The sequence below is a fragment of the Hermetia illucens genome, chromosome 1 (assembly GCF_905115235.1).
Source record: "Hermetia illucens chromosome 1, iHerIll2.2.curated.20191125, whole genome shotgun sequence".
In the NCBI taxonomy this organism is placed as follows: Eukaryota; Metazoa; Arthropoda; class Insecta; order Diptera; family Stratiomyidae; genus Hermetia; species Hermetia illucens.
The window spans coordinates 151785306-151857394 of record NC_051849.1 but is presented as its reverse complement, the minus strand read 5'-3'; the positions used below and the strand labels follow the sequence as shown (position 1 = coordinate 151857394).

Genomic DNA, 72089 nt, shown 5'->3' with positions numbered 1-72089 from the left:
TTTTATCGAATATAGTCATGTGGAGTATTGAATGAAAGGTCTCCTCTACTTTCCGAATCTGATATTAGTTTGAACGTGAATTGCAAAGTGCGCGAGTAACGAGTCAAAATGTACACACTTAAAGTGAGACAAGACTCACTTTCGGAAACTACCCAACCCGAAAATCCGAGTGGTGCGCTTAGATGAAATCTGGGCTTCATAATATATCCCATTCCGATATCTGCTCAAATAAACTTACTAATAGTAAACTACCAACTTTTAGAAATTGACTAAAAAAACCCTTAAATTCATCCTAGGACTTCCAAATTTGCATCAGCATGAGGACAATATTTCGTATACACGTGCCAAGTTTCATGGAAACCTGGTCATTAACGCTAAAGTTATAGCAGTTCAAACTTAGCAATTTCGCGCGAATTTACTGCTTCCAAAGCCATGCAAACAAGATGCTGACGTCATAATTAGCGAGAATAGAGAATAATTGACATTTGCGTGAAATATTAAAGTCGCATTCATGAAGGATCTACTTGTCCTCAGCCCTTTTTAAGGTTTCATGTAAAACACTTATTTGAAATCTAAGCCTCGAGAGATGTCCCATTCCGAACTTACTAATAGCATATTGCCAACTTTCAGAAATCGCTAATTTTTACTGGAAACTCCCCTTAAGTTCATCCTAGGAGTACTAAATTGCAAACGAAAGAGGGCAGTATCGTGCATACGCATGCCAACTTTCATGAAAATCTAACTATTAGTGTCAAAGTTATAGCAGTTCAAACTCATCAATTTCTGCTGATGCTGCTGATGCTAAGGTCATAATTAACGAGAATAATTGACATTCGAGTGAAATATTAAAATTGCATTCATGAAGAATCTCCTTCTCTCCAGCCCTTTTTTATATCTGATGTAGCTTAAATTCTTCGCACTTGCTAAAATAAACTCAGAGTGTGAAGCGTTTGAGGTTGACTATTATCAATCCAGGGCTTTCCATCAAATGATTTATTTAAATCGTTTTCTTCAAAAATAGATGGCAATGGAATTTTCAGCTATTTGACACGGAGCTGTCGTGTCACGTTCACAAGTGGGGTCGGTTCATCGTGATCGGTTCCGCTATCAAATCAAATGCCTGATCAGGATGTAATCGCGAGGCTTTTAAATCCCCACCCAGCGTATCAAGCCACCGTTGTTTCGGCCGGCCTTTTGGTCGCTTACCATTGACTTCAATGTTCAGACCAATATTGGTAAATGAATTCTCGTTAGCGTGAATTACATGACCACACTATCGAAAACGCCTCACTCGTAGTTTTTCCACGAGCGGTGCAACCCCATATCGATCGCGGATATCCTCAAAACATGCCATGCCACTAGTCCAATGCAACGTTCCCATTACCGGCAATTATCCTAGTTTGCGGACCGTAGAAATTTTAGAATTTTTTTCATGTGCGACCATACTATAGAACATGATACCATGATAACCACTGTTACTGACAGAGTTATGATAGGACCAAGTTGTCACTTTTGTGCTAATTTCTTGCATTATAAGACTTTGAATGTCAGTATCATACTAAAGTGAATGTAAATATGCATATATAAGTAACACACAAAACCTTTCATACCCGGGGGAATTCGGTTTCCTGTTTGCCGACATATTACTATCTTTGTGGACAACAACATATTTGCATATTTGTAATACTTGGGATTCTCTGCGGGTAATGCAGATTAAAAGTTGGTCCCACATATTCTTTCTTTGAAAGCTGTAAGCTAACTCTTATACGTTGGATTTGAGAGAAAAATATAAATAATATCCAAATCGCGAATATGAGTGTTATTCCTGTATAACATGACATCGATTCATCTAAATTTTGCTTGAAAACTGTGCTTCATATTCACAATATAAAATCATCTTTACCTATTGACCTTCTGTAAACTGAAAACAAACCTATTAAAAACAGGGAGAGTCTAGCTAAAGAGCACCGTTACATAAAAAAATATTGACCCGTCCGAAATGAATTTACTTCAGAAAAAATGTATGTGAAATATTCATGTTTAGTGGATCCCCAAAATACAATTTTACCATCATTACAAATTAAATTGGGCCTGATCAAAAACTGCTTTTAAATATTTACACAAACTTGTTCTAAGTATTTCAGGCATAAAAGAGGCAATTTTTGTAGGTCCACAAAATTTTTATCTACTATGGAAAAGTTATGAAAAAAATATTGCTGATTTATTAAAAAAGAACAACAAAACTCTCTGAAAATACATTTTATCCATTCACGCTTGAACTTTTTTCCTGAAAACGTGGGTGCCGGCAGTGACAAGCAGGGGGAGCGTTTTTCCAAAAACCTTAAAGTTTTTGAAGGGAACCAGACCGGATTTTTGGGACGAAATTATATTAGGGGACCATAACAGCTATATCTTAAAAGAGTTAGATAAAGAAAATGGTAACAGCGAAAAAAATAAAGTTAATAACTTTAAATTTTGGATGGATTTTCTTAAATATAATATTGTCACCGTGCTCAGCAGATTAGAATCTATAATAAATACACATTTTGCGGAAAGCATGAAACTCGCGTGAACTAGTTATTTTAGTTATTTTCATTTTGAGCATTTTTTGGGTGCAACTGTAATTGGAGTGAATTTCTAGCCCAAACTAGACAAAGTATAAGTATAAATCGAATAAATATTTTAGCATGCCGGGCTATGTAATTTGGCAACCCAAATAAATCTTTTAGCATGAATGGTATAAGCTTTCAGCAAATGGAATAAATATTTTAACATGTCTAAATGTGAATTGGAACTATGGTGAAGCTAATTTTTACTAAATATTAATAATTTTTAAATATGATAATGCTTTACATAGATTATAGTGCAAAGACGTAGTGCCACTTCAATTAGAGCTCGAATCCGAATCCTAATTTTAAATTTAATGCGCTATAGCAAAGCAAAATTCATTGCATTACTTACTTCGACTTTAGTAAGGAGAAGTGTAGGAATGGGTTCTAAAGATACAAATTTCCAAGCCAAAGAATCAAAACATGCGGGGGGCCTTCAGAAAACAACCAGTAAAACTTAACCAGTCTCGACATGGAAAAGAGCCCAACTGTGACGGATCTTATACGTTGCGATTTAATTTGGATTTAATGAAATTCACTGATTAACTGCGGATAATATCGCCCACTGCCCTCACATGATAGCTGCCTCACCTCTGCCGTGGGAGCAGTGTGACCGAAGCGGCTCGCAGGTGTTGTACGTTTCCTTTTATACTCCGTAAAACACAACAAGGTGCAAATTATATTCAGCGTAAATCCGCTCATAGTTTGAACCGAAGCTTGGCCTTCTTCGTCCCTCTTTGCACTAATATTTTGAGGTCTGAATAGAATTAACTTATAATAAGACCCACAATAGTGGCGATATGAAACGTTTTCTTCATAAACTGTTGCAACTTAATATGCCAGAGCCTTTATGTAACTTCCACATCAATCAAAAAAACTGCATAGAAGTCGCTAAAAAAGATTTGTTATTTATTTGATGTTTAACCGATGAAATCTGCTAACGAAAGTTATTAATAACCGAATTTGACTATTACTCTAATCTCACAAATCTCCTTACATGGACTGCAAATCACTTCTCTAGTACATATATGATTGCCATTTACTCTTTCGTGAACTAAAACGGTTTCAACCACACCTACGTGCCATCGTCCGCGGGTCACTGAAATATGCATCAACTCGATGCATTCCTATACCGTCATGTGCCAACCTCCTTAGTATTTGAACTGCCCATTGCACTTCGCCCTGCCGATCACATCGCGTACTGTTGACAAGTCTGTGCGCTGACCAAGTCCTTTATTTGAGATAGTAACAAGTCATACGGTGCAGTCAAGTGTTTACGAATGCCTGAAGCTTTCGAGAGACACTTTCCTTGCGATACACCCATATAACAACACAAAAAAAAACACTAGCACAGAATAGCTTCAACCTGAACTTGGTGTTAAGGTAACTGCATTTCTAGATAAACACGGCAGCAAAAGCGGATCTAGCGCGGTTTGGTACCACCGTCGGCAGAAACCACGCTTCCTAGTTATATCAACTGATCGTTGCCTTATATACCCATTAATGTAGATAGAGAATCTTGGGTTTGTTGGTGTTTACCTTCAGTACCACTCTACCTGCTTCAATTTCCGAATCCAAAGCCATTTGGCTAAGATCCATAAACCATGTACTCATGCCCTAGTGAGATAGCAAACATATATCATCAACATAGTCAGTATACTCCAGGAAAGGCAGCATGAAGAACGTCACCGATAACAAGAAAAAGTAATATAACAAAATGTAACCCTGGCGAACTCTGCTTTCGACCTTAAATTCTTCTCAGATTTTACCTGGATGTATCATAGCACGTGACATTTTACGTCATCGTATGTGACTCTTGTAATAACTGTTAGTTTCTCCAGAATGGCCCTCATACCTAGAGCACGTGAAATATGCTTCCTGTTCACGTTATCGAAAGCTTTCTCGAAATTGATGAGGAGTAGATGAACCGGAGATTTCAACTCCGCGCACTGTTCCAAAATGAACCGTAGGGTGTTGATACGGTCAATGCAGGAAAATCCGGAAACCAGCTTTCGTATTCCCAAGATTTCCGTTAAGAGTGAAAGTAGTAGATCTGCAGAAACTGCAGGTGCAACGATAAATAACTCAGTGGGAAGACCGTGAGGCCCAGCGGTTTTATTCAGTTTGAAAGCATTAATGGCAAAGGTGATTTTCCTTTTACTTGGAAGGACAGTCCGTATCCACATTTTACGGTGACTAGCCATTTCATCCGCATGAGGTTGATCTTCACCGGATGTGATTCGGTTAGGAACCGTGGCGAAAAGTTCTTTCCACCTCTTCAGTTGCTCGTCATTGTGGAAGAGAAGTCGACCGTAAACGATCTTCACATCATGGTGTACACTATTCTGAATTTCCTGGGATTTTGCGCGGTATCGGAGTTCGTGGGTGTCACACCCACCACCACTACCAGCTGTAAATAGAGCCTTCAATCGCTTCCGTTCATCGATTCGCTTCCATAATTTCGCAGTCAGCTAGATTTTATGGTGCATCTGCGGGACGTGGCCAGCGGCTTAATGCTCATCGATATTCTCAGACCGTCTACTCAGTATAGGCATCTGCCGTCCAATCAGCAAAGTAGCGATCATCAAATGTTGATTCTTTTTGAGGCCGATGTCAGCACCCCTTTTGTTATGCCCATTTAAGAGACAACTCATAAAAAAGTAATCTTTCTGCTTGCTCGTGCAGTGTTGAAGTTCAACTGACCTTATGTGCGAGCGCACATTCAAGGTACCAATCATATTCCGTTTTCAACAACCAAAGCTTGTAGCCGTAAGATCTGTGCCTATTCGAGGTGTTCGTTCATTCGTTTCGAAAGTTGCATGTTGCTAGCCCATCAATTTCTATTCCTTTTAATCGCCTTTTAACGCAAGTAAGGAAGACGTGGGTGTATTCTTAAGGACATAGATCGCTTCCGTTTGACAATATAAATTATGAATTGAAGTTCGGGCATGAATCCAGATTTTATAAAATTCTATTTTATCATATACCCACAATATATTAACTCATTGCTCCTCTGATAAATGAAGAGAAAGATTAGTATATATCTAGTTGAAATGAATTGGAACTTCAATATATAAGTAATCTATAAGCGAAAATGAACGCATAAGCTTTTGAGTTGAAAACTCATTGGTCAAGCCATCCATGTTTTCTACTGAAAAATTCAGGAAATTAGCAAATGAAAAATCAAGTCTTCACAGAAAACGAATTAGGGAAAAATATTGTCAATATCTCTATGCAGCATGTAAACACCCAAATCATTAATGAGTACATATCAAGGATTCCGAGAGCCCATCCCAGCAAAACAGAAAAAGAGCTGCTTTCCAGCATTCTCTATTGACCCATTTACAGATAACTTTTAAAGGAACGCTGATGTAGCTCATTACTTTCCGAAGAGCCACCAACGAGGGGCAAATCTTGCTTATGCAGTTGAACTGGAGTCTCCCTGGGAAAGTTGCACTACATTTCGATATCGTGATATACTTTACGTCGAAAGATACAGACGCATAACTTACTCCATGTAATTCTATAGAATTTCGCTTTCGAAATACTCTGCTACACACCTTTATGGCTGGAGCTGATGAAATTTGTAAAACAACGTTCTTTGAAGGTAACTCACTAGGAACTTTTCACTGAAACTTTCCAGATAAAGGAGGAGTTCTTAGAAAAGGAACGTAAAAGGATTTTATCGACGTCCTGCGAGATTCGTTCAAGTGATTTAGAAGTGCGTTCACAAATAGACGGGAAACGTCCCACTACAATTTTCTATCAAATACTCTTGCACGGCAGCAGGAAACGTTTCGGTAGGAGGGGGTTTCGTGCCAAGTTGACTAAGTGGAAATAGATTTTTCTGAAGGATCTCTGGTGGCTATTGACAACATTGGCGGGGTGAGTTAAAGTGGATGTATTTTCCACCTTATCTGTTGTTAGAGTAACAGAGCGTACACAGCCGCATAGATATTGCAAATAACAATAATGCATCATACCGAGTAGAAAAGGCTTTGGGGCTATCTTAAATTGTGTAATGTGTAGAAAATACTCCTCAGGTCAAATACTTATAAATCTATTGCGTAATTCCAATAGGAGCTGCTTTGATATACGATCGATTGTTTCCCCCATTTTGAATAAAATATTAAATTACTAAGTCCCGTCCGTTTTCTGCGATGCTACTATATTAAAATCCTCAAGAAATCACTTCGATTTTACTTTTACTGCATCACAATACATTTCCGATTATCAAAAATACATAATCATTGGTTAAGCACACAGCATTCAAAGGCTTATGCTTTAATTTTTTCGACAGTGCTAGGGCAGTTGCAAAGAGGATCATCGAGTATATTAGGGCTTTTTTATCTACTTGAAATCTTTAATCCAACTCTAGATAAGTAGAATCCTGAAAAATCAACATAATCTCCACCGTTTGAAGTATTGTATGTTACACAGCAAGTCCTTGTATGTATATAACAAATGTACGTGAATATAGATGTGTGTGTAGTCCTCTTAACGTCAAGGTTCCTCCAAGTCCTTCATATGCTCTGCATGCACAAAACACACACATAGCCGGTAGAGTCGATTCCGGATGCTTCACTTCAAACTCTCATATCCTTCGCTATCCTTCCTTGCTTCCTGCTCCAATAACAGACCATCGTTGCTTCCTCCTTCACCCCAATTATCTCAGTGCAGTAGAAACTTTCGTTGAAATGAAAACGAAAGGAAAACGGGGACGGGTGGTGAGGCGCTTGATGGTAGAATCAGAAGGACGAGTGAAAGTAAACCGGAAAACGAAAGTGGAGAAAAGTGAAAGCAGAAAGCGCGCAGGCAATCAATACGAATTTGAGTGTATACCTATAGATACAAACACGTGGCAATGTTGGGGAAATATGACATTGCAGGAGGGTGTCCTAGAGCTGATGTGATGTCTGCGGGTTGCATACTTTCACTTTCGGCCCAGGACGTCCTTGCGTCCTCTAAAACATTTTATTGACTCTTCCGTCCTTTTCTGCCATGCGCTTTTGGACGTTGCACATACAGTCGCAAGAAGCGTGTACTTTGCAATTTTCAGACGACGTGTTTTCTGTTTTTGTTTTCTGTACGACCGTGATGACGCCAGCGAATAGGCGCCTAAAATTTGTGTTACCACCGTTTCGTTTCCATGCAAAACAGTTGACCACATTCAAGTGATGCAAATTCCGTTGAGTGTACGATTTTCCTTTAAACTTGTTAAGTTGTTTGGTTATTCATCTTTATTTACGAAGCTGGGCAATAACTGGATTAATAAAATCAGATTAGATGCCGAGGAATTTGAGTAACCAAATGCATAGTATTCCATAACTGAATGCGTTTTATACAGAATAGTACACGAAATGATCGTTTCAAATGATTACACCGGGATTCGAATAACTATAGTTATAAGGAATTGAAGGCCAGTGCCTAAAGCTTGTCGAAATCAATATGGAAAATATTTAGGCATCTCAAACCAATATGGATAAATATTTAGGCATCTCAATAAAAAATGCAAAAAGCCATTGAGATTGTGTTCCTATTCTTTCTTTCTGACATGAATGGAATTTATTTAGCAACTCCTACGGTTTTAACTCAACGCGACATAAAGCAATAAAATAATTTGAAATTTCACACTTATGTTGTTATGCCAAAATGGCCCTCGGATTTTTTTTGTAATCGCATTTAATGTTGGCCCACATGCATATATTTATGCGGTTGCCAATGGCTATTAAGTGGGGCATAGCCACCCGATTAAACGTACAGTTTGTGATCGTACGTTTCAGTCTCAAGTTATAGCGCGTCAAAGATGGAGTCCACCAAGCAAGACATTCCTCATATTTTAGGTTTTTACTACCTGAGAGGTAAAAATGCAACGAAAGCGGCCGAAAAAATTTGTGAAGTTTATGGGCCCGATACTGTAACGATTCGCATAGCACAGCGTTGGTTCGATTGATTTCGTTCTGGTGTAGTGGATGTCGAAGATACACCCCGTACTGGTAAGCCAATCGTCGTAGAAACCGATAAAATCGTCGAAATCATCCAAGTATACCGGCATGTGAGCACTCGCTCGATTGGCCAGGAACTGGGTATAGACCAGAAAACCGTTTGGAACCATTTGCAGAAAATTGGTTTCCAAAAAAAGCTGGATGTTTGGGTGCGACAAGAGTTGACGCAAAAAAATTTCTTGGACCGAATCAACGCCTGCGATGCACTGCTGAAACGGAATGAATTCGACCCATTTTCGAAGCGGATGGTGACTGGTGATGAAAAGCGGATCACATACGATAACCTCAAGCCAAAAAGATAACGGTCGAAGCACGGTCAACCTGCCCAAAGCATCGCCAAGCCCGGATTGAGGGCCACGAAGGTTTTGCTGTGTGTTTGGTGGGATTGGAAGAAAATCATCCACTATGAGCTGCTCAACTATGACCAGACCCTCAATTCGGTCCTCTGCTATGAGCAACTCGACCGTATGAAACAGGTGATCGATCAGAAGCGGCCAGAGTAGGTCAATAAGAATAGTATTGTGTTCCACCAGGACAACGCTCGGCCTCACAGATCTTTGATGACCTCCCAGAAACTATGGGAACTCGGATGGGATGTTCGCATCTACCGTATAGTCCGTACGTGGCACCAAGTAATTTCCATCTCTTCCGGTCCATGCAAAACGCTCTTGGTGCTACTAAGTTGGCCTCAAAAGATGCTTGCGAAAACTGGCTGTCTGAGTTTTTTGCAAATAACGACGAAATCTATGAGGGATACCATGACCGTCAGGTTGTGGATAAAATTCAATAGGCGGGTCGCTTAATTCGTATGGAGGGCGATGACCCAGCCCGGAAAGTCTATAAGGGCAACATCTATGGTGGAAAAAGAAGACGAGGCCGACTCTGCCTGAGATGAAATGATGACGTAGGTCAGGACGCAAGACAGCTTTGAGGGATATCAAATTGGTGGATCTCAGCGTAAACCGGGATGTCAGGAGTTACTTATTAAATCAGGCCTAGACAGGATTCCGGTTATTGCGCCATTCCTGATGTTGACGCGTACATTACGAAATAGGAATAAATCGGCCAAATGTCCACTCAAATATCAATAGATAAGAAATATACAAAACATTTCACACCTGAAGCATCCAGCTTCTGGTTTCCTTACTTGTTTACTACGTAGTAAACCTTATTTTTGTCTGAGGCTACATTTAAAGGACACTCCACTTCAAGCGGCATGACAATAATCATTCAACAAAGCTTTTAAGATCAGTCATATCAAATATCTTATTAACACACATTCATATATCCTCATACTTCAATCCAACTGTGTTGAAACTCTATGATGAAACTTCTAAGTAATGTTAAGAATAATACCTTAGTAGCCTATATTGACGTTTATTTGAATAGGGGCTTCGTTGCATTTGACTATAATCGATTGTAGTTGGGTGATCTCAAAGTTATAGTATTTGCTCAAGGAGAAAGAATCAGATTGGATTCTGCTGCATCCATAATAGAATCGCATCATAAATTTAGAGCAGCAGGTTGATCATTAAGAATAATGGACTACACAGCATAAATAAATGAAAAAATATTTTCTCTTACTTACTTTTAGTGAAATATTCTGTCCTTATTTTGTTTCGGTGCTATTGACGTTTGATTCATTCTCTTTTTTAAAGACTACACTACAATAATAAACGGGATTATGCTTTCCACCGATCCCCAGTCAGCATCCCCATCATCTTTTCCTCTCCTATAACCATGGGAGGCTCTGTTCAATATTGCAAGTATATAATTATATACCAAACTAGACTTGCCAAATGAGGCACAAATATTTAAAAAAATCCGTCTAGTTTAAAAATATACATATATTAAATTGTAGAAATAACAATAGCAGTAAATATAAAATGAACAAAATTAAAATTATTATTTTACTCGAGTTATCACAATTTCGACGGATTTTACCTAATAGAACTAATTTAGGTCCGGGCGATCCTACCTATTTAAAAGATAAAGAGGCTTTGGTGGCGGCCGGTGTTAGGCTAGTGAGAGAACTCCCCGCAACATCACAACAACACCATTGCAGATGCCTCTCTTCAAATTTTCCTACGATTGGTGCAACCCCATATCGATCGCGGATATCCTCATTTCGGTTCGTCTCCATTACCGCAAGACGACGGTCGGCCCAGAACCGTAGACCATGTCGAGGTTGCACTAGTTCGTGATTTTGTGTCGCAGTTCTCCATTGCCTGGTAGCATTGATCCGAGATATTTAAATCGCTTAATTTTGGGCAGGTCATTGCCACTGACAGTGATAGTGCCTGTGACCAAGCCATCCTGAATGGCTCACATAAATCCATCCGTCACAGCAAAGAACTCCTCAACATATAGTCATTTGTTCGATAAATACAAATCGATAGATGGCTACTAAAGGCAATTCAATTGTTTACTGTGCATTGCCTTCGACTTCCAGGTCGTGGTTCAACTCTCGCTGGTGACTGAGGAATTTATTATCATGACTGGATGTCGGATACCAGTCGACTCAGCTGTAAAGAGCGTAGAATCAAATCAGGGTAATAATCTAGGGGCGAGTGTAATGCTGACCACATTGCCTCCTACTTTATACTGTAGTGTACCGTTACGGTCTTGAATGAAGTGCTCTAATACACTTCAACGCCCTGATCCAATATTATTATTATATTATTATTCCTTAAGTATAGCTACCTGAGAATACGATCCAAGTGAAATTGAGATGTGACCTTTAAAAGAGAAGAATCCGTACTGTAAAGCTGAAACTTTAAACCCGTTTTTCTACAAATGACACGCAACCAAAATGACCCGAAAACTTCTAAACCGATCTTTCTAAAACTTGGCAGGCTTATTCAATACATAAAAAGGTAGTGTTTAATCGTTCGATTTTTTTTCGATAAATGATGACTGCTTTTTAGCTCTTTGACTGTTCGCTTTTTTGGTAAAAATGCATATTTTCTAAATCCTTTGATCAAACACTAATTTATAACGATTATTTAATCAAATCTATTGACGCTTTTGATTCAGATGATCCAGTTTGCAACAATTTTGGATAAACATAAAAATAAAAACACATTGCTTTTGCCGGCCATTTGTAACATAACAATATAATATTCTCCATCAAAAAAATACTGAAAGTTTTTCAATGTATGCACATAGAGATAATATAATTCAACTTTTGTTTAGGGATCAAGGAGTTCTAAGTCCGCAACCACTTGATGTCGGACCAGACCAAATTAAGAGGAACCTGCTCCAACTCTTTATGTTCCACGGATTCCTCTTTTTGGGTTTAACACTCAAAGTTGCCCTGGTATGAAACCATCTTCGTCCCTCTTTTAATTTTTGAACTTTGGGCAGCTACCTCCCTCGGGTACGTTTTTAGACATAATTCAATCTGACAGTTTTGTAAGAAATGTAGGCTCAGATTTTTTTTCGATTTTTTTCCATTTGATGCTTCTATCCGCGCTTGAAATGTATTGCACTCAATGCTTTCTAGTTAAAAGTTGCGATTTTGGCACAATTTGTGACGCAATTAACTTATTTTTAGTGGTTTTTTCCTTGAAAATATTGATTTGTCGGCGGCGTATCTCCATGTTTCCTGCAAATTTAAAGTGGAAATGCCATATTTTTCACCCAATTTAAAAGAATTTTAAATCACTTCCTCTTCGGCCAGAAATTTCACAATTTGAAAATGCAGTTTCTTTCAAAGCCACGCAAAGAATTTACATAAAGCGCTGAAAACGCTCGATCCAACCTTGCCTTATCGCCTTGCCAATTGTACTATTGCCCGAAGAGTCTTGTCTGGCCCACAGTTAGATACTAGACAGCTACCACACTCCCCTTGCCCCACAAGGAGGGAAATCAGTGCGAGTACGCAAGATTTCAAATTGTTTTGCCCTTGAGCATGAGCAAGATGTAACGAAAATCCGATCAGCTGTGTTTGACATACCGCCCGGACTTGCCAATGCATTGGTGAGATCGACAAGTTTTTGTTTATGTATAAGTGAAAACGTGGAACAACTTTTTGCTATATGGGTGAGCACGGCAGTAGTATCAGAATAGCAAAAGCTCACCGATCTCTCTCTTACCAATACGATTTCATGAAGATTATGCCTTTTCCTTGTTTAGCGTCTCTGATGTGTATAGATAAGCTTCTGCGGCACATTCGCAAGTCGGGTCATTTTAATGTGGATACTATCTATAGTAGATCTACTGTGGTCTGGCCTAGTCGGCTTCAGTCTCGGTTTGTATTCTCTTCAATTTAAAATCTATGTCGCTGCAGATTAGAGCCACCGCGTCACTGTTTGAAGTGTTTGCCACAATGTAATACATTTTCGCATGGTCGCACACACTTTGCGTTGAAACACATGTGATGCGAGCCTTTGGATGTTGCCTTCAGCCTATTCCTTAGGTTGGTCGCTCCTCGGTCCGGTTGGGCGGGAAAAGGGTTCGTGGACTTTTTTAACTTTACAACACTGCGTGTAATCCACAGCTGATGCCTCCTCCTGCACTTCGTATGCAACCTCCCGGCTTCCCTGGACCTCAGACGAAGATCCCTTGGCAAGGTTTTCTTCAACGAAAGGTCTGCATTCCCTGATTCGCGAAAGCCTGCGAATAGGCGATCTCCGGGGATAGAACAATGGCCCTATCAGAGGTCTAAACTAAACTAACTAACTTATCCCCCACTTTCTGGGAAAAAATATTAAATTTGATGTTGCTGGCTACATATTTTACGATGCTAAAGGGCGAAAGCCAGGGGCAGATCAGCTATTTTGATTAAACGCATCTCAAACACTATCTACTGGAAGTAATCAGTGTGGGCTTTATTCAAGGAACCTCGCTATGCCTGAAGATGTTGTCCACATCTATGTGAACTTGTGGCGGCATGAGCAATTTGGGTGTCGGACGCACGCACGTCATGACATCGGAAAGCAATTTTTGAGAGCGAAGATTATTTTTCGGTGTCAGTTGAAGTTCGAGCAGAGAAACGAGAAGGAGAAGGACTCTTCTCAATTTAATTAAATAATTTTAAAGTGTTTAAATCACAATCGGTTTTAATTAAAATTAAAAATTAATTAAAATAAAACAGATTTCTCCGATCGACCACTTGTGCCGATAAATTTTGTAATAGGAATTTTCCAAGGATTTTTTTTCGTTGTAGCAATCATTTTACTAGTGCAAAGTCTACGGATTATTCAGTAACGGTGTCGTGTGAAAATGCTTATGTTCGTGACACAACAATCCTAATTACCTGCGAATAGTGCTAAGACAAACCGTAAGCCACATAACTACCGCACAAAGTGATGATTAGGGCGCAAACAAAGTTGATAGCAATGTAAGCTGAACTCCTAAATTCCGTGAAAATCTAAAAGGCGATCAAAGCCAGCAAAGCACAAGGAGCGTTAAGTGTGATCCGAGGAAGATCTGTACTGCAAACCTGAACACACCGTCCCAGAGTCCTCATCTGTACTCTGTGGAATTCGAAAACGCAAACAACTTGATAGGCCACAACATCTTATTTGCATGCGCAATTTTCCACCTCACACATCGTCCAAATAACTTTTACCTGGACATTGCGAAACTTTGTTGGAATTGAAGGGAAGCCGATGAGGGTTCACGCCACCGCTTGCATCAGCCTCTTCATAACACCAACTCAACTTCACAGCAGATGTCCGTCAGTACTAAACGAAAACGTGAAGTTGCCACTTTCCCCGAATCGCTCACCCAAAGCTGCTGGATATTCAGGACGTTCGCCAATCGACGCGGTTCGCTTTGCAGTGAGAATCTTGCTCCACCGCGGACTAAACAGCACTGCAACAATCATAATTGCATAATTCAGTGCCAGAAGATTTTCGGAACTACCGGCCGGATCAGCTTGCGCCCATTCCGTCGAAGCCTGCAGTCGAGTCGCAGATTACATATTTATTATTATTATTCAATAGGTTGAATTGATTGTCATCTTGAGAAAAAAAAACACAAACATAAAATATAACACGTCGGGAAACCGGGTATAAAAGGTTTTGTGTTTCCCTATGTGAGGAACGATCTCAGAGGCCTCGACGCTTCTTTCTCATCAGCTGAGATTATTGAAGAATTGAACGCGCAAGGAATCTCCAGCGTGATGAACGTCAAGCCTTTCATCATAACTTGGGCGAAAACCATGAACATCCAGCTTCGACTCCTCGTTCTCGGAGCGACATATCTCTAACATCAAGGCGATCCAGCATACCTTGGTGAGCTTCGAGACTATTAAAAACAAGCAAATTTTGTCAAAACTGCCAACGAGTGGGTCACACAGCAACGAACTGTCATCTTTCCAACCGCTGCGTGAAGTGTGACCAGGTTCATGGTCCAGGAGAATGCTCCAAGACACCTGAGCAAGCACCAAATTGCGTGAACTGCGGGGGCAATGACCACCCGGCAAATTATCGTAACTGCCCGATGTTCGTCCGAGTTGTGACGAGGAGGAATACTCAAAAACGAGCACCACCCTCCCCTCCTATTCCTACTTGTAGAATAATCGAAAACCCCCCTTTCAAGCGGCCATCTATGTCCTTCGCAGATGCCGTGCGGAGTAGAAACCCAACGGCCCCAGCTTCCTGGCAAACTTTGTGCGTTTGTGCGTCGCAGGAATTCTTGCAAAAATTCAACGCGGTGGTCGATATTTTAACGTCCAATAATGACCGTTAAGATCATTGAGTTGAACATTAACTCGATTATCGGCCGTGCCCGCAGGCATGAACTAGAGCTATTTCTTAGCGAGCATAATCCCCACATAGTGCTCCTGTGTGAAACCAGACTGCACTATAAGCATAGGCCCATTTTCCCAAATTTCAATCTTTTCAGAACTGAACGCCCTCAATTCAATCCTGAAGGCCGAGACACCTGTGGTGGAACGGCCATCCTTATTTCCGATAAATTCCATGCCACCCAATAGCTTTAAATCCATTGAGGTTATCCTTATTTCCTTAGAAACCCAATCTTCCGTGGTGCTCGTTGCTGCTGTCTATTGTCCCGATCAATCCTTTGATGCCCATGACATCCGTTTTATTCTATCCTACTGTGCTACGCAACCGAGATCAAACAAGTCCTGGTTCATAATTATAGGTCCCTCAACGCCAGACACCCGTCATGGTTCGATGTACGGTCGAACAAGAATGGAGAAACCCTCCACCATTTCCTAACCACCTCGAATCCCAATAACCTCTTCCACTTCAGCCCTGCCCTCCCGTCATTTAATAAAGGGTATTACCATTCCTACAATATTTATCCCTTCCTAGAAACAGTCCCCGGTATCAGTGACCACGATGCCGTGGTCTTAAAGGTTTCACTCCCCGATAGAGCCACCCGGCCCTCTCCTACTTCAGTCCTTGACTTCCAGAAAGCGAACTGGAAACTCATTAACCGCACACTTAAATCCTAACTTGAACCTTTGCTCCTCTTTACCAATGAAACAGTTTCCAACGATACTATAAATTGGACAGTTCGTCAATGCACTGAAGTAATTCGACAAGTATGTCATGAACAGATACCTTCTTGTTCCATTTACACCATCCACCTCCACAAATCCCTCTACAGCATAGAACTGCACCCTGATACCTTCAGGGCACTCAGAAAAACTTGTCCTCGTCTAGGCAAGTCCACCCAACAAACTACCGCAATATATTTCAATTCCGGAAAAGGTGAACATCCTAGCCGATCTTGACAAAATCCCTTCCATAGTGTTGAAAAAGTGCGCTCCCAACATTTCTACCACATTTTTCTCTATCATTAATCACTGCCTCCTCAACGCTCACTTCCCCACCGATTTGAAAAGTGCTTGAACATTAATCCACTTAATCCTGATAGCTAGAGGCCTATCTCTATGCTATCTTCCTCCAGCAAAATTTTCGAGCGGCCATCAAATCCCTCATAGACGAGCGCTGTACTTCCAACAACACTCTACCCGAGTTCCAATTCGCCAACCGAACTAAACACTCGGTTAAGCACGCACTGCTTGTCCTCAATACTGATATCCTTCTAGGTATCAATCGGAGGACACCCACCAGAGCCTGCCCCCTTGACCTAAGTAAAGCTTTCGACTCCGTATGACAATATGGACTCACGTATAAGCTTTCCGAAATCCTCAATTTCATCCGCACCTCTACGAGCTAATTCTTAGCTTTCCAGATGGGCGAAAATCCTTAGTCAACATCCAGCAGCCCCTTTCCTCGTCCTATGCTTGCCCCGCCGGCATTCCTTAGGGTTCAGTCATTTCTGGAACTCTTTCCTCCCTGTTTATCGCAGACATCCCCAAACCAACTCCTCGCACGTGTCCTATCTGGATCCTCCAACACGGGGATGACCTAATCCTTTATACCGCCACCAAAGACATCTCCCGCGGTGAAGCACGTCTGAATACTTATTTAGACGAACTTTACCATTATTTCACCCGTTGGAAGCTCTTCTTAAATCCCGACAAGTACGAAACCATTGTCTTCCATGGAAACTTGAGAATGATGCCGAAAATGTGGAATGACATTAGATCTTTCTCACTTACAATCTACGACGATCCCATTCCTACTGTAAAAAAGTCACTTACCTCGGAGTGACAATGAATTCCCGCCTCTCCCACGTCCTTCATATAGCGAAGGCACTAGGCAGCTGGTGACTTCATGTCCTTGTATCCTATCCTTCAATACAATATCCCCACTTCAAAAAGGATTTTTTAACCCATCATTAGCGTCCTTCCTAGCTTTTAATTCCCACCTGTCTCCCGCATGTTCTTTCTCCGTCCCAGTCCCACCCTGTTTTTAAATATGCTCAACGAGTGAAGGTTTTTTTCGACTTTTCCTACAATATTACAAATTTGATTTGTAAATATTTCCACACATATATTTCTTTAGTGATAAGTTAGGTTAAGTTTCATGATATACCTTAGATTTAGTTGAACTGTTAAGGTAGTCCCTAAGTTAGTTATAAGTTTATTTTCATTCTTTCTTGTAAATAAAAAATTGTTGTTTTATGTGAGGAGCGTTGAGCGCATGATAGTTCCGTGTGCACATAGTTAAAAATTCCATTGCCCTCTATTTTTTAGGAAGCGTTTTAAATAAATCATTTGATGCAAAGGACTGTATTAATAATAGTCAACCTCATACGCTTCACACTCGGAGTTTAATATTATCAGTAAATGTGAAGAACTTAACCTACAGCAGATACAAATAAGTCGGAATACCGGAAACTCGCGCTTCGGGTACGAAGGTTTTGTGCTCAACTTAGAAAATGTGAGAAACTTTTACGCACATTTTTCCATCCGTATTAGCTACAAATCCAACATATTCCTTCATATTTTTCCAAACTACAAATATGCGTACATATTACAGACATAGATATTAATCTCACCCTGAACAAACAAACTGCCTATTACCGAATACTGTACATATCCATGCACGTATATAAATTGATCGTTCCTATATTTCCGGTTTACTTCATGCACAAAAGTATACATATCTACATATATAGTACGTATATTGAATACCGCTGGTTTGATGTGCAAATATATCAGTCTGGATTAACTACCCACAAACTGATGTATACCTACGTACACACATGTCTGTCTGGAATAATTGATATAGATATACAAATGACCCAAAAACTTAAAATAAAATATTACTTTGCGACACCCCATGCGACCATTCATATCAGCTGACTTTGTTGTGGTATTGTCGAATTGATATGGGATGGTGACGTCATACACGTAGAATGCACGAAATTCAAATTCAAAATTTGTTAATAATAGTTGGATTTTCTTCAAACTTGACCAAATTGGGCCTTATGTCGTCCTTTACACAAATGCAAAATTGTAGTTCTAGCAAGAACTTAAGGGGGGGTTTCCGGCTAAATTTCTAAAATATGCTAATATACTATTATTAACTTTCTTTATGCAGATGTCGGAACCGGATATATTTTGAAGCTTAGATTTCGTAGAGATGCACTATGATTTTTTTCAGATTTTTTGGCTGGATAGTTTCTGAGAACGAGACTTGTCAGACCTTTTGATGATCATATTTAAATAAACGAGTGCATGAAAAAGAGGGGGATTCTCTAAATAAACAGCAGGCACCTAAAAGAAGGAGGAAAGCATGTAAAAAATGTAGGAAAATCTGCCAGCGTTGCGAAGCCCAAGACGAACGAAAGCGACGATAGATGGACTAAAGTTACCAGCAAAAAAGCGAAAGAAAAAACAAAAGTGCGAACTAGTCCAGTAAGGGCAATCTGTCCTACACGGAGATACTCAGAAAGGGCAACGCTGATCCCGACCTAAAAGATTTGAGAGGAAATGTGAATAGAATCGTTGGCGGCCAGAAAAGTTCGGATTGGATGGGTGGTCTGCGGTTTAAGAGAACAAGCTTCACTAAAGAGGTGCTTTAAATGCCTCATGTTGGACACTTCGCGAAGGTATGCACCAAAAGCATTGATCGAGCCGATCGATGCAGAAGGTGTGGGGAGAAAGGCCATATTGTCAGGGAGTGCAATAGGCACCTCAAGTGCCTATTGTGCGAAGTAAAAGACCAACATATTGCTGGATGTAGTAAATGTCCGGAATTTAGGAAGGCCCTCACTGTAATGAGAAAATGAGTTTTATTCAAATGATAATATAATAATCGTTGGCGCAACAATCCATATTGGATCAGGGCTTTGAAGTGTGTTAGAGCGCTTCATTCAAGACCGTAACGTTACGCTATAGTACACTGTAGGAGGCAATGTGGTCAGCTCGCCCGAGATTATTACCCTGATTTGACTCAGGTGCTCATTCACAGCTGAGTCGGCTGGTATCCGACGTCAAATCACGATACAAATTTCAATGCCACCAATGAGATTTGAACCGCGACCTTGCGTACGACAACCTTGTGCCCTAACTACTCAGCTATCCGGAAATAAATAAACCTCAATCATTGCAGGGTCGCTCAAGATTTACTCGACCAGATCACGTTCGAATCTGAGATGGAAATCGCCATCATAAGTGAACCGTATAGAAACCGCCACACATGGGTCACAGTTTTGACAGGTGGAGCGGCGATATGGGCTTGCGGTCGACAGGCCATACAATGTACTGTAGTCAGGCAGCCAGTGGCTTTGTGTGGTCGAAAATAAGTGGTGTATATGTTTACAGCTGTTATGGTGATTGCTGGTGATTTCAACGCTTGGGCCCTAGAATGGGGTAGCAGAGAATCAAACGCCAGGGGGCGTAGTTTATTAGAAGCTTTTGCGAAGATAGACATAGTTTTGGCTAACGAAGGTGCTGTAAACACTTTTCAGAAAGGGGGGTCAGATTCGGTTGTAGCTCTGACCATTGTCAGTTCTACGCTGCCGCGTGGTATGTCCTAATGCGTCAGCGAAGGCTACACCCACAGCGGCAGGCAGGCAATCTTCTTTGTGGTATATGCCGAGCCACAGGCCAAAGGTCCATCACACCCGAAACCCAGAAAGATTTTAGGGTGGTGTGCAAAAGCTTTGGACGAGCAAATTCCATAGAGGTGTGGTTAGATCAACCTGATAAAGCGGGCGCCTCTACGGAAACAGTCGCCCATGTTGCCTAATGCACCGCCAAAGCATGTGACGCGTCTAGGAAGTGCTCATTCCCCAGTAGATCCAAACTATTGGAATGGTAAACTGGCCAGCCTTCGATCGGCGTGCCACCGAGCCAGAAGAGCGGCTAAGAGGGCGGTTTATAGGGCCAAAGAGAGTGGGCCGCAAAACCCTCAAGCTCGCCATTCAGCGAAGCAAGAGGAAATGCTTTAAGAAGCTCTGCTCAGAAGCGAAGAAGCTGGTACTTCTGCCTAAGCCTAGTAAACCTCCTGGTGAACCATCCTCTTCTTCTGTTTCTTCAGCCTTTGTCTCGTCACAAGCGGAGTCGGCTCGTCGCGATCGGTTGCGCCACTTGGCTCTATCAAATGCCTGATCTGGGTGCAATCTCGAGGCTTTCGGCCTGCCTTTTGGTCGTTTACCATCGACTTTGATGTTCAGACAAGTGAATTTTTGTTAGCACGAATTGCGTGAACCATCCTCATACAGACCCATAAGTTTTTGGACACTGTGGGGAAGATATTAGAGCGGGTAATCTATAGTAGATTACTCCTAGGTGTTGAGAGCCAAGGAGGCCTTTCACATCGACAGTATGGGTTCCGTAAAGCCAGATCAAGTTGCAATTCACAGAAAGGGTAGTACCAGCAAATATTGCGCGGTAGTAGCCCTAGACGAGAAAAATGCATTCAATTCGGCCAATTGGAATTTAATACGCAAATCCCTAGCGATGGTGATAGACAGGAAGCTCAGTTATAGGCAACACGTGCAGTATGTTTGACACTACAAGTATAGCCTTGGCAAGGATGATGCCGAATGTGGGAAGGCCACGGTATACCTCAAGGTTGTTTATATCCAGGGTGGTAACCTCAATCATGCTCTATGCGACCCCAGTTTGGAGAGAGGCGTTGCGGATGTCAGTTAACGCTAACAAACTGAGTGCAGTCTACAGGAGGACAGCCCTGAGGCTATGTTCTGCCTTCAGAACTGTCTCAGATGATGCAACATTCGTAATCTCTGGAATGATGCCCACTGACATCTTGGCAGATGAGATGGCGAACATATACAATGTGAATCTCTCCCTCATCGCAGATGAAGACCGCTGAGGGGGAGCGATCCATAAATAGATGGCAAGAGCGGTGAGACCACTCGGGAAAGGGTCGGTGGACTCACAGGCTCTTTCCTGCCATCAAGGAGTGGTTGGAGAGACGACACGGTGAGATAAATTATAATCTCATCCAGTTTCTCACGGAGCACGGAGGATATCGCCAATACCTGCACAGGTTTAAAGTGGAGACCTCACCCGACTGTTCAAATTGCGATGGAGTCCCAGAGGACCCAGACCATGTATTCTTACACTGTCCGAGATTTGTGGAAGAAAGGAAAAATCTAGACGAGACTCTAGGAGAGGTGTTGGTACTAGAAAACCCGGTGCCGAAAATTTTAGCACATCAGGAGAATTCATGATCTCATCTATCCAAAAGAAATTGCGAAAGGCAGAGGAGAGGAGAAAAGCGCGGTGACTAAGCTAGAGCGGGCTGACTCCGCCACGTGTACATCTTATGATGTTATAATGGTTCCGCGGGGCAGGGAGGGAATCGGGGTGGTTTTAGTGGGTAAACATCCTACACGCTGGTGTGTCCAGCCCAGAGTCTTTTGAAGATTTCCACCTCCTCAAAAAAAAAAAAAAGATAGATAGACAGACGGACGGACAGACAGACATCGACTCGATTCTAATACGGTTTTGTGTTTACACAGAACCTTATAAAGGGCTAGGGAGAAGTAGATTCTCCGGGAATGGAATTTTAATATTTCACTCAAATGTCAATTATTCTCGTTAATTATGTCGTCAGCATTTTATTTGCATGGCTTAGGATGCGGCAAGTTCGCACGAAATTGAAAAGTTTGAACTAACAGTTAGATTTTCATGAAACTTGGAAAGCGTATGCCGGGTATGCCCTCTATGCTGATGCGAAATTTTGTAGTCCTAGGGTGAATTTAAGTAATAAATTTCTAAATGTTGGTAATATAATATTAGTAAGTTTATTTGAGCAGATATCGGAATGGGACATATTTTGAGGCCTAGATTTCATCTAAGCGCACCTTCCTGATTTTTTTCGATTCGATTTGATTGTTCTCACAAATTCCCATAGGTGATCATGAAAAATCTCATTCTGTTCACCAAGCACTCTTTCCATCGTTTTTGAAGACGTTCCCGGCGCACGTATTCCCCCACTTCCTTAAAAATACAACAACATCACTGCCGAGTGTAGTCCCTCTGAGCCCGTTAAGCATGATGTTCCGCACGACATCAACACTACTGGCTCCCCGTTTGTCTCTAAGGTTCGTCCATTACCACCCACAGTTCAAAGAAATTCTTAAGCAGGGTATTTGCAAACATTCAGACAGTTGTTGGTCTTCACCACTTCACATGGTTCCTAAATCCAATGGCGAATAGAGGCCTTGTGGCCTTGTGCTCAGACGATTCCAAACCGTTATCCCACCCCACTCATCCACGATGTTGCGCACTATATCGCAAACTGCTGTATTTTCTCAACTTTGAACTTAGTCAAGGGATACCATCAGATCCCTGTAGCTCCCGAAGACATTCCGAAAACAGCAATATGCACACCTTTCGGATTCTTCGAGTTCACAGGGATAACTTTTGGATTGTGCAACGTGGCACAAACCTTTCAAAGATTCATCCACTCTGTACTATGAAACCAGTATTCCCTTGAAGGCAAGTCGTTCACATTGTTCACGGTCCATAAGCCGCTCACTTTTGCTTTAAAACAAAAGCCAACTACGGCACATGAGCTTTATCAACCAGTTCGCTTTCGACATTCAACACGTGCCTGGAAAAGATAACGTGGTTGCTGACGCTTCTTCACGTGTTGCTGAGGTCAAGATCTCCACCTCCGTCGATTTTCCGGCAACCCCCGAGGCGCAAAAGGACTCCAAGTACACATCCAGGGAGTTTCCTATCTTCGGCTCAATATCCAGTATATACTGTCAGCCCTCAGACAAGAGACCAAGACCGTATATTCCGGCCGAAAGGGAGCATTTCACGCTGTGCACGATCTGGCGCACCTGATATTCGGCCAACGATTCGGTTAGTCACCACAAAGTATTTCTAGCTGTCCAAGAACAAGGAAGACCGCTATAAGGGTCTAAGACGAGCCTTCTTGGTCCCAGGTCCTCCCACTCGTTCTTCTTGGTCTCCGAACAGCCAATCGCGAAGAATTCGCTGCAAGTCTCGTGGAGCTGGTATACAGGAAGAACCACTTCAGCGACCCATCAGGTCGGGGCTCAACGCTACCTGTCTGTTGCGTCTGCTCAAGGACGCAATGCAAAGGTGGAGCCGCCACCACCCACCAACCACGCAAAAATCGTGGCTGACGTCCCCAGGAATCTCGAATTCTGTACGCATGCCCCAATTAGGACGGACGCTCCTCGAGGCATCATTATAGCCTCAACCTCGGGGGTGCGGTCAAACGGGTCTTCTTGGCTCAACTAAAGGCTTTCGTCTGGCAATGTGACCAAACCGAGAGGCGCGCGACGCGTTCGTTTTGACTTGCGGCAGCTGTGTTGAGCGAGCCGTGCGTTCTGTTCCGGGCTAAGACCCCCCTTTGGTTTGAGCTAGTTGTGGAGTGTTGCGGCGGAACGAGCAACTTGGGTGTCGGACGCCCGCAAGTGTGGATCGTGGCGGTCATGCCAAAGGAAGCAATTTTTGACAAAATTGTCTATCGGAGTTCGGAGTTCGAGCAGAGAAGCGGGGAGAGGAATGACTCCTCTCAATTTTATTAAGTTGTTAAAATAAAATAAAAAGGAAAATAATGTGTTTAAATCACAAACTTGCTATATCCTAATCGAGAAATAACTAGAGAACAATTCACTCAATTTTTTATAACTTTGGGGAAAAATTCATCGATGCTGAAGACCACAATACGAAGCACACCCATTGGAACTCAAGGTTAGTCCCTCTTAAGGGTAAAGAATTGTATGACGCAAAAGTTGACCATATATCAGCATGTCAGTCTACTTTTGCCCGACTGACATTAACAAAACTAAGCGATCTAAGTCTTTTTGGAGTCTCAAAAGGAATACCACGACAATGTACAATTGAACAAACAGTGTATTTGCTATCGTCTTCCGTGATCTTCGCGGTACACGACATGCCAAAATACAATTCTTCACAAACTGGACTAACGAGTAAATGGACAAATTGGTGAACATACATACAGGAAACCTCGCTAGAAGGTTCACATAAAAGAGAAAAATCCACAACTTAAACTTAGATTTAAAAGTTTTTATGAATGTTTCACAATAAATCAGCATGTACTCTAACTGTAAGTTGTTGATCTACAAATCTACAAATCGGTGCTTAAGCCTGTTTGGAGATTCAATCATGGAGCTCTGCCAAACTATCCAACATTAATTAATTGCAGCGGTCTCAGTCTAAAATTATGCATTTCTGCAACGTTAGGTACCTGGTACAATACAGATTCGGCCACCTCCACCGAGTGCTATAGATGTTTAGATTATGGGCACACGTCTGCAACTTACCGGGGACCTAACAGGTGGTGAGTTCTGAAAGACTTTTCGGCAAGCGACTATCAATACACCAAGCTTTCGGAATGCGCCACCCCGGCGTTCTTTCTGTGCGTGAAACGTCGCGAAGGTGAACACCGGGGGCAAGTGGGGCCGCCTGGGCGCATTCCCAGGGGCGGTGGTGCTGCAGCTAGCACTGTTCTTAATTCAATTATGATCCCATTAACGACAGCCTCCAGAGATTTCATGCCCAGAAGGGCACCGAGACGTGCCAAACCTTCTACGTATTGGTGGACAGTCGAATTTGCCGAACATCGGAGAGAGTGTAATAAACTCTGCCGACACAACGGCTAAATGACCGGGTGGAAGCATGTACCGCAATGACAGTGTACAGATCCACCAAAGGGGGACTGTGCAGCGCAATAAACAGAAGTTAAGTTCGCTGCTGGCAAGACCTGATCGACGAAGAGAATGAAAGACAAGTGGGTACTCGGTTATAAACCTCATAACCCGAAAAATAGGAGTTCTGCACACACACTGTTCACTTAAGGCCAAGCAGAGGGACCATATTGTGCGGGCGCTATTCCTGTGCATTTCGTACGATTCAATGACGACAGCGTGGTGCCGAGGACTGCCGACTTTCTTTCTGTAAAAGAGTTGGAAGAGACAGTCCTCTCTATGAAAAGCCAGAAGGCGCCACGACCCATTGATATTCCGGCAAAAATGCGCAAACCGTGCTTCAATATCGGGCAAATCAACTACTCGGCACATTCAACGCTCGTCTGAAAGAGGGCACTTTTCCTTCCCGAAGAAAGGTAGTGAGGCTTGCGCTGATCAGCAAAGGGAAGGCAACCCTGAGCTGCCGTCTGTATACCAGCACCTTTGTGCGATTAACACGGCGGGGAAAATGCTCGAAAAGGTTATCAGCTCTAGACTCGCGGGAGACTTTTACCCACAGCCGTTCGGTTGTAGAGCTCGCCGAGCTCGACGGGTGATGCTCCTTGTAACGCTTGATGTCAGAATCCCTTCAATTCCTTAGATAGAAAGATATTCTAGGCACACTAGACAATACTTTCCACGTGCCGAGCTATTTCTTACGGATATTGAGGGATTACCTGAGAAATTGTTCCCTCCTCCATGACACGCTTGAGGGAGATGGAGGTCACGTCGGGGGTAACGCAAGAATCCATCTTGGAGCCGGATCTTTGAAACGCTTCTTACGATAGTCTGCTGAGATTCGACGTGTCTGGTCGATTATGCAGGTTTGACATATGATGCGAGTTGTAAGCGGATGGATGACTGGTCATCTTTTCAACCTTGCGCTGGAAACACCAGAAGTATTCATCTTCACTAAAAAGAGAACCCCGACCTACGTCCCATGTCGATCGGCGAGTCGAAAATCGAATCAAAACCAACAGTTAATGTAGTTGGACAGACGCTCGACTCAAAGACGAGCTTTTCCGGGCGAATCAAAGCAGCAGCAGATAAGGCTGCAGCTAGCGTCTCGGCCTTAAGTTGGCTAATGGTAAACATTGGAGTTCCTACGTCTAGCAGGTAGTCTGTCCTATTGATTGGCACAGAGGTATGGGTTGATGATCTTGGCACGGATATATATCAGAAGCACCTCGCGCAAGTACAGTGTTTGGGTGCTTTGCTAGTAGCGTCTGCTTACCGTACTGTCTTTGAACCAGCCATGATTGCCGTAGTGATTTCCGTAACGTAAGGCCATATACAAGTGCAAAGAAGAAGCCCCAAGGCCGCTTGTTGCTCGTGAAGAACGGCAACGTACACTAAATAAGTGGCGACTCTCCTGGCAAAATGAGGCAAGACAGATGGACTGCGCGGCGGCAACTTAGATGCATGGAAGCATGGTGAGAGTGACTTTATCCTTATCCAACTTCTAAGCGACCATAGATGTTTTCAGTCTTACTCACACTAGGTCAGGAAGGCACGAGTTGTGGACGACGCCGATCACACCTTTTTTTTCGGAAGTGGAATGCGATTCGTCAACAAACGCAGGAGAGTTCTATGCCGACAACATTTTCGGGTGGATACTGAGGAGTGCTGAAAGGTGGAGCAGTGTTGCGCAAAAAAAGAATATTCAACAAACATTATTCAAGTCAAAAACGAAGTTTAAAATGGAACTTCTTCAAAAGAAAAAATGTTCAGAATGTTCAATTTCAACTATGATAAACGGATACGGAAATGATTCATTTATTCACCACTCTATACCCACAACGACACCTATTCCTGACTAGAAGTAAGAAATGAGCAGCGTCCTTGCTAAATGTTGTTCTTAGAAACATTGGAATTAGGAATTACGTGATTTCTCCGTCTCATTTACTGCCATCTTTTGCCTTTTGAAACCAGGCTGCAAAATCCCCGTTCAAACATTGCACCTGCCATCTATTATCGAAAATTTTGCACTCATCACGAAATCAGATTTGACGTAACCTGTCCAATCGTCTTTTCGTGAACTGTCAACTCAGTCGCAATCGTATCGACGGGCACCTTTCGTCGAGGGCCTCAATTGCAAATTCCGACTAAAAACAGAAATAGGAATAAATCAAAAATGATTAACGCCGTTTCGAGAGCCTATTTGCGGGGAACCAGCCAGGTAGTGTCGAACGCTCTGAAACCTGTCGTCGCTGCAGTTCCAGGTCAGGACAAAGTCGTTATTAGCTCTAGAGCTCCCGACAGTTCATTACCCAAGGGGTCCATCCAAGTAAAAACAGGACTTACAAGTGAATATCCACCTATTCTTTATGATTGAAGTGCGATTTACAAATTTGTGTGATTATGAAAGGCGAAAAAGTCTTTCTGTTATGTAACTTAGTTTTGAGGTTATGTACTTTGACAATTGGTCCCTAAAACTGATCGATTCTTTTCTTTTTCAACAGCCGCAACTCAAGTCCGTTGTGCACACACCGATCTGGCGGTACCTGACTTCTCGCCATACAGGCGCGAAGCAACGCAACGACCTGGCCGCAAAAACGACACCCATGAAGATCGCAAAGCGTTCACTTACATGATGGTGGGTGCCACCACTGTGGGAACGGCGTACGGTGCAAAGGCTCTCGTCACTCAGTTGGTCAGCTCCATGAGTGCTTCGGCCGATGTATTGGCTTTGGCCAAGATCGAAATCAAACTTGCCGACATTCCCGAAGGCAAGTCGATGACATTCAAGTGGAGAGGAAAGCCCCTCTTCATCAGGCACCGAACCGGCGAGGAAATCAATACTGAAAAGTCTGTTCCAGTGTCCACGCTTCGTGATCCACAACATGACGACGTGAGTATACTTTGACTTAGCCGAAGTGTAGTAAATTGTTTTCTTTTGCTTCGCAGCAACGCGTTCAGAAATCTGAATGGCTAGTCGTCATTGGGGTGTGCACCCATTTGGGATGTGTGCCAATCGCAAACGCTGGGGACTTCGGAGGCTACTATTGTCCATGCCACGGTTCCCATTATGATGCTTCAGGCCGCATCCGAAAGGGTCCAGCTCCCCTCAACTTAGAAGTTCCTCCTTACGAATTCCCTGACGAGAACACGCTGGTCGTCGGTTAGAGCCTTCGACTGCTTGTAGCTAATTCGCTTATAATATTAATGATTGTTTACCGGAGAAAACAGCAAGAAAATTGGATAACGCGACAAGACGAAAGTGAAAACCGGTTAGCGTATAAAGTTAATATCAAAACAGTATGAAACTTGAAAGTGTGTTTCGATAAGAGCTGAAACTGTTCGATTAATAAGAAATTAAAGTGTAACATCTTAAATCGATGTTTTCTTCAGTATTGCGCCTACATTACGGAGGAGTTTGTTTCTATGATGGTAGGAAAGCTAACTGATCGTCAATATCAATGCTACAGGTAAATGAAAAAGCCAATCCTCGCATTCTGCTGAGGGTATTTACGTACTAATACACATTAGCGGGAACTGAAATCACTGGAAAGGCTTTTATAGAAATCAAATTTTTTTGGATATTCGAAATTAGATGTTCTCAGAAATACGCTATGTGAAGCATTTTGTGAAATAAACTTTCTTTCGTAGGCATATGTAATCTGAAACATATCCCCATATCCCTTTCGCTTTTTCCAGAAAGAGTTAATCAACTGCCGTAGATAAAGAAGGAAAGCTCTACGTTTCCGTAAACAAGTGTTGGGCACATTTGTATTCGTAAATATGTACGATGATTTCTATAAATTTGAATACGAATATATTCATATTCGTATAAGTGAATATTTTCGTATTCACACAAGTGCAGAGAAATCACTCTCACGCAAATGTCTGTGTCTTTATTAGCCAGACAAATGTCTGTTTCAGATAAAGTCTGCTTCTGTATCAGACAAATGACTGAACCGTGTACCAGAAAAATAAATGTCTGCCTCAGCTGAATGTCTGTTTCGGACAAAGTATGACAACTGGCCGGAGACGACCAAGAGGGGAGAGTAATCCCAAAAACCTAGAAAGATAGCGAAATTGACCGTGAAGTTCCGCCCGCAAATGTTGAAGCACCACCGACATGCACACCTCTGTGCTAACCAGTCTCGGAGAAGTGCGTCCTTTGAGCAATCCGATCCCTCACGCTCATTATACCCAAATCTACGCGTCCTTTCCGATGCGGGGGTTCGTACCGGGTCCTAAAAAAAATAAACAAAGAGATTCGGGCGAGCCTATCGAATGACCAACACGCGAGCTAAACCTGAAAATATAAAAAAAAACAGCAGCAAAAACGATCGCGCATATGGAGCCGAAAATTTTGCGGCCCGAGTGCCGCGGTCGAAAAGGAGGATTAATGACGGGTCACTTTCTCAATCGATGTTTCCCCTGTCCCAAACTAAAACGTTGCCACGATCCGGTTGTTCATATAAGTTCACTTTATATGATGATGACATACATGTGTTGGGTGCCATAAATTTAACTAAAATACGAAACTTTGACCTCCTATAACTTTGTTAATAATGGTCGGATTGCTTTTTAAACTTTTCAGGATTATGAACCTAAGGGGGCTTTCCAAAACATAGTAATATACTATTATTAACTTTATTTGTGTAGGTTTCGGGGAAGGATGGAGGCCTAGATTTAATATAGTTGCATGATTGATTTTTTTCAGATTTTTCGGTTGGATAGATTCTGAAAACGAGATCTGTTTCACTTTTTGGGCCACACATTTTCTGCCCCACCTCTCCTAGGTTTCTCCCAACATTAGAAAAAATATTAGTTTCAAAAAGTACTAATTGAGCCCTTTCATTTGATATTTCGCATGACCATGTTCTGTGAAAAAAAAATTCGATTCAATTAGAATGCAAACAATTCAATTTCCCAGAAATCTATCGCGTACCTTCACCACTCATCCTCCACCAAAGACGAAAATGTACTCCCCGGTCCAACTGTTCTGCTGTTTCGCGATCAACCGGTCTCGGTCTCGCTCATTCTGATTCCGGTACATGATCTTTAACTTGGAAGTTCATGCCGGTTCAGCGACAACACCAGCACTCCATGCCTCGCTCAAAAAACAAAAGAACGCTAGAGCATGCATCCGACAACACGGTGATCTCTTCGTTATGCTGAAACGTTGCGTTGCGAAAACAACAACGCTCTAAAATTATGCAGATACAAGCAAATAAGGTGAATATACATTATCACCATTCAATATTGGTTTGCACTATTTACGAAATTAAAATAACATTTGGAATTGTGCAAATGTAAATAAATTCTTGGAGTTAGGGGAAAGGGATCAAAATAAATAAAATTACTCAATTTAAAAGTTATATTTTGATATTTTGGGAATGGGTAAATTGAAAGTAGTAAATCTAAGGAGTGTTAGGACGGGAGAAAACTAGGGAATATTGCATATTATTAAACGAAAAACTGTTCCACTCGAAACGTCTCACCATAGGGTCAAAGCTCTTATTGTACAAGACTATGATCTTGTCAGTCCTCATGTATTCCTCGGAAACTTGGGTTGTTGGCAAAAAAAAATTGCGAACTCTTGGCCGCGTTCGAGAGAAAAATCCTCCGAAGAATTTTTGGCCGCCTACATGCGGATGGACGATTCAGTAGCCTACACAATGCCGAAATCTATGAACGATACCATGACCGTCTGGTTGTGGATAAAATCCGGCTCAATAGGTTACGGTGGGCGGGTCACTTAATCCGTATGGATGAAGATGATCCCACCCGGAAAGTCTATAAGGGCAATATCTATGGTAGGAAAAGAAGAGTTCCTTATTAAGGCAGACCTAGACCGGATACCGGTTGTTGCGCCGTTGATGATGATGATTACACAAATGCTCCCGTCAGATTATCCCCGGAAAAGGCAAAGAAAATGTCAATGTCGTAAAGCCGCGGCCACTACAAAAGTCTGTTTCTGTATCAGCCAAATGTCCGAGTCTGTCTCAGACATCAGCCAGTCTGTATCAGACAACAGGCAAACAGATATCTGTGTCTGAAGCAAGTAATTGAGCAATTGACTCATACAGTACGGGTTATATAAACAATTTCCACTTACGAAATACGCATATATAAATATTGAAGTTTCTGAATGAAGAATAGTTTGACTCACAGTGCACGCATATACACTATGATGCAGAAATGAGACATTGCTGTTTGAAAGTGTAAAGAGCCTCACATTATAACGTATGCGTTAGCAAAAAAAATTATTTACTATTATATTCTCTAATGTGGGAGTAATATATTCGGTTTGAAATTATACCTCTATTTCTTCCTGTCCCCCTTCCTCTTGAAAGAGAAAAGTTGAAAAGAAAACATTACATTCACAGTTGTATTGGGAAAACCACATTTTTATTTTTATTATTTTTGGATGGTTATCTGGTTATTCGTTTCTGGTAGGCTAATTTCTCCGAAAAGTCTCAAAAACGGCGGGATTTTTTTTTTTTTGATAAAGTACCAACCTTGGACTACTTGTTATTGGAATTCGGTAAGTTAAAATTTTTACTTTGTTTCTAAGCGAATTAATTTTCTTTTATTGTTTTTTAGATAATTTAGTCCGATAAGCCCAAAATAAATCGGTTCCAATCATATGGGCGAGTATGATACTGGGCAAGGTAACGAGGTACTTCAAATCCATCTCATGTGCAAACTACAGAGTAGCGCGGTGTTGGTTTTTACATAAGCGGAGTCGCAATTGTAAAAATGGCGATACTCCCCCACCGCGAGGTCATATTTCAACATTAAAATAACTAAGCTGTCGTCAAAAAATCGCAAAGGAATGGATCAGAAGTTGAAGCCTTAAAGTGGCTAGAACAGAGTCCGGATTTAAATCTAGTTGAAAATTGTTCGGTTCGATTTTCGGTTGTTTGTAATTTGTAAACAGCGTCTTGCTGCAGGCCGAAATGGCGAATTGAGATACGCACCATGTGTGCACTGCGAGCTGGACAATAGTCCAGTCCATTTGGGAAAATTCAATTTAGAAACTTAAATATTTATATAAGCGTATTTCGTATATGCACGTACTATGTCAATTGTCTAATTCAGACGGAACCAAGTATTAGCTTCAAACGCAGACATCTACCTGCCTGTTGTCGGATACAGACTGTCTCATATCTGAAGCAGGCTCCGATATTTGTCTGATACAAAAACAAACTTTGTTCAAAACAGTCAGTGAGGCAGACAAATGTCTGGGTTAGTGTCAGATATTTGTCTCATGTCTAACACAGACCCAGACAGGCTGATACAGAAACATATTTTATGTATATTCCTTTCTGCCTACACCTAGACCACCTTTTAAATTTCTTATTGCAAAAAAGTGAAGCGATGGCGGCTTTACGGTTTCTTACCAGGGCAGAGGCAAATCGTCAGACGCTGCCTCACCTCAGGCATCCTTTGAGTGGGATGTCCACGACTATTTGCCACTGACTTCTTTTTGAAACCTTTGAAACAATTACGTACGAACTAAAATATCTTTAATTCTATAAAAGTTACAGATTTTTTTTAAACTGCGTTTCTGGTAATGCTTTTGATATTTTAAATGATTCTACTTTTTGGGTCCATCTTTGTTAGTTACAACCAGCAAAGTTACTCCTTCTTTGCTGTGTTATCTTAGAAAATGTGTCTCCTTTTAACATTAAACTGCCCTTAAAGCTTGTAAACAAGGCTGTTATCGTTTATATCAGATTATAGGATAATATTAAAGGAAGTCCTTTAATCTAACGATCTAGCGCTTCTTGACCGCTATACTTTCTCCAGACATGATTTTTTCATAGATCCCTTGTTTAATTTTGAATCTCTATAGTTAACCGTTACGGGTTTGAGGCAGTTCTAAATCCACATCCAGTTCATGCCGGACCGGGCCAATTGCGAAGAAACTTTCTTTCACATTTGTGCTCCACGGATCCCTCTTTTTTTATAACTAAATACCCAAAAATTCAAAAAAGTGACTGACGTTTTCGTCCAGACACAACCAGTCAGACGTTACCTCACCTTTGCCCCGGGGAGCATCGTGACCGAAAGTGGCATTTTTGTAGAAAGAACCAAAGAACCCCTTTCAGCCCCCGCCAGGATCCGACGGTATCTTACCAGAAGTAAATAAACTGGTGTTTCACACCGGAGCGTGACAGGACAGTTCAGTTAACCGAGAAGAAGACCTATAGGGGATGTTTTCATGGAGGTTATGAATGCTCTTCATCGAGGTGGGGCACCAATCGATGATCTTGTCGAGTATTTCTCCTCGTACCGCTTGATGTCAGAAATACTTTCAACTTGAGCACACAGTTAATTTCACGTACCGGTTTACCACTTGCGGATATTGAGGATTAAAATGAGGACCGCTCCCTGTTCATGAGGTGGTAGAAATCCAGATGTGAATGGAGATTGTGTCCGGGCTAGCACAAGGGCCCATCCTTGGACTGGACCTCGGAAATCCATCTGATGATAGCCTCCTAAGACTCGGGCCTGGTCGATTATGCAGATGATGTTTCGACACTTTTTGCTGGCTGCATTTTTGAACAAGTTCAAAGCAGACTTGGCATATTGATACGACGGGTGAGCGGATGGATGACCTCTTATAGTTTCAGCCCTGCGCTGGAAAGACCTGAAGTAATCATCTTCCTCCAGAGAAACATCTGTGCGTATGTAGATATATACCATATACGTACTAATGAAGTTTGCGAGTAGTGTCTAATTCAGATAGATATATTTGTAAATTAAACCAGCGGCGCACGGAGTAAATCGGAAATATGGGTGCGACCAATTTATGTACGTGCATGTATATCTACAGTATTCTGTAATAGGCAGTTTGATTAGGGTGAGGATAATGTCTATGCCTATTTGGAAAAATTTCAAGGAATATGTTGGATTTGTAAATATATACGGATGGAAAAGTGTACGTAGAAGTCTCTCACATAAGATAAATACAAAACCTTTATATCTGGAGCGCGAGCTTCCGGTATTCCGATTTGTTTCATTTTATTTTTAGTATTGTAATCTTATTAAACTCAATCGGGGAAGGGAAGCTGCCGCAGCTGCCATATTGCACTCAAAAGGAGTAAAGCTGGGCTTGACAGTTTCTCCGCAGATCTATTCATCGCTGTTCATGCAATTTTTGCAGATCTGCTACTTCTATTCGTACGGAAATCCTGGGAGTCTAAGACCTTTCGCAGAGAATGGAAGAAGGGGGTGATCGAACTTGACCAAATGCTCTGGATTTGGAAAGAGAGGCAAGTAAAGTTGGACTGAAGATACAACACCAACATAGCCAAGGTTCTCAGCCGGACGGTTCATCGCATCTCCACTTCACTAAGGTCAAGTTGAGACTGTTATGTGTTGGTGTTCTTTCTGTGCTGCTATGTGGGAGAGGCACTGGAAAATGACCCCTAATGTTACCCAAATGTCTAAGCCTTCATCAACAACTGTCTGCGTCGTTTCATCGGAGCACGCTGGCCTGATATTATTACAAAGGAAAAACTTGGGCGGCGCACAGGCCTGGCTCTTGTACGCACTATGATCGGAAGTGGATAGGTCACACATTAAAGAAGGGCGATAATGGCATTGCTGGGTGCGCCATGCAGACGAGTCCACTCACCCGGAATGGCCGACGAACAGTAGAGAAGGAGTGCAGGTGTCGTTAGGAAATCGTGGGGAGAGATAAAGTGCAGTTTAAGTAACCGCGAACGATAACGCGCCGGTGACCCAACCAAGCTCTGTGTTTTTATAGTCTTTAGAAAGGATACACCAAGTAAATTCAGTTAACGAGGAAACACTCAAATCGTGGTAAACAAATGTCCAGAAAGAGTATCAGAAAAAAATTACTTTTCAATTATAAACATATTTATCATCATAATATTTGAAAGTCACTGAAGGTTGCGTTTCATGGTTCATTTTCCTCTTGGAGAAAAATAGCTCAGTATTTTCCGAAGACCGTCAAGCATCAACTTTGCTCATGAAACTGCAATGGAAACAGTTGGATTAGCACTATTCAGAAGTCATCGACAGTGGTAAGTTAGTATCATCCATGGCTTCACAGAAAGCTTTATCCATTCTATTTAAGGTCACATCATGGATGATGTACTATGCTTAGCACATTTAGTGAGTTGTTGGGAGATATGAAGAAAGAAATGAGAGCATTACTTACGTATGCATTTTTAATCAATGTAAACTACAAATGTAATATTTGGAAATTCTGCAATATTAATATGTATATGGAAGGAGACAGATATCGGCTATGAATATTATAGTTTTCTTCCAGCGTCAGTAAATCCCTGCACTGATGAACAAGACGACAAAAAACCATTTTTGTTGCATGCATTTAAAAATCCGAACTATTCCGAAGTCATGTTTCGATTAACAATGGCAACTGCACGGTTTGAGGCTTAGTCAAGATCGCTGCGTGTGTGGAACAGTGAATCACGATTAGCAACGAGGCATCATCTGCCCCATACATAAAAAGGGAAGTATCACACAGAAATTTCAGAGATATTTTCCACCGTCTTGCTAGGCTGGATAATCCCAGTCCAGAACACCATCTGCCTATACCAAAGAGGCTTCACTCCAGGTAAATCAGCAACAGATCAGGTTTTCTCTTTGCGGCAACCGATGGGAAACCTATTGGAATATGTTTATCAATTGCCCTATCTTCTCATCGACTTCAAGGTCGCCCGTGATAACATAGCGAGGGTGAAACTGAACATGAGAAAATTCGGCATCGTATTTAACCAGACCCTGGAAAAAGTGAGCCGCGATACCGATGTAAATACGAGAGGCACCATCTTTTTCAAGTCCACCCAATTACTAGCCTATGGTGACGATAATGCCAATTATGGGAAGAACAACCCGACATGTACACACTGTCTTCATATTGATCGAGCAGGCGGCGCAGATCTTGGCCTGGACATTAATGAATGCAAGACGAAGTACGTAGCAGCAACGACAGCACCAAAGAACAAAGAATCGAAAACATCAAATCGCATTGGTCAAATAAGAACAGTGTAGTGTGAAGAAGAAAGGAGAGCCCCTAATTTGTTGACTGCAACAGAGGTGGATAAAAAACAAAGCAAATCTAGAAAAACGTTTAGAAACGATATGGTTTAAAAAAATTCTGGGCGACTTTACTGAGAATTTATACTATTCGATGCCCGCACGACCTGCATTAGTGATTAAGGCGAAGGGCGGTCATACGAAACACTAAAGACCGAGAATTAAAAAAGCGAATTTCTTCTAATTTGACATTTATCTACTTTCATTAAAAAAGATCGTTTAACAAATTGTTTGTGTAAATGTTTACTTTCGACGTTTTTTTGCACTCTATTAGTGACATAAATCTTCGACGAATGTACCTTTTTCCTCAAAATACTTTCTTTTTTCTTTCCACCATATTCTTTGAATAGAACTTCTGCTGGTGTTTTTTTGGAATGGTCTACTAATCCTGAATTTCAGCAGTGGCTCACCTAAGCTTTGCTGCATGCATTTTAGCCCTTGGGTCGAGTGCACTGGTGCGTTGAGCTCATTCGACTTAGGGATATCCTCGATATTACATGATCTCGATGGCATTTTAGCATTCTAGGCACGAATGGAGAAAACGTAAAACAAGGAAACAAGGTGGACATTTATGCGGCGTAAATGTTGGAGCACTTAAGAACCATGGAAAGTGATCGTGCATGGCATTGAAAGGAAATTTTAACAGTGTAGTAAATCTAGCGTAATATTCGTACCTCAGATATAACTTATATCGATCTTTCTTGCATTAGAAAATGCAAATCCGTGAATTTCTTATATCCCAACGATAAAGTGTTCGATAATATCTATTGCAAGGCAAATTAAAGAAACATATTCATATGCTTTATAGGTTTGAAGGAGCATATTCGCTATAATGAAAAACTGAGGATTTTAAAGCCTTTGAACTCTATTTTTACAATCCTTAGAAAGGATACATCAAGTAAGGTTAGTTAACGAGGAAACACTGAAATAGTGGTGAACGAATATCCAGAAGAAATGTATCCACCTAGAGATCATTAAGGGGGTCATCCCGTCTGTCGGATCCGCGGAATCGAATTTTTTTTGGCATCAATTGTATCTATATACTGTGCAGAATATATGGGCAAAGTGATTTTTTGATATTCGAAGTCGTTCGGGAAATTATAGTGTTAAACACGTAATAAGTCATATGCCAGATTTATGACGATCGCCTTAATAAAGCGCGTATTTATCGGTCCGAATGACGTTCGAATGACTTCGCTAAAAGAACAAGAACTGAATCCAAGGCTGCGATGTGTTTCTTGAAGAAACCTAAGGCTTATGGACTAGGTATAGCAGATTAATGATCAATTAAGTTTTCATGGCTAAAAATCACATTATACTTTTTAAATGCGTTTTCCTCGAAACTGCATATTGAAAATCTGCTGCCACCATAGCCCAAAATCTATACAACGAAATTCTTTGAAATTTCCACGACTTCTTCGGAACATACGGTCTGCAAACTGGGATAGTTGCGATTCATTCGGTTGTTTTTTTTATTCATTCAAGAAGCCTTAAAAAAACACTAAAACACCAAAAAAATATTAAAGCGCCAAATATGTTGCTTTCAATATTTTTTAATAATCCTAGCTTGCGGACTGTAGTTAAGTCTGGACGTTAAAATGCCGTTTATATTTTTTCTTGAAAATGATCACAGCGCCCTCTAGCGCGGCAGCAGAAATACATCTTTTTTCGGAGATGGGTGTATAAATTGCTCTGTATTTCAATAATGAACTATGCTATCGGGCAGGAAACATTACTACGCATGCGCAAGATATTAATAAATATATGGTGAAATTTCGTATTCGTATTTGTAACTTTCTCCAGTTCTTCACAAAAAATTTCTAAAAAAGTAAAAAACGGCCTTCACACGGGATAACCTTCTTAAGGGATGTATTTCTTGATTCGTTTTCTCATATTATTTTTTTTCTTTAGTATGATATCGAAAACTGACTGATCGGTGCACCAAGTTATTTTCGCAGATAAATACATTGGTACTTTGTAGTTAACTTCAATATGCTATATTTGGCTCTATATTATGACTAAGAATATATAAGAGAGTCCGATAACATCTACCGGGCGGTTAATACAGTGAAGTTGCCAGGCGGGCAATAGCTATTGTGTCTTACATCTTTGGGCAACATTACAAGTTTGGTGTATACGTTTGTGGATTTAAATAGGATTTTGATAATTATCGGCGTCGCGGGAGCCATAAGAACGCTGTCGTTTTTAATTTCATTTTTTGCCTATTGTAGTGACTTCGTTAGACCCCATCCTTCACCAAGACATGCTGCTCAAAAACCTTTCAAAAACTCCACCAATTATGTAAGCGCTGCTAATTAATTCGCCAAGTGCAGTGCTGTATTTGGATATTTATTATGCCTTACTTTATTTCCGTGAATTCTTTTCGATCGGAGTAGTTCTGCTGTACATCTATGTATAAGAAATAGTTTGTTTTCAAATACTGCTTAATAAAATCAAAACCCTCACCTTTAACCTCTAAGCCATATACCATTTCACTCACTCTCACTTCCGTAATACAGTACAAAGATGTTCTTAAGTAACCACTAACGAAGTAGCAAAGCAACCCTCCATATTCAATCCGACCAGATATCGAAAGCCAACTCCGTCGCCGCCGGGAAAGTGCGCGCCGCTTTTCAATTTATCAGAGATTGTCAAATTGCTATTCGCAAAGACACAAACCAGTCATAGAATCTGCCCAATTTGCGCCCAGAGATTCTATTACCCAATCTAAATTTCCCAAACATCTATTGCAAGGGACCTGTCAAAGTAGCAAACAAGTAGCGAAAGCAGGTAAAACGATGAATTCCGCAACAAAAGTGAGTAGAACTCTAAATTATTCCTCAGCTTTGTGTAGATATGTTGAATTACAAATTTGAATTTCTGCGGTGCTTCGCAGGTCGGGGAGATTTTCACAGCAGCCGGCACGGCTTTCAATCGTCTGGGCGAGCTAACAATGCAGTTACATCCAACTGCTGATTCGCCGGCCGGGTTGGTATCAATAATTTGCTACTTTTCCGTTTGCTAACACTTTACCTCAATGCAGGAGCAAGTGGACAGATGAAGAAATCGAAATGCTGCACGCTTCGATAAATCGTTTTGCGGAAGATCTCAATAAAATTAGTTTACGTATTAAGAGCCGAACAGTGTAAGTTTCTTCATCTGTTCTGAAAAGGTCGCCCTTTATTAAGCGGTTTTCCTCTCGTAGATCTCAGATCCGTCAAACACTGAAGAAGAAGGCATTCGAAGACGCTGGCATCCCGGTGAAACAAGTTCCCATGCAGCAGCAGCAACAGGCGGTCGTGCAGGCGATCCAACAGCAGCCCCAGCAGGGCACGATCGTCCAACACGTAGTCAAATCAGATGCGGTTGAGTCCACCCGGGGCTAGTGATTGGCACAAAAAAATGCCGAGGTGATGATGACTCTTAATCGCCTGAATACGCAGGAAACCGAAGTTGATGTAGAGGGTCTGCCCTCGGACGTGAAACTCGACTTCAACACGGGGACCGAGGAGGAGGTGGCTGGATGAAATTCGGCCGAAGACTTCTACTTTTGAGGGAAGCAGCGGCAAAATCAATTGAACATAAATCAGGGATGCAAATGTGGGAGGAAAAATTGTAAAATTTGTATAAAGTTTTAATAAAAGTAGGTTTTATTTGTTTGTGTGGTAAATGCAAATTTTTCTTTTCCATTTAGTCGGTTCTGCTTCGTAGATTTTGGTGCAGCTGAGGCTTCGCTGCAAATATGCCTGAATTTCATCCTCGACATTAGTCCGCCACTGTAGGTCAACAAAGTGGGTGAATACGTCTCTAGCCTTACGAAACCTTTTGACCGCCGCTTGATAGCATTTCCACGGCTGGGGTTCCACTACGAGGAGTGTCGTTATGCTCGCACACTTTCGAAGGAAACTCTTCAGCCCATCATCACCGTTGTTGATGTGAATCCACATAGTTATCGAGAGGCAGAACGTGGCGTCGAAACTGGTTTGGCCGTATTTAGCTAGGAAGTCGGATATACAACGTGTTTTTTTGTTCGTTCATGATGTCCAAGCATTTGTACGTTACATTCTCATTTGAATTCGATTCAACCGCGCGTTCAATAAGAATGGGGTCTATATCTATGCCGAGAACACAAACTTTTCTTTTCGTGTGCTTTGCAATGAAGTCGTGGAGGAGACATGTGACAGCCCCTGAATTGCAGCCTACGTCGAGGATTAGATAGGGTTCATTGTTCTTTACTGATGTGTGGGAAAGCCATACGTCGTCAGGTAACAGTCTTATCCGCTCCTCAGCAGAATTGAATTGGTAGTAGTTTATGAAATTTCCATATTGGACAGCTCCCGGATCATTGCCGCGGTAGTCCATCATTATTGTTGGCAGACAGCAACGAAATTACCAGTGCAACGGACCCCAGAATTATTTAAAGGCTTTAGATGTTTGTTGCTCGTACATGTGTATTAAGTACCTGGGAAACGGAGAAATATAATAAGTATGAGAACTTCACTTCTAAGTTTTTTGTCTGCGCATCGTAGGCATTCTTGTCTTTCCGGTTACCATAGAGGTTGATTATAAAAAAACTGTTTCTCCTGGTTGTTGAGACTAAGTAACTTCACTCGAATCCTGTTGCTTATGTTGTGATTGATCCGTCACATAGATGTCAATAAAATTTGATACAAAAACACTGGAAATGAGGCGCTTTCACATTTACTAAAACATGAACCATCTTATCTGACTGCCATCTGTCGAGTTTTACTATTGACTGCTCCCTGTAAACCTTTTAACTATAGAACCACCTCTAAGTCGACTGGTCCAGCCTTTCGTTGTAATTTAAGCTAAATTAATTTTTCGTTATTGATGAAGAACCTTCTAAATCCTTTTCAGTAATTTTACATACAATTTCATTAGATAAATAACGGGAATGTGATAAATATCGGAAAACTGACCGTTTTATAATTTGATAGTTATAAAACCATCAGATTTTCAGAAATGCAATATTAATGAAAAGTTGAAATGAACAATTAATAAACATTTTACTAATAATTTAGGTATTTTCAGCGCGGCGAATTGTAGTGTTGGTGTATTGTAGAATGAGAAAAATTGAAATCCGGGCACCGTCGAAACAAATACTTAAGTGTGCAGAAAGGGGGTAAAAGGAAACGCAACGTACAGCTTGTTGGATGCTGTGCAAAAAAAATAACGAAAAAGGATCAAATGAAAACCTTACTAGGGGGAGGAGAATATAGATGCGAATATGCACATCGATATTTGAGAAGAAAAATCCATGCGCCGAGAAATTGGGTAATTGTAAAACCTTCAAGATGCATCAAGACAATGATCCGAAAAATAAACCGTGGAAAACACCCATTTGATTATCGTTCAATTGTATAAAGGTAGACGATACCCCACCACAAACTTCGGATTGCAATATTATTGAGAACTTGTGTGATTACGTTGACAATTGAATTTGCCAACGTTCCATTTAGTGCAAAAACGCTGGATGGAACGGTTTGTCGAAGAATTGAAAAAATCCAGCCGAATATGTCCACGATGTGGCCGAATCCATGCCATGAAAAGAGAAGACAACATATGAAGTTAAACAGTAACAATAATAATATATATTAGCTAGTTACTCTTCTAGTTTTTTATGACATTATTACAATCTTTTAGTTCTGTCCAGACTTCAATTTCGCCTACGAAAATACGGTTTCATGTGATTCGCTTTCAGTGAGGGTTTAACCTCGTGGTGTTTCAGGTGATTAAATTATTTTAAATATTAAGACTTGCCTTTTCGTTCCGCTAGTAATTTTTATTAACCTATATTTGGGGAACCACTTTTGTCTTTCATCAGTGTCACAAGTCTTGTATGTGTTTTCAAAATTCATTGATGTGAGTCGCTAATTAGGTGCACTTGCCCGACCTCCTATCAGGGTTTTTTATTTTCCAGTTGGTATAAATACTCCGCGAAAGCGCAGTGCAGTCCAATTTAATGCGTGAGCCTGTTTCGCCCTTCTTCTTGAAAAGTCTACATATAGGCCTTTCATTGCAGGTGCCCATCGTGTGCAGACATTTCCGCAGAGGACAGAGACCGCTTGTTAGAGTTTCAATGTTTGTCCTAATTCGTTATGCCTACAGACTACTAGTGAATCCTACAGCTTGAGCTCTTAGTTTCAGATGGTTCTCGCAGCTACGCCTTGCTGATTCCAAACACAGACTTCGGTCTTATATATGGTACTTCAGATTCTTTTCTTGTCCATTATTTTTGTGCCCCGCTATCCATTTCAACGTTATTTCGTTCCTGGCTGCCAAGATTTTAAGTTTTAACTGGCATTTTCATAATCATTACCATCAACGGCGCAACAACCGGTATCCGGTCTAGGCCTGCCTTAATAAGGAACTCCAGACATCCCGGTTTTGCGCCGAGGTCCACCAATTCGATATTCCTAAAAGCTGTCTGGCGTTCTAGCCTACGCCATCGCTCCATCTTAGGCAGGGTCTGCCTCGTCTTCTTTTTCTACCACAGATATTGCCCTTAAAGACTTTCCGGGTGGGATCATCCTCATCCATACGGATTAAGTGTAACCTATTGAGCCGGATTTTATCCACAACCGGACGGTCGTGATATCGCTCATAGATTTCGTCATTGTGTAGGCTACGGAATCGTCCATCCACATGCAGGGGGCCAAAAATTCTTCGGAGGATTCTTCTCTCGAACGATAATGCCTCGTTGCCAATCGTCAGGCATTGATTCGGTGTCCCATACCTTGAGCACAAGTTGAAGAACCACTTGGTGTAACTGGTTGCCTTCATATTTAACCGATTCGGCTGTAATTCCATTATTGTATACATCATATCGACGCTGTTTTAAATGAGTAAATACTTGTAGGATTTGTCTAAGGAAATCCAAATGAAAACAGTTACTAAACCTTGTCGTTTGTAAATTATGAATGGTAGTTTAATTGATGTCAAACTGTATAGAGTGAATATCTTAATAAAATTGTAACATAAAAGTTGAAAATTTAGATATTCTTCTGTAAAACACTCATTGAGTCACCAAATCCAGTTGCTTAAAGTTTGATATTCAAAATTGAATATAAACCATACTATACTAGGCCTACGCAGCGTGAACTACATTACACAGTATAACCTTAATATCACGAACCTCAATATGACGATTTTCTCGATATAACAAATTTTTCGAAATTCCCTGGAGAAAGAGTTAATGCAGAATATACTTTTCTATTACGAATACTTTTGTCAAAAATCTCTTTACAATGAATTTTTATTGTTGAATATAAATAGAAAGTGTAATTAACCTCTATTTAACGAATTTTGTCATTTTAAAATCTTTACATAACGTTGTCGTCGAGCTTTAATTTGCAGACTTCGAGGTTATTAAAGATTTGGTACAACTCATAGTTGTATCTGATTCACCATTGATCATCGTCTTGTTAACCTCCTACTATTCTGCTCAGCAAACTGCCCTCGAAGGTATTAACCAGTTTTTCCGATGTTTGTGTTAGGGCCTATATTTCACATCTATAGCATAGGACAAGTCTTGTTATCGTTTTCTATATTCGGAGCTTTGGTTTCCTGAGCATGGTAGGACTCTGTTTGCAAGATGAATTCGTCGTTTTATTTCGTCAAATGCATTTCCATTTTTCGTCAGTTGTACAACTTAGTATTGTCTACATTTTCCAAGTTGTACTAATCAATCGTCATATTTTGTCTAGTGGGCGTCATTTTTCTCGTTTGTGTTAGAATTTTCGTCTAATTTTCTTCAATTTGGAGATCAACTTGGTTTGTTGTTTTTTTACTGGTTTATAAAAATGTCCTTTGTTGGTGTGAAAAATCGTTCAATGATGTTTAAATCGTCCGCATATGCGACGATTTGGCGGGACTTATAGAGCAGTGTGCCTTTGTGTCCACAGGAAGGTTTCGTACCTGTTCCAGTGCCAAATTCGACAGTAGGAGTGCCAGCCAATCTTGTTTTAATACGACGTTTGTTTCGAACGGATGTGCCAGACTATTATTGACTCTGGCCTGCACCGTTTTGTGAGACATTGTCATTTTGATAAAGCTTATCAATTTTGTTAGAATCCCCAAATCAAGCATTACTTTGTGCAGTACATTCGAATACTGTCATATGCCAATTAAGTTCACAAATATTTGATGGGTTTCGATATTGGATTCGCAGCATGTTTGTAGCACTTGTTTGACTGTAAATACCTCGTCAATGGTCGATTTTAAAGCCCGAAAACCGCTTTGTCATCTTATTGACGTAGAGTCTAATTCTTCTCTCCAGAATTTGTGAAGATTTTATAGGAGGTTGCCTCTGTAATTGTTTTTGATAAGGAATATTCCAGTTTTTGACCACTCTTGCGGGATCTGTTCGTGGTTGCTGATGGAAATAACAAAATTATGAATAGCTTTCATGGTCCATGCAATGCATGAAGGGCGAATTTGATGAATTCAATGGGGATGTAATCTATTCCCGGTGCGTTGTTCATTTTTAAGGTTCTGGGTGAAACAAAATCTTTTTAGAATCGATTCAATGTGTTTGGTTCGTCTGTCTGTCTTCGCTTGGCTCGAAAACGACTAAACCAATTTTCACGAAATTTGGTGAGAACGTGTGGTCTGTGAATCCCTTTGCATACAATGGGTCGGATCATTTTGCACTGGGTTCACCGGGGGTGTAACTTTTTTTTTCCACAGAATATGGTCATGTGGGGTATCAATAAAAGGGCTTGATTAGCACTTTTCAAAACTGGTCCCATTTTTGATACTGGGGAGGGTGCTCAAAATGTGTGAGTACTCAAGATATGTGCCCCCAAACCCAAAAATCTGAAAAAATCATAATGGTGCATCGCTATGAAATCCGATTCTACTCAAATAAAATTAAAAAAAGCATCATATTGAAGAAATTTACCTAAAAACCCTCTTTAGGTTCATTTTAGAAGAATGAAATTTGGTATATTCATAAGTAAAAATGTAATGCAACTTTGGTAAGTTTGAAATAATCCAACTATTGTTAACAAAGTTATAGAAGGTCTAAATTTTGTAGTTTACGAGAATTTATCGCACCCTAAAATGTGTATGGCGTCATCATCATATAAAATGAACTCATATGAAAGGCGGAGTTGAAGTTTGGGTATACATATATCAAAGAGTGTTTGGAATTGGAGGCATGTACGAATGGGAAGCCGTGCATGGGGAATTTTGCATACAAGATGAACACAAAACCCTTATACTCGAAGCGTCCAACTTCCGGTATTTGGTTGCTGACTCTATTTCTTCCAAATTTGGCGATTCAATGTTCCCATTATGCTTGGCCACAAGTCTTGTGAGTTCTGGTTATTGAGTTGTGTGTGACGCCCATCTTTCGCGTATTCAATTTCATCCCTGATGACCGCTTTTAGTGAGGGTTCTTCTCACTAGGCTTTCGGCTTTGTGTTGTTGCTCAGGATGCTGTCGTCAGTTTTCTCCAATTCTTCGTTAAAATGTTTCCACTTCTTTTTCAACCATTCATTTCTTCGACACCGGGATTCATGTCCACTTCTTCTGATGTTGTTTTGATAGTGCATTTTAGGTCATATTATGTGTCATCTATATACTTCTCCGCGATTCTAGAGAATAGGACCTAATCATTTTTCCAGTCTTGCCTTGAATCAGTTTTCAGCTTTCTCATCTCAAATTTTCGAAGGGGATTGGTTTTTATTCCACGAATCTTTGAAACTCGACACTTGTAGAGACTTTTTACCATGTTTGAGAAGAGAACGTGGTCTATCTTGTTGAAGGTAATACTATTTGGGGATCTCCATGTCCTTTTTGCGAATCTGCTTGTGTGGAGTATGCCTGTTTTATAATTAAATTTCTGCTACTTGTAAAGTTGATGAGATGTTGGGCGTTGCCATTTGATCCATATCATGGACATTGTGCCCTCTGGTGGTTCCTCAATGTGTCTCCATGTTCTCAGCCTTGGCGTTGAAGTCGCCGAACAAAATCATGACGCCATTCAGTGGCAATGAGTTGTATAGTTGTTCTTGGCAAGATATGCTCTTTGACTACGTCATCTTTTTCTTCAGTTGGGGAGTGTATGTTGACAAGCCATATATAAAATTTTGGTTTGATGTGAAACCCACATAATTTTTCGTGTATAGGTTTGAAGTCAATAACATTTTATCCAACTATTCACGATAAGAGCGACTCCAAACTCACGTTTCCCTGATAACTTTCCACTTTTTAAGATGGTGTGTGACTTCATGTTGGTTATCCCGCAACTATTCCAATTCATTCCCTAAACTGCTAAAGCGCTGACCTGGTAGTTGCTGGCCTATTAAAGTAGGTTTTTGGCAGCACCAAATTGGTTTGATGATCTTTCAGGATCATTCCAGGATCCGAGAGCGTAGTCATTTATTCGTTTGGGTAGTGGTATTAATCGTATCCGGTGCTATTCATCCTGTTTCTTACATGATGTTTGTTTTTCTAAGGATAACGAGTTGTAGGCCAATTGCTCCGAACCTTCAACCTGAAGGACAAGGTCAATTGAATTAGGCCCCTTGACGAAAGGATTTAATTAGGTAGAATGCAACATGGCGAAGTTATCCCAACTAAGTAGGGTGCCTACCTCTACTTTTGTCTCACTTCGATGACTGCTTTTTTGACTGAGGATTATACTAAATAATTTATCTCAAACCTTCCTCCTTTATCTGTACTTGGGAATAGCAATAATATTTATATAACATAAGCAATGCTAACCACATCGCTTCCTACAGGGTACTATAATCCTGTAGTGTACCGCTACGGTCTTGAAGGAAGTGCTCTAACACATTTCAAGGCCTTGGATTGTACCGCCAACGATTATTATTTCCACATTTCCTCCTTATTATTTATTAACTCCACAACAAAAAAATAAAAAATCATGTTGACACGTTCAGATACGCGAAATTTTTCGTAAGCCACTTATTGTTTGTACTTTGCAAAACAAATCATAGACCATCTTACCTCTATACAACAAAGCACACTGTAACAAATTATTTGGTGTAACGAATATTTTCGAATCCCCTTCAGCTTTGTTACGTTTAAGTTTAACTGTATATGCAGAATAAAAGTCAAAAATTGGTTAACGATAGGATTTCTATTCTGTTTTCAACAATATTCTTGAGGATCAAAATGGTTCTGTAAAGTTTCAGCGACACAGTAGTTAATTCGAGTCGCCATGCGCACTTCACAATTGTAGCAAGCAGTGATAAAGATATAACACTTCGGAAAACAGAAGCTCTGCGCTGCGTATGAAAGGTTTTGTGAATTTTAGCTCATGGAGTATATGCATTGAGTATGTACGATTATCCACTTCAATGCGAACTTGGTACTTTAGGGAGGTGTAATTTTTTTAAATTTTATAATAGTAGGATCTAACTTTCTAGAATGGTATTTCATATTGTAGCCCATATCCTGATAGTTCTAAGAAGATTTTAAGGAACGCTTTGAAGGAAATTTCGAAAATACATAAATACACTACATCATAAACAGATACCACGATGTCCTTTTTTTCAGATTTTTCGGTTTGGTACCTCCTGGGAATGGGCTCTTGAAATAAGTGACGCTTTCTGATTTGATTTTTTTAACGTTTTTTAGCAGCAATTTTAGGCATATTAATACGTTATTAAGTTTGGGGTACATATAATGAACAAGATTTTATTGTTTAAACTTAACCTAGAATGATTTTATTGTTTGTTGTAGTTCTGGAAAAATCACCTAAAATCACTCTTTGGGGTCTCTCAGGGACTCCTTGGTATGTTAAGCGCTAAGCAGGTGAATTGGATAACTAAATTGAATGGGGTAGAGTAAAAAAACAGGGAAACATATAGTAGGGACAAATTAAACGAAGATTTGGGGAAGTGTTCGTCTGTATTACTTTATTTAAAATGACTTGGGTTATTTTAAGACGAATGTTTTGCGAGCAATATTGTCGGTAAAGAACGTATGTTCAGTAACAACTATGCACTCGGGAAGAAAACAAGTATTTTGGGAAACATTGAGGTCTGTCTCAAGAACAAAGCCTTTTTGGTAAGGGTAACAAGTGTAAGTTTTTCATCTTTTTTTTCAAGGATATTCAATTTTATGGCCTAAAGATTACTATGCATAGTATGAACAGCGATCATAAGAGGTGCGACAGATTTTTTTACATTATTTATTGCAGTATCGGCCAAATGCATTGCCACTTTTATTTCCTTGTGCCTTAATTGTCTCTTATCGCTTAGCTTTTTATAAAATAAATTGCTTTTAGAACATATAGATAGCAATTCTACTTTTCTAGAGATGAAAACTATAAACAGCTACTCATATTTTCAGTTGCGTAGCCATGAGGGTACATAACAATTTCAATGTTAAACTCAAGATGGACTGTTTTCGTTTTTAATGCAGCTGCACATTTGGCGCAATCAGTAAATGCAATAAGTGTGCGTTTGCCATAGATGCACGAGAATATTTTCTCTTTTACCTTAGAAGTAGACTAGCGTTTCGTCTGCAAATTAGGTCGATTTTGGTTGAAAAGCGAAAAAATACATTCGAGCTCGTTTGCTTCGAAGATAGATCATTGTATGTAACGTTGCAGGTATGGAGGTAACGAGAAATAAATCGTTAATTATGTATTACTTATTATATTATGCTAATATTAACACATTTTCTCACCATGAAAAGAGATGGTTTGCTGGTCCATACGTGCATGTAAGGCAAAAGGTAAAATTTCTAATCGATGAACATGCATAGGGCACAATCACGCAATTTTTCCATGACACTGAGCATTATTAATTAATGGACGCATTCGGTTTATGAAGCAGAGCATTGAGGATTATTTAAAAGACGTTACTGCATCTGAGCATCTTCATTTGAACGAGAACTTTTCAACAAATCGGTCGAATTCAAGTGGATTATCTTTCATTAGAAAATGTTTTCGCGGATCGAATTAGGATTAGTTTTGTTGCTGAGCGTAATATGTTCGATTGTGGCAGTAAACGAAAAAAGTTGGTTTGGTCCTGAATTTACAATATTACGACGAGTTTATACTGAGTGTCAAGTTAAAGATGATTTCACGGGATGTTTAAAACAGAAGGCCTTGGCAGTGGTTTCGCGAGCGATAAATCAGGTGCTTATGAATTACGAATCTTTGATGTTCAATAGGCATAGTGATATACAGACTGTCCGTTTTCAAATTTGATTGAATTTTTGGTTTCTATTCTAGATTCCCACCTGAACAGAATATAGTAAAAATTAAGTCATTTTATGCATGTTATTACATAAAGGGCAACGAAACAGATTCGAGATGGTGGCATCATTTTTTGTGTTCCTTATTACACTACCACATTTCTCTTGCTTAAGTTTCATATCCTAAAATTTTCCAAAATTATTGTTTTTATCTGCCTGAATTTATTTGATTCTCCTTGAGATCCTTCCTTTACCATGACTTTGCTCTCAACTAGCGTAATTAAATTGCATTATTTACGAATCCCTGATGCAATTTCTTTATTATTATTATTTATCCGCTTCTAGGTTTAAGTGCGGGACGATATTAGCTTTCTGTATGCAATGAGTGCTCATTGTGTATTGGCCATTAGTAGCAGGTATCGTGAGGGTTACACACTAGTGGAAAAGAAAGAAAATATTTCTTTCAATACTTATATTAGGAATATTTTTTGGAGATTCAATTCAGCGAAAGTTATGCAGTTATAAATTCATATATGTTCATGATAGAGAATTAGAGGGCAAAGGGACCAAGTAGTACTTTATTTACCCACTAATTTTGATAACAAATGACTTATAGACTTATAGATTTTTGCTGACCATTTGAGCTTAGAATTTGCCTTGAAGTTGCACTTCTATCAACCAGCAACAAGTGCCAATTCAAATTAGTTCCACTACAAAATGAGTCCCAGATTATAGTAGGTAGGTCTCGAAAATGTGGATAGGTTAACACGTGTTTGTTTTGATGATGATACTCATACAAGCTAGCAGGAACTTTTCAAGAAAAAAATAAAAATATCACTGATTTGTTTTTCGCCAAGTAAAACTATCGAATTTAACTTGGCTGTTCACAGTTATTGTATGCAGCGTTTGAAGTTAAATAGTGTGAGCATGTCGATTTAAGATAGTAGTAGAGAATGATGCTCAACATTTCAGCGTTATTTCATTATTTTTTTTTTATAAGAAAATAATACCCAATTATTCTGAAACTTTAATATAATTTTGATGAAGCTTATATATATATGAAGCTTATATATATATTAAATTTTAATTTAATTTAATTTTGTCTTAATCAATGTATGTTTTTTATGTCCAAAGTATTTGGTCTCACAAGGGAAAACACACAGCCTTCTGTGGTGGGCCGCATTCACCAAATAAATTTCTTTCTATTCTGTAGAACTGTCAAAAAATGCGTAATCTCAAATATGCAAATATTTATTAAAAATAATAAAATTTAGAATTTGTGAGAATTTGAAAAAAAAAATTATTATTAAAACATTAAATATTTTCATGGTTTGGCATATCCATATAGCATATATGGGTGTGTACAAAAGGGAATCAAAATTTCAACTATATTGGATATTTAGTCTTTTTATGAGTGTTTCCCCGAAACTTGCAAAACGAGGTTTCGTGTTAAACGCATTTAAAGTTTTGACAATAGATTTTTCTTAACAAAACTTACTAATGAGATGTTGCAAAATTCTCTGTTGTATACTTTGTCGATTTCCTATTTTCTCATGTTATATATTTTATGTAAAGCCAAGACCTTAGTCAGTTGATAATAACAATAATGCTGCTGCTAATTTCCATTTCTATACCCACTGCGGCATCATCATCGGTTAACATCATATCAAGAAGTAAAAGAGGGACCAAGATGGCTACGGTTTCGTACCAGGACAGAGGCAACTCATCAGACGCTGCCTCATCTCTGCCTTAGGAGCAGCGTGACTGAAGCGGTTCGCAGATATTATACGCTCCCTTTTATAATTTGTAAAACACGATAAGGGTGCGAATAATATTCAATGTAAATCCGCCCAGGGTTCGGACCAAAGCCTGGTCGAAGCTAGACACTTCTTTTTTGAAGAATTTGGGTGCCCTAAGTGCGCATCCTGGTTCGGTCCGGCATCAAGTGGATGCGGACTTAGGACTCCCAAATTCCTAAAAAAAAGTATCATATCATGAATCTTTTATTTTCCATCAATTATAAAAAAATTTTCATCAACTACAATAGTATATCTGCTGTGATTTGTCAAAGAGGGCTGTTTTGGATAAGTCAACAACTTTCATTAGAGTGTCGATCATTGATAGGTCAAAAACTGAGGAAAATTTTGGTTTTGATTCCTTTGGGAAAATACTCTTTTGCATATTTAAACTATAGCACTTAATCATAATGGTGATTTGTACATAGTATAATATGACCAGTATTTATTCCAATGTGATTGTATCTCTGATGGGAATTTCGGCCACATTTTTTAGAAAACTCAAATTTGGTGAAGTTTAAAATAAACGAACCCGATTCTTCAGTAGCCTTTCTACTATCTACTTCTTCTGTCCACCCAAGCCATTAAACTTGACCATGTAAATTTTGTTTATCTGTATGTCTGTCACACGCATTTTTATCGGAGACAGTTGTAGCGATTGATACCAAATATGGTAAAAAGGTGGGGACTGTGAGCGCCCATGCATACAGTGAGTTACATAAGGGGAGGTGTCTACACACATGCAAAAGAGGGGTGTTACATTTTTTTCATCAAATACAGTTATGTGGGGTATCAAAAAGTGTCAAGGTTCCGAAATACCCTCCATACCGATATTTGTTCAAAGTACGTACGACAATTGCACACTCAAATGTCTTAATAAAGGAAATACACAAAACCTTTCATACGTGAAGCGACCAGCTTCCGGTTTCCCGGCTTGTTTTGGCTAGTGTAGGAATGACCAAAAGTTAAATTCATCAAGTATTATAGCTGCGATTGCAAGGGCGTGGAATTGAACATACGAGTCTTCCAATCAGAAGCAATTGCAAATGGGTTGCTTAGAAAGCAGAACTATTTATCAGCGCCCATAATTATTGCCATACAAATTGCTAGAGACAAAGCCGTAAGGTTATCTGCAAGAGCTTCATTTCGTAATTTACTTTGCTCATCATTTTATGTATTAAAAATTCCTTGGATAAATAGATGTGCATAATTAATCTTATATAAAATCCTATTGAAATGTAGTCATGAACCTTTATTTTTGTCATTATTAAAAACACTTGGAAATGAGAAATTATAAGAAATTAAAATTAGCCATTTGTTTTTAATTTAAGGGCTGATACATTCATAGTTTAAATTTTTTTTTTGTTAAAACCCACCTTTTTTGGGTCTTTTGCCAATTTTTGTCTATGTTGTGTGGAGTGTTTCAGTCTTGAAATTATTTTAATTTACGAATATTATTGAGTTAGAGATCAGGTGCAAGGGAGGTGGAAGTTGCATTGGCGCGGCAACACATTAAAAATGGGTTGTGAATTTGTAATTTCCCAACAAGGTCAAGAATAAGATCATCTCAAAAAATTATGTCGTGGGCGAATACTACGAGTAGACACATTTCCTTTTAACTGTTATTTTTGAGATTTGGCGTTAGTTTCCATTTTTTCAATTATTGAGAAAATTTTTTAGACAAACCATTCTATTGATAAAACAACTGCTGCTACCTGAGCCCCGTGTCCTGAGTGTATTACTAAAGAAAACGCAGTGAAAAACGTTCACCTCTCTTTTCTCATTTACGTAAAAGATAAAATAATATTTTTATTCCATAGGATGTGATTCGTGTGGTGGATGGCGTTTCCTTTGATAAGCAAAATTCTTCCTCAAAGGAAAGTATGCTGGACTCGGCCGATCTTCGAGCCTTAAGTGATTTATCAGCATTAGATCGAGCACTTTTGCAAAAAATCGACAAATTTCTTCAAACACATGTGTTGACAGTGGATATGAATGAAGGACGAGGTAAAGATAAGGATAAGAAGATGCAGAAGTATATCGTAGCGGCACTATTGACCGCTATGGGTATTGCTGGTCCAATTGGTCTGAAAGCGCTGGCCGCTGTCGCAGGAAAAGCATTGGTTATAAGCAAAGTGGCACTTACGATTGCTGGAATTATTGCTTTGAAGAAGATCTTTGCCAGTGAACATCATGAGGAAACAAATTTCCAAGTTCATGCTGGAGACCATAACAGGTATTAATTGTATTTGGAATCAGTTTTACTGAGAATATCACCTTTTTTAACAGGAGAAACACATTTGTCGTAAGGCCGGTTAAACCAAGTCCACAACCAGTTGATCCATACCGATATTATTATGAGTATCCAGCGCACTGAATTTAATTATAGTGAATAATTCTACATAATCCTAATGTTCTCCGTGGGTACTAATCATTATTAAATTGCTTTTACAATGTCTATGAACGTACAGCTTCGAAGCCCAAAGATGCCCAATCCAATGTATTTCAAATCGTTTAGTTAATATTTATTGTATTTCCTTTATTTATTCACCCATCCTCTATATAGTTATGTATTATAGACGTAATATAATTGCCAATATTCTAAAAAATGTATATTATATCTGATAACAGATGTAGCTACTTTTGGTAAAATGATATTAACTTGAATAAAAACAAGAGTGGAGAGGTGTGTTTGCTAAAAAAACGAAAAAAAATTATTTAATCCTTGACGGCCGAAGCTTGGTTCATTCATATGTTATCACTAGCGTGTATTGGGGAAGATATTAGTATTTATGTTTCCTTGATGATCAGCTTGTGCTTAAATGTCAGATTCAAGCGAATATCCGAATAGGTTACGATATGTCAGTCAACCACGCTATGGCAGTCTGTGTACACTATGTCCATGCATCATATATCTAAGCGCAGCAAGTTTCTCATGCTTGATAACAATGTTAATACACAATTCACTCGTATTGCACTAATTCACTACCAATCAGTGTCGAGTTTGTGGTGAAAGGTAAGTATCATCAGAAAGAAAACGTTTAGTGGAAGTAGATTTTCAAGTCATGAGAAAAGCAAAAAGCAAAATTTGTTGGAAAATAATATGTGGATGCGATGTGAAATAATTCTTATTTTCGTTTGAGAATAGAGAGGTTCTGAGTTCTCCACTTACTTTATAGCGGTCACACTTATTTTGAGGAGCAACTCGTTTCTTGTATGCAGGGACCATTTTTTTCTTGAGTGAATACTCAACAATTTAAAGAAGTTTTTTGCATGCCGATGGTTTCGTTCCCAGGGAAGGCCGAACTCATAAGATGCTGTCACATCTCTGCTTGCACATCAGAGTGACCGAAATTGGCCAAGGGTATTGAGGAAAGTGCGAATTGCCCCTCAAAATCAGTTCAGCCTGCCATTAATTAAATGGCGTCTTCAGGACCACGTTAATTTCGAACAAAATTAGTTGTAGTCTGGAAGCAGGCCAGTTAAGTTTGTAAACAGACTGCTCTCAGTCAATGCAGGACAATGGTGAGGTACTGTCTAATGAGCTACGTATTTTTTTTTAAAATTAATCCTTAGTTAATTAAAAGTGAGGTGATTGTTTAACTTTACCATAATTCTTATGTAATTGACACACATGATAGAATTACACTTTTTTTTTTTTGTGCGTAAACGGAGGTGGAAAATTTTAGAAAGACACGTCCGCCGAAGCTTCGCCGCCCGAACGGCGGAACTACAGCGGGCGCGTGTGGGATTCACACCCACTAAAAACCACCCCCCGGTCTCTCCAGTCCCAGCCCCGCGGGACCACCATTGAGGTATTACTTCGCGGGGTAGGTTTGCTCTTAGGTACTCATCCTTCTCCTATTTGCAGCTTTCCTCCTTCTTTGTTCCTTCAGCAACTCCTCCTGCATTTGGATGATTGCAGAGCCAACCGCAAGCCACTTCTCCTCGGACTCCAGCATCTCAGTAACCAAGCTCTCCGGGGTCCCGCTCCTGCCCAGCACCTGGTTTAAGCTCCTTCTCTCCATCGCAAATCGTGGGCAGTGAAACATCACATGCTCTGGATCCTTCGGTATGCCATCGCATCTGGGACAGTTCGGAGAATCATCCAACCCAAAGCGGTGCAGATACTGCCTGTAGCAACCACCGTGCCCCGTGAGGAACTGGGTAATGTGGTAGTTGGTCTCCCCATGTTTTCGCTGAAGCCACAGCCTAATGTTGGAAATGAGCCTGTGCGTCCACCGACCTTTCGTAGACTCGTCCCATCCGCGTTGCCAGAGATCAAGCGACTCTGACTTTGCCGCATTTCTACGCTGCGCATGCCCCTCCATATGTCTTTCATTGTACAGGACACTCATTTCTTTGGCCAGAATGTCAACCGGGATCATGCCTGCCACCACCAATACTGCCTCATCTGATGTGGTTCTAAAAGCACTGCAAACCCTCAAAGCCATCCGCCGGTAAACCGAGTTCACCTGCTTCCGTCTCTGAGAGTTTGCAAGCGCTTCTGCCCACACAGGCGACGAGTAGAGCAGGATGGAGCGCACCACTCCGGCTAGCACCAACCTCCGGCAATGTTTTCGCCCACCAATATTTGGCAACATTTTTGCAAGTGCCGTGGTGGCACTGGCTACCTTTTGGCATGCATACTCTAGGTGTTCCCTAAAACTCAATTTGGTGTCAATTATTACCCCTAGGTATTTGATAGCCGGCTTTGATACGACCGTATGTCCACCGACCTCCACTTTTACAGTATTATTTTTCCTGCGTTTCGTTATTAAGATCGCTTCCGTTTTCGCGTCCGCCAAGGTCATCCCGGCCTTTTCTAGCCAGGACTTTACCGCTCTCACTGTTTCTGTTGCGCAAACCTCCACATCTTCTGGGTGTTTTGCTGCAACAACCACAGCTAGGTCGTCAGCAAAGCCGACAATCGTAGTCCCCTCTGGGACGGGAAGAGCAAGCACCCCATTATACATGATATTCCACAACAGGGGACCAAGTACCGATCCCTGTGGTACCCCGGGTCTGACAACGTACTCTTTGGGGCCCTCATCCGTCCCGTACCAGAGAGTCTTCTCTGAGAGGTAGTTTTCCACCAAATTCGCTAAGTATCCGGGGACACCTATGTCAGCCAACGTCCGTTTAATTCTATTCCAGTTGGCCGAGTTGAATGCGTTTTTGACATCCAACGCCACCACGGCACAGCAGCCGCCAGAAATCAGTGCACCTTTTGCCAGGTTTACCATCATGCCAATTGCGTCCACCGTAGAGTGGGCGCGTCGGGAACCAAACTGGCGTTCCGACAAACCATTGCTGGCTTCGACGATGGGCAGGAGTCTGTTGTAGATGACTCTCTCCATCATCTTCCCCATTGTATCCAACAGGCAGATAGGACGATAAGACGCTGGGTTTCCAGGTGGCTTGCCAGGCTTCGGAAGCAACACCAACTTTCGCTTTTTCCACTGGGCAGGGAATATTCCTTCTTTTAGGCACGCCTCGAAGGTGTTGGTGAAAAGTTCGGGCCTAGTCTTCACTGCCAGTTTCAAAGCTCGGTTGGGGATGCCATCCAAACCTGGGGCCTTGTTGTCACCGAACCTACCACATATTTCCCGAAGCTCCTCCACAGTTATGGGCGGTATTATGCCGTCATTTAGCTGAACAAAAATTTGCCTTCCCCTATTTTCGTGGTGAGGGAACAGAGTGGTAACAATGTGTTTCAGGAGGCGCGGACAGGTCACCTGGGGTGATTTCTGCAGCCTTTTCATCACCACTCTGTAAGCCTCGCCCCAAGGGTTTATGTCGGCATGGTCGCACAGCTGTTTGAAGCAGTTCTTTTTGCTCCTCCGAATGGCTTCCTTTAGGCGGCCACGCAATTGCTTGTGTGCCTCCTCTCGACCGTCGCCACCGGGTTTTCCCCTGAGCCTCTGGTAAAGCCTCCTTGCCCGAAAACATGCGGCTCGCAAACTTGCGATTTCGTTGTTCCACCAGTAGTTGGGTTGCCTACTGGGGAGCAATCGCCTTCTGGGCATAGTGATCTGGGTGGCTTTCTCTCCAGCCGTACCATTCAGGGATATGTCGGATTTGAGCACCGCGGAAAACGTGTCCCCCTCGAAAGCTTTCACTGTCCAGCCAAGCATACCACCCGGCATTCTGCGAAAACTCTTTTTCGAGCTCGATCCGCCCTTGATCTCTATGCAGATTGCCTGGTGGTCGCTGTGAGTATAGTCCTCACTGACATGCCAAGCGATTCTACTGGCTAAAGTGGCACTCACATATGTCAGGTCCACTATAGACCCCAGGCCCCTTCCCCGGAAAGTGTACGAAGACCCAACATTCGCCAGTACCACGTCCAGCTCCGCGAATGCTTCGAGGAGAACACGTCCCCTGACATTAGTTATCTGGTTGCCCCATTCAAGAGCCCATGCATTGAAATCGCCTCCTATTATGATCGGGCATCGTCCTCTTGCATCCAAAACAAGAGCAGCAAGCATCCGCTCATACTCGACGAGTGTGGCGCTGGGTGGAGCATAGCAGATGTAGATGTGGATGCTCTTCACCTTCGCTCTGATGAAGCCCTCCTCCGGGTGTTCCATTATTTCCTGGAAGGCTTGTTCTCCACAAGTCCACAGTCTTTGACCCAAACGCTACTACCGCGGTTTCGGTATGGTTCACTTAGTATGGCCACATCGATGTTTTTCTCGCGGATGGTTTGCGCGAGTAGACCCTGCGCCGCCTCGCAGTGGTTGAGGTTGATTTGTATCAACCTCATCTACGATTTGTGCTAAGGGCTCTCCTGTATTCCGGGCACCTGCTGCTGCCCGCAATGTGCCGATGGTCCACACCCTCCTTTCCTTTGCACAGTAGACAATTTGGGTCAGCTCCGCAGTCCTTGCTGATATGGCCTTCCACTCCGCATCTCCTGCATTGCTTTGACCTGTCATTTGGGTTAGTGCATGACTTCGCAATATGACCAAAGCCAAGGCATCTAAAGAACCGTTTTAACGCCACCTGTTCCCTAAGGCGACACATAACCCAACCTATTCTCACTCTCCCTGCTGCTAACAGTTTGAGTGCGTTCTCCACTGGTAGGCTGATGATGCCGGTTTGTGCTCCCCCATAGGCTTTCCTTAGCGTTTTCACCACTGACTCTTGTAGTAAAAAAACTTTTAATATAGACACATATGTCAAAATTATAAGGCTAATTACATTTTTGAACTTATTGCCTTGCAACTACATACCTTCGGATTTCTGGCTCAGTAATTCTCTTTCGACTTTGATCAGCTTTCTTGGTTGACATTCTGTTATACCGATAAAATATGGAACAGGAACACAACTGTTCTACTCGAAAAATACAGTGATGTTCTGTTTTTGGGAAACAGAATAAGTTTAAACACAAAACCCTATTAAAATCGGTTTACCGTCTGCCTGTCTGTCTGTATCCTTTTACGACGAATTTAAGGCGGGGTCCACATACATCCAAAGGGGGAGTGTAAATTTTTTTTATCAAATATAGTCATGTGGGGTATCAAATTGAAGGTCTCGGTTAGCACTTTTCGAAACCGGTCTTAGTTTTGACATTTGTTAGAAAGGTGGGGAGTTCGAGGGGTTGAAAGTGATCACTTCTTTAAGGGGGCCATTCTCAGAAACTACCCAACCGAAAAATCTGAAAAAAATCAGAAGGCTGCCACTATATGGTGCCTTGGCTCTGAAATACCTTCCATGCCGATATCTGTTCAAATAAAGTTAATAATAGTATATTACTATAATGTTTTGTAATTGGCTGGAAACCCCCCTTAAATTCATCCTAGTAGCACGAAGTTTTCAGTGATGTAGGCTATAATGTATAGCATGATCGTACCAAGTTTGATGGAAATCGCACTATTACTAACAAAGTTATAACACGTCGAAGTTGTGGATACTCTCACATAATATATGGATATATTACTTGCTACGTACTAAGAAATACACAAAACCTTTCGTACCTGAAGCGTTCAGCCTCCGGTTTCCCGACTTGTTAAAGTTATGCGTAAAAAACCTTCAACCTATCAAAAACGTTCTGTGTGTCTATTTGCAGGGCGCATCCAATTTACTCGGAAACGACTAATCTGATCGTCATGAAATTTGATGAAAATATGTGTTCTGTGAAATCCTCCAGGCATGGGGAAGAGAGGGAGAACATCCTCCCAAAATATAACTTTTTTAAACTTGTTTAAACTGTAGGTGTACGTTAATTACTGGAGACGTATAGATTCTGTGTATGAAGTATGCAGTAATGTCCAACTCATGGGCAATACATATATGTATTCAGATTCAATTCAATTTAAATGCATACAGGTGTGCGCTTTTGTGTGCGAAGTAACATGAAAATATTCTGTTGTAATTATATCTATGTCTAGATCTTAGTCAGCTGACTATAACAGTATAGGATCTATATGACTATGCATTTGAATCTGAGATTTTGACTGCACATTTTTGATGTGATATACTTTCGAAATATTTAAAGCAAAAAATTGATTCTTTAAAATCGTTAAACTGTAGTATTACATTAAGTCCTAGTGGTTTCACGTGAGTACCCGTCGCTTAGACCTAACCCCGCGGTCTTCTTAAGACACGGATTTTATATTTTGTGACCACAGTCAGAGTCTACTGTGACAAGAAACAACGGTACCAATGTATACTGAGTGCATGGCTCAGCATTCATATTATCGAATGCCAGATCTACCTACATTTCTATGGAAGTAAGAGTACGGGACACGTTTGAGGTCCGAAGGTTTCTTGTCCTCATGAAGTAACCACAACCCCCATGAAACACCAAATGGGGGTCAACCGCTAATAATCGAGCTGAAAGTACATGTCCAAGGAATTCTCGTGAGACATGTAAATTCAGAGAGCTAACCCTCCAGAGGACTCGCGTTGCAGATTTGGATTTGATCGTCCTAATTAAGCCTTGGAGCGTTCACCTAGTGTAGCAAGTCAAAGTGAGTACAGTGTTTCCCGGTGCCTCCACGTGGAGGCTCTCTTCGGCTACTTGGTGTTGATTTAGTCGACAGGGCTGCTACCTCGCTTAGTTTAACGCTATCTCAGAGCACCAATATCAATCAAGTGACAGGTGTAAATTCAGTGGGTTCTCCATCGACAGTATTCATTACGTAAACCTTCCAGCGGGTTTACGGAATTATGTAAGATATTAAGACCATAAAGCCTGGAGCAGGAGGTATTAAGAGAAGTAAAATAGAGGCTAGTAGAGTAGGATTGAACAGTTAGTGTAGTTGTCACTGGAGGTTGTTTTTCACGCCAATTTCATCGCGCCCTTTAATGCAAATTCAAGGCATTAAAAAGGTCCAAACTTACTGTGATATTTTGAAAAAAATATGTTCTCCTACGCGCATGGAAAATTGGATAAGCATTGTATCCTTCAAAATGATAGTGATTAATAGCATTTATTTCTGTTAGTTAAACATCAGATTGACTAACAAAAGAAGAATGGAATGATATCGCTTTCTCATGCAGATGAGAAGCAGTGATTAAGCCAAAGGCATATTCTACTAAATACCAATGGCCTTTTTTTTTAAAATGTTCAGATATATATATTGTTGTTGCATGTTAATGTGATTATTGATATGTTATGATGACGTCATATACGTTTTAGAATGGGCGAATTCCGTAAAATATGAAAGTTTCTCCTTCTAAAAATTTCTTAATAATAGTTGGATTTGCTTAAAATTTCCCAGAGTTATGCTTTAAGTTATCCCTTATACTACCAAATGCTGTATTTACAGCGTGAATTTAAGGGGGTTTCCGGCTAAATTTATAAAATATGCTAATATACAATTATTAACTTTATTTGTGCAAGTTTCGGAACGGGATGTATTTTGAAGCCTAGATTTCATTTAGATGAACCACTGTGATTTTTTCACATTTTTCGGCTGGATAAGTTTTGAGAACGAGTCTGTTACGTTTTTTGGGGGTCATATTTTGAGCCCTCATTCCCCTTATATTTCACCCGATATCACTTTTCGGATGTATGAGGAGCGCTTCTTTAGACTCAACACAAAATGGCGCCGCTTGCTATTTGCAGAGGGATTCACAGACCACTTGTTCTCATCAAATTCGATGACATCAGGTCTAACCGTTTCTGAATAAATCGGGTGTGACAGACAGATGGACAGACAGACGGAGAGACAGACATCGGATCGATTTTAATAAGGTTTTGTTTCACACAAAACTTTACAAAGGGTTGGGGAGAAGTAAATTTTGTATGAATGGAATTTTAAGATTTCACTCAAATATTAATTATTTACGCTAATAATGACGTCAGAAGCTAATTTGCATGTAGATTCGTACGAAATTGATAAGTTTCAACTGCTATAACTTTGACACTAATAGCCGGATTTCCACGAAAATTTGCATGCTTGTGCGCGATACTACCCTCTATCCTGTTGTGAATTTGATACTCCTAAAATGGGTTTTCCAGTTAATGTCTAAAAGTTGGTAATATACTATTAGTAAGTTTATTTGGGCAGATATCAGATTGGAACATATTTTGAGCCCTGGATGTAAGTGCGCCACCCCGATTTTTTTCAGATTTTTGGGTTGGATAATTTTCAGAAATGAGTCCCGTCTCACTTTAATGCGCATATTTTGACTACTTATTCGCAGTTAGAACTTTTCGGAACTGATATTAGTTTTAACGTGGATTGTAACGCCAAAACTAATATCAGTTTCGAAAAGTTCCAAACGAGACCTTTCATTTGACACTCCGCGTGACTACATTCAAGAAAAAACCTCTATATTCATTTTATATTTATTACATTTATGTCACTCATTGTATGCTTGGGATTTTATAGTTCCCATATCTCCATCAAATTTCGTTCGGATCGGTTTAGCCGTTTTGAAAAAAAGTGTGTGTGGCAGAGAGATAGACATATAGTGAATCGATTTTAATAAGGTTTTGTTGTACACAAAGCCTTAAAAAAACAGAGCTTAGAAAATTACCCTCGACTTCATGTACACAAGGTATAGTTTTGTTGCCATCTCCTTGGCTCTTTAAATTGACTTTTAACTAGCATTTTTTGAAATGTTGTTAGTTATGAAACACTAAAAACGGGAGATAAAAAGTATTTTCTGTTAATATTTAATTTCATATTAACAAGTTGTTTCCATTTGTTTCATCCCTGCTGTATATTTCGTACGCAGCAAACGGTAATATTTAATTTTCGTTTGTCTCCGATTAATAGAAACCGGTTCATCATTTGTAGGCCTGCATTTTCCTGATCTTGTCAATTTACTAGAATCTGGGTAGTTTGCGAAATAATAACTTCCTACGCATGCATTCAAAAACTTTTGATTATAGAATGCCATCTATTATTCTTCGGGAATGTGGGGGGTTTTTCTGAACATTTCCTGATCCCTTTGCTATGCACAGACCTTCACTTGTATTAATTTAAGGTGCGTTGGAACTGCACTAACATATATATTAAATAAATAAATAATGTTTTTTCTAAATATCATAATTCATTTTACTATTTTCCCTCTCATCTTCTGCATCTTTTCTTCCGTTAGATTGTTCCTCTAAATTAAGTTCGCCATTTTTCTCGGTCAGAAGGTTGGTCCGGTTGAAGTCGAGGAGCTGCCAAGTCAAGTCAAGAGTGGAAGACTCACAGATAGATTTTGGATTTGTGACAATCGTTGATGCGTCGATCATAAAGGAGATCAGTTGTGAGATGTCACTTTATTATTGTGGCCCTGCCTCTTGAAGCGCCTCTTACCGCTGGTTAATAACATTGATCCGAAATACCTCAAGAGCTCAGTTCTCGGTTGGTTACTGACACCTACAGTGGCAGTGCTTGCTTCATTGGCATCGATTGTCAAAAACTCTGTTTGATTCAGATTCAGTCGAAAGCCCAGTTGCGTGATGGGATAATTTTTCAGCACAGACAAGTACAAGCGGCAAGATGGACACCGACAGTGAAGTGAAAAGGTTTTAATATACTTGCCGCACTTTAAACTAGTTGCTTAATGGAAAATTGTACCTTTCTTGCGGAGTAAGGGTACATGCAAAGAGCAGTAGTATAATGCTTTGCCACGCTTTTATTGGGTCTGAAGTCTACATATTGAGATTGTAATTTTTTTGCGCTAAAGATATCCTCCCAATCCTTCTCTATCTCAGAGCGATATATTTCTTCCATAAATAGCAGCAAGTTTAGTTACGATATGCTTTACTATGGATATTTTAATAGTCAATTTATTTAACAAAGTAAAAGCAGGGTTCAGAAATGGCCAGAGATGGGACTTCAATTTATGAACTAACAAGTTGGTTTTAAGTGTACAAAGTATCTTTGTCATCCTATTGCAATGCACGTTTTAAAGTTATACCCTCATCAGAGCGTCTTGAGAAACAACTTTTACTGTCGATATCAAAATTCACTATTGCTCTTTATCAGGTTAAATGCAGTTGAAAGGACAATGGCTACTGGAAAATATATCTTATTTTTATCTACTGGTACTACGAAAAAACATATAACATCTAAAATATTGTACATGATATAAACACTTTTTTCTTTTCATGTTCGTGTCTAGAGCGAGAACAGAATCTATATACACAACATATACATACATGAATATATATTTTACGACAAGGCAATAAACTTTTGCAGAAAATAAATTTACGAGTTCTGTTCTTAATTTTCCTCATTTCCCGGTAAAACATATTTTCCACCTACAGCCACTATCCATTCGCTTGTTCTATGGTTCTATCCATCACGGGGGTGCAAGTTCTAATAGTATAGTCTAGAGAGCCCGTGGCTCAAACTACCCCGAGGTTGGGCCTTATCGAATTGTCTGTATTGTAGATGTTATGGAATTATAGAAGAGTTGGCGTGTATGATACTCGGGAGATAGCGACTCGACTACAATCGACTTGGGTTATGGATGGACATGACTACCTATCACTTTTCTGCTTGTTTTGTTCCATTTGTATGTATTGTAGAAGGTAGAACCTGGAATACAGGATTTGGGGTCGCGTATCCTTTGGCGGCGGTTATATGTATCACGGCGGGGATGAGTTTTCTACTATAACGTGTATATCTGAGAGTCCCTAGATGCGATTTTACGCTCTATGTGAATATGGATGGAGTGTGCAAGCCGATACGGTTAATAGCGATAGCGGCCGACTATGCTAAAACACAACGGCTTTACTGCTTTTCAACTTGCTCTTCATCTATATTTGTGTGTACTCGTATTGTGTACAGGGAAGGATACTAGCGGTTATATTTTCCGTATATATAATAGTTCCTCCTTTCATTATTATTGTCCATTTTCCTCACGATATCCATTTGCAGAGTTAGTTGGCTACAAGCAGAAAAACTCAACTGGGGGTGGATTTCGTATAGAAGTATGGTATGATGATAAACAAAAGTTTTGCTACCGAAAATGAAGAAAATCAATTATTTATTTAGAAGTACTTCTTTCAAGAAATCAGACGGAAACATTCATTACGTAGGAAAAATCATTATCAGGAAGACTAAGCTTTTCTGTACATTTAGTTTTTCATCTTCATAAAATATGAAAATGTATTAGTTAAATTCCAGGTATTGCGCAGCACGGGCAGCTTGAGGTATTTTCTTGAATATTTACCATAATTCGGCGGAACGATATTCAACATTTTTAAACTAAATAGCTGGTTCCAAGCCGAAGAAAATGAAAGGGTTTTCAATGTTTTGTTCCATTTAACTCACTTGTCATTGTAAAAGGCAAATTTTTATTAGAATGTTTTGTTTAATTTAATCATATGTAATCTAGAAAGGAATTTAAATGGAAGTTAACAAAGTTGAAAGTTAATAAATTCAACTCTAACTAGCTTGTGGTTCAAAAGGGAATGTTATTTTTATACGTGTGTTCATTTCAATATTGTAGAACGATTTATTGGTAAACTGTTACATGCTATATGATCCATTTAGTTATCTGGTTAATACTGTTTTAGAAATTTGTTGCATGTTAAATGAGTTGGCAGTTCATTACTTGTAGTGAGAGGACAGAAGCCAAGCCAGAATCTTATCGTGATATTTTTTGTTGTTGCTTTCATACTTATTTATCGGTTCTTTCCGTCACTCACCATGAAACTAGAGCATCATTGTATCTTTTTTACAATAACGCTAGTTTTGAAGAAGTTGCGTTCCCATTTTGTTGTTTAAAATATTCTGTATTGGAAAACCTTTCTTTCATAACACCAAAATGGGAAAAAACTTAATTGCCCATATATAGGAAAAACATTTCATTGCTCATGTTCAAAATCTGGAATAATATCCAACTTCTTCCTCATGAACGGCGTAACAACCGGTATCCGGTCAAGGCCTGTAACAGCGAACGCCAGATATCCCGGTTTTGCGCCGATATTCCTAAAAGATGTCTGGCATTCTGTCCTATGCCATCACTATATTTCAGGCAGTGTGTGCCTTTATAGACTTTTCAGGCTAGATTATCTTTTTCCATACGGATTAAGTGAGCCGACTTTTATCCAGAAACAGTCAGTCGTAGTGCAACTCATATATTTCGACGTTATAGAGGCTACGGAATCTTCGAAGGATTCTTCTTTTTCTTTGACCAAGACTTCACAAATTTTGTTGCTAAGATCCTAAGTCACCAAGGAATACATGCAGACTGGCAAGACCATTGCCTTGTACATAGGAGCTGTAATCCTAGGGTGAGACGTTTCGCGCGGAACAGTTTTTGTAAGCTGAAATAGGCTCCGTTGGCTACCAAAAAAACGTACGCGGATTTCACGGTCATATCTGTTATGTTTGACCAGTGGTATTTGTTAATGTTGTTCCTTTGGTTTTTGGTGCTAATGTTGTGATGATATATGTCGTCTTGTCTCCATTGCTGGGCAGTCCAAGATCTCGCGTCGATCACCGCTTAGTCGATTTGGATGAAGGCGTATTGTACATCTGGTGCCTCTCGCGTTAACATCAGTATCGCGAATCACTTTTTCCAGGGCCAGGTTAAAGAGGATGCATGCGAGGGCATCCCATTCTCTTAGATAGTTGTTGATGTCGAATGGTCTCGAAAGTGATCCTGTTGCTTTTATTTGGCTTCACACATTGGTTAGGGTGAGCCTAGTCAGTCTTATCGATTTTGTCGGGATACCGGATTCTCTCATCATCATCATCAACGGCGCAACAACCGGTATCCGGTCTAGGCCTGCCTTAATAAGGAACTCCAGACATCCCGGTTTTGCTAAGAGGTCCACCAATTCGATATCCCTAAAAGCTGTCTGGCGTCCTGGCCCACGCCATCGCTCCATCTTAGGCAGGGTCTGCCTCGTCTTCTTTTCCTACCATAGATATTGCCCTTATAGACTTTCCGGGTGGGATCATCTTCATCCATACGGATTAAGTGACCCGCCCACCGTAACCTATTGAGCCGGATTTTATCCACAACCGGACGGTCATGGTATCGCTCATAGATTTCGTCATTGTGTAGGCTACGGAATCGTCCATCCTCATGTAGGGGGCCAAAAATTCTTCGGAGGATTCTTCTCTCGAACGCGGCCAAGAGTTCGCAATTTTTCTTGCTAAGAACCCAAGTTTCCGAGGAATACATGAGGACTGGCAAGATCATAGTCTTGTACAGTAAGAGCTTTGACCCTATGGTGAGACGTTTCGAGCGGAACAGTCTTTGTAAGCTGAAATAGGCTCTGTTGGCTGACAACAACCGTGCGCGGATTTCATCATCGTAGTTGTTATCGGTTGTGATTTTCGACCCTAGATAGGAGAAATTGTCAACGGTCTCAAAGTTGTATTCCCCTATCCTTATTCTTGTTCGTGCTTGTGTTTGACCAGTGCGGTTTGATGTTGTTGGTTGATTCGTCTTCGGTGCTGACGTTGCCACCATGTATTTTGTCTTGCCTTCATTGATGTGCAGCCCAAGATCTCGCGCCGCCTGCTCGATCTGGATGAAGGCAGTTTGAACGTCTCGGGTGGTTCTTCCCATGATGTCGATATCGTCAGCATAGGCCAGTAGTTGGGTGGACTTGAAGAGGATCGTACCTCTTGCATTCACCTCAGCATCACGGATCACCTTCTCGAGGGCCAGGTTAAAGAGGACGCATGATAGCGCATCCCCTTGTCGTAGACCGTTGTTGATGTCAAATGGTCTTGAGAGTGATCCTGCTGCTTTTATCTGGCCTCGCACATTGGTCAGGGTCAGCCTAGTCAGTCTTATTAATTTCGTCGGGATACCGAATTCCCTCATGGCCGTGTACAGTTTTACCCTGGCTATGCTATCATAGGCGGCTTTAAAGTCGATGAACAGATGGTGCAACTGTTGTCCATATTCCAACAGTTTTTCCATCGCCTGCCGCAGAGAGAAAATCTGATCTGTTGCTGATTTGCCTGGAGTGAAGCCTCTTTGGTATGGGCCAATGATGTTCTGGGCGTATGGGGCTATCCGGCCTAGCAAGATAGTGGAGAATATCTTATAGATGGTACTCAGCAACGTGATACCTCTATAATTGCTGCACTGTGTGATATCTCCCTTTTTATGTATGAGACAGATTATGCCTCGCTGCCAATCGTCAGGCATTGATTCGCTGTCCCATACCTTGAGCACAAGTTGATGAACCACTTGGTGTAACTGGTCGCCTCCATATTTAACCAATTCGGCTGTAATTCCATCGGCTCCTGGCGACTTATGATTTTTTAGCCGATGAATTGCACGGACTGTTTCTCCTAAACTTGGTGGTGGCAGTATTTGTCCGTCGTCTTCAGTTGGCGGGACCTCCAACTCGCCGATGTTCTGGTTGTTCAGTAGCTCATCAAAGTACTCAACCCATCGCTCTAATATGCCCGTTCTGTCGGAAATCAGATTTCCCTCTTTGTCTCGGCAGGATGAGCATCGAGGTGTATAAGGCTTCATCCTGCTGACTTGTTGGTAAAACTTCCGCGCCTGGTGCGGTTGCTCCCTGTACTTTTCTAGTTCACAGACTTGTTGGTTCTCCCAGGCCTCCTTTTTCCGTCTGTGAAGTCGCTTCTCCGCTCGACGGAGTTCGTGATAAGTCTCTGCGCGTGCCCGCGTTCTTTGAGAATGCAACATTACTCGGTATGCGGCATTCTTACGTTCCGTTGCTAGCTTACATTCATCGTCAAACCAGCCGTTCCGACTCCTTTTGCGGCTGGGGCCAAGTATATTTGTGGCCGTATCCATGATAACGTTCTTCAGGTGGTTGTGAAGATCATTAGTTGATGCTTCATCTCCAGGTCCTCTATTTACTGCGGTTATTGCGGCATCCATTTCCCTCTTATAGGTGTCGCGGAGGGTTGTGTTGTGGATGGCTTCAGTGTTCACTCTCACCTGATTGTCAGAGGGGATTCTAGGTGGTATTGTTATTCGAGCTCGGAGCACCATGCCAACGAGATAGTGATCCGAGTCTATATTGGCCCCCCTATATGTTCTGACATTCATCAAGGCTGAGAGGTGGCGGCGTTCGATCAACACGTGGTCAATTTGGTTGAAAGTGGTCCCGTCTGGAGAGGCCCACGTATGTTTGTGGACCGCTTTCCGCGCAAACCAGGTACTTCCAACAACCATTTCGTGTGATCCTGCTAATTGAATAGTCCGCAGTCCGTTATCATTTGTTTTTTCGTGTAAGCTATGGTAGCCAACGTATCGCCTGAATACGGGCTCCTTCCCTACTTGGCTGTTAAAATCCCCAAGTATGATTTTGATATCATATCTGGGACAGGCTTCGAGGGTTCTTTCTACTGCCTCGTAGAAGGTATCCTTCTCCGACTCTGCAGTCTCCTCTGTAGGGGCGTGAACGTTTATGAGGCTTATATTTCTAAACTTGCCTCGCAAGCGCAGAGTGCATAGCCGTTCGCTTATACTTTCAAAGCCGATAACAGCAGGTTTCATTTTTTGGCTGACTAAGAAACCTACTCCGAGCACATGGTTTACTGGATGGCCGCTATAATATATGGTGTAGTGGCTCTTCTCTAGGAAACCGGTCCCTGTCCATCGCATCTCTTGCAACGCTGTTACATCAGCCCTATATTGGGACAGGGTATCGGCTAGCTGCTTATCAGCTTCATCTCTGTACAGGGAGCGCACGTTCCATGAGAAAATGCGCAAATCGTTGTTCCTTTGTCGTTGCCGGGTCCGTCGTTTTAATATCCATCCTATCCGAGGCTCCTGTTGTGGCTTCGTAACGGTTGTTTTCCGTGTAGGGTTGTCAGCCCTACTCAACCCCCAACCTGGAGGACCAGTTGGTACAATTTGTCCCGTTTTTAGGCGCGGGAGACTCGCCTTCATCCTTCTCCGTCTGCAGCTTTTCGTCAAGAAAGAGCTCCCAGCGGTCACCACGTGGAGGTGGAGATAGGGTTTGGTAGCAGAGCTGTTGGTGTTGGTTCAGCAGGCATTTCCCAGGTTTTATGCTCCATCGTGGGTACCAATCCACGTTTCGCCCCGGGACCTATACTACCCTTTGACCGCAACTGATGGCTATATTCCAACAGTTTTTCCATTGCTTGCCACAGAGAAAATCTGGTCTGTTGCTGATTTGCTTATAGTAAAGCCTATTTGGTATGTGCCGATAATGTTGTGGTTGCATAGTGCCATCCGGTCTAGCGAGATAGCGGAGAATATCTTATAGATGAAGCTCAGCAATGTGATAATTGTTGCGCGTGATATATGTATGAGGAATTGATTCGCTGTCTCACACATTCAGCACCGGTTGGCAATCGGAGGACGACTTATGCGACTTATGGAGGAAACCTACTGCGAGCACATGGTTAACGGGATGGCCGCTATAATATATGGTGAAGTTGTTCTTTTCCCTGTCCAGCACATTTCTTGCAACGCTTTTGCGTCAGCCTTATATTTGGATAGAGTATCGACTAGCTGCTGGACAGCATTGGTTCTGTACAGCGAGGGCCCTGTTTATGAAAAAATGCGTAAATCATCCGGGTGTGTCGGTGTAAAACCCATCCACTCTTTTCGCCACTCCCTAAGTTTCGTTTTCTGTGTAGGGTTGATACCCCTACCCAACCCCTAACCTAAAGGACCAATTGGTACAATTTGTCCCGTTTTCATTCGCTCCGTCCGCGATTTTCCATTAAGAAAGGATGTAGGAAGTAGGGTTTGGTGTTTGGTGTTGGTGCAGATTTTATGCTCCACTGTACTACCCTTTGACCTCCAATATTTAACTTTCTTAATGGAAAAACCAAGGGATGAGAATTTTCCATTCTGTTCTTTAATGCAAAGGAATGAATGTCAATATATATGACTTCTCTTACTTTTTCATCATTCGTTTTCCTAAAAAGAATATTTTATTTGGATGCAAGTTTGGCCTAGGAGAAACCAAGAAGTTTTTTGGTTCTCCTCGAGTCTTTTCAGGTGGGCATTATACTTGTCGACGATGAGTTCAGCGCCGGCCACGTGTTGTTGTTCTCTTTCGGGTTGGGATAGCAATTATATTTACCAGGACGCGTTCGTTGCATTTGGTAACCGGCTAAATTGTGGAACCACAGAGGGTGATAGGGTGATATAACGGATTTAGAATGCTCCTTAGTGTATCGCTTATAAAAAATCAGAGATTTCAGCACCACTGATTTTTATTTATTTTGTAGTTCATTCTCAGTAAGGAGCACCAATGAAAAGTATTGGGAGCGTTTAACTGTGCACAGGGAGGAATGACTGACAGCAGTCCATTCATTGCCATCGGTGTTTAGTAAATCTTTTTTTCTTTAAACTAAACCTGATATCGAGTTCCATGAGGTGATCTTTTCGAATTTCGATGCGACATTTCTTTGCTGAACACCGATTAGGGAAAGGTTTTGATGTGTATGTAAACCACAATTCTTTTGGCATAAGCCGTAATATGTAATTGAGCGGTGTGAACCATGCCGATAGTGTAAAAATTTTATAAAAAGACGAGGGCGCTGTTTGAGGTTGCACTCGAAAACCCTCATGGTAAGAAATAATGTGCAAAGTGAACAATATTTCGGACATTCCGCCGGACTGCTCACTTTCTTCCACGCTGCAAAGATTAAGCTATCTTCCTAACCAGTAACCACTGAACCGGAATTTTGCATTGCCGCTTGCCGCTTTCCAAAGCTCAGCCGCAATGTGGTTTTGCCCGAATTCATGCATTTAATTGCTTATGTGCTCTTAATATGTGGAGTAGATTCGAAGTTTGACAGCGTTTAGCGGAGCGTTCTGGTCGAAATATTTTCTGATTTAAAATTTAGTAATGGGATCGCTACCATCATTTTACGATTAGCATTTAAAATATGTTTGTCAAGTTGGCCTTCTGGGGTTTTGAATAGAGCCACTTCCTCCAGGCCTTTATTTGGACGGGATTAACTTAGTCCCCCTTTCGCACGTATTTTAATAAGGTTTTGTTTCACATAAAACCTTAAAACTGATCTATCGTGTCCATTATGCATTACACTATGTATATATAAATGAAAACAGGAAAATATTGTAAAAGAAAAACCAAACGAAATGATAGAATAAGGAAGAAAAACAGACTAAAGTGAAGGTATCAAAAAAAGTATAAAAATTATGTAAAGCTAAACCGAGTTAATAAAAAAAAACTAGAAAGATACCTCCTGGAACCGGCAAAAAAATAAGTCAGAAAATTAAAGAAATAGAAAGACTCTGTAATGTATTCAGGTAAATAGGAAAAACGAGAGTTCCGAATAGAGCTTTCATTCGTGGAAATGATCGATTGGTTTATTGTGAATTCGCCGATAGAATACCAGAGGAAGAGAGTTTATCTGTTGTTTGAAGTTTTTAAATCAATATCAATTAAGAAAGGAATACATTTTATGTTGATGCACTTTAAGGAGCTTTTGGGCCAGTATGGTATG

General features: G+C 40.8%; 4 protein-coding genes across 5 annotated transcripts; 3 read left to right on the top strand and 1 right to left on the bottom strand.

Moving 5' to 3' along the window:
• Window positions 1-27186: 27186 nt before the first annotated feature.
• LOC119661558 (cytochrome b-c1 complex subunit Rieske, mitochondrial-like) lies at window positions 27187-28509 on the top strand. Of its 2 annotated transcripts, none has more exons than XM_038070949.1 (3): window positions 27187-27396; window positions 27637-28025; window positions 28082-28509. In XM_038070949.1, the coding sequence occupies exons 1-3, from the start codon at window positions 27309-27311 to the stop codon at window positions 28298-28300; spliced, it is 696 nt and encodes a 231-aa protein (XP_037926877.1). In that variant the 5' UTR covers window positions 27187-27308; the 3' UTR covers window positions 28301-28509. The 2 variants fall into 2 exon arrangements, with proteins under 2 accessions (XP_037926877.1, XP_037926876.1); XM_038070948.1 differs by having other exon boundaries at window positions 27188-27480.
• A 10384-nt stretch (window positions 28510-38893) lies between these two features.
• Window positions 38894-39896, top strand: LOC119646324 (chromatin complexes subunit BAP18). The gene is made up of 4 exons (XM_038046744.1): window positions 38894-39042; window positions 39123-39214; window positions 39270-39371; window positions 39432-39896. The coding sequence occupies exons 1-4, from the start codon at window positions 39025-39027 to the stop codon at window positions 39610-39612; spliced, it is 393 nt and encodes a 130-aa protein (XP_037902672.1). The 5' UTR covers window positions 38894-39024; the 3' UTR covers window positions 39613-39896.
• Window positions 39854-40890, bottom strand: LOC119646323 (probable RNA methyltransferase CG11342). The gene is given in 3 exon segments (XM_038046743.1): window positions 39854-40251; window positions 40253-40688; window positions 40778-40890. Coding segments are annotated over 2 exon segments (714 nt in total). The 5' UTR covers window positions 40592-40688; window positions 40778-40890; the 3' UTR covers window positions 39854-39876.
• An 8234-nt stretch (window positions 40891-49124) lies between these two features.
• LOC119646387 lies at window positions 49125-53761 on the top strand. Its single transcript, XM_038046830.1, has 3 exons — window positions 49125-49367; window positions 53043-53458; window positions 53512-53761. The coding sequence occupies exons 1-3, from the start codon at window positions 49170-49172 to the stop codon at window positions 53597-53599; spliced, it is 702 nt and encodes a 233-aa protein (XP_037902758.1). The 5' UTR covers window positions 49125-49169; the 3' UTR covers window positions 53600-53761.
• The last annotated feature ends 18328 nt before the right edge of the window (window positions 53762-72089 follow it).

Coding starts and splice junctions, on each gene's coding strand:
- LOC119661558 (XM_038070948.1), top strand. CDS start 27,309: ATGATTAACGCCGTTTCGAGAGCCTATTTGCGGGGAACCAGCCAGGTA. Junction 27,481..27,636: donor AGTAAAAACAGGACTTACAA/GTGAATATCCAC, acceptor CTTTTTCAACAG/CCGCAACTCAAGTCCGTTGT. Junction 28,026..28,081: donor GTGATCCACAACATGACGAC/GTGAGTATACTT, acceptor TTTGCTTCGCAG/CAACGCGTTCAGAAATCTGA.
- LOC119646387 (XM_038046830.1), top strand. CDS start 49,170: ATGTTTTCGCGGATCGAATTAGGATTAGTTTTGTTGCTGAGCGTAATA. Junction 49,368..53,042: donor TTTCGCGAGCGATAAATCAG/GTGCTTATGAAT, acceptor TTTATTCCATAG/GATGTGATTCGTGTGGTGGA. Junction 53,459..53,511: donor CATGCTGGAGACCATAACAG/GTATTAATTGTA, acceptor CTTTTTTAACAG/GAGAAACACATTTGTCGTAA.
- LOC119646324 (XM_038046744.1), top strand. Junction 39,215..39,269: donor ACTGCTGATTCGCCGGCCGG/GTTGGTATCAAT, acceptor ACCTCAATGCAG/GAGCAAGTGGACAGATGAAG. Junction 39,372..39,431: donor CGTATTAAGAGCCGAACAGT/GTAAGTTTCTTC, acceptor TTCCTCTCGTAG/ATCTCAGATCCGTCAAACAC.